General features: G+C 45.6%; 1 protein-coding gene across 1 annotated transcript; it reads right to left on the bottom strand.

Annotated features, from left to right (window-relative positions):
* Nucleotides 1-28,802: 28,802 nt before the first annotated feature.
* NGFR (nerve growth factor receptor) lies at nucleotides 28,803-59,822 on the bottom strand. Its single transcript, XM_036753376.1, has 6 exons — nucleotides 59,537-59,822; nucleotides 53,136-53,277; nucleotides 43,217-43,576; nucleotides 35,562-35,814; nucleotides 33,415-33,575; nucleotides 28,803-31,354 (listed from the first exon to the last, which is right to left on the bottom strand). The coding sequence occupies exons 1-6, from the start codon at nucleotides 59,579-59,581 to the stop codon at nucleotides 31,053-31,055; spliced, it is 1,263 nt and encodes a 420-aa protein (XP_036609271.1). The 5' UTR covers nucleotides 59,582-59,822; the 3' UTR covers nucleotides 28,803-31,052.
* Between the last annotated feature and the right edge of the window lie 11,920 nt (nucleotides 59,823-71,742).

Below are 71,742 nucleotides of genomic sequence, written 5' to 3'. Positions count from 1 at the left end.
AGTGATGAAGAAAATACTAATAACGCAGATTAAATTTCAAAGTGTGTTATGAGTTCATTTTGGGGCGGGGAGCCAGTTGTTAAACATTTACAAACACACCCCTGGATGAGCAGTCCTTCCACATGTGTGGTCTCCATGTGTGCTCCTCATGTGTCATCCCTCTTCATGCCCACTTTCCCCATTGATGGCACGTGTATGTGTGTGAGGCTGAGTCTTAGCTTAATGGGGAAAATGTTCTATTGTAAAATTTACTATGTTATTTCATTCAATGCCTTGACTTTGAATGAATTGTGTCTGAATAGACAGAAAGTAAATATGGGGTTTGTGGGCTGCTCTTGTTTCGCAGGCCTCCACAGGTGAGAGTTGGGTAGGGGAAAGGCACTATCTGGACAAAACACGTTTTCTTTTGTGACAGGATTACTAGACTGGTAGTTCAGGAGAATAACACAGAGGGAGTATACCTGTGTTTCAGCAAAGTCTCAGAGTGGTGAAATGAATTCACCATAACCATACAGCCAGTACATGTCAGATGCAGGATTCAAACTCAAATGTCTCCTGTTGCCAGCTCCTGCATGCCATTCCCTACACCACACTGCCTTTTAAAGAAACCAGAGATGAAGAAGTAGAGCCTCCCCAAAATGTAGATCAGCTTTAACCATCTGCTAGGATACATTTCTTGCTAATCAAACAGGAGAAAAGGAAATAGGTCAGTGGTCAGGGTAGGATTTTCAGAGGCGCCCTGGAGAAGGATGAAAGAATGCAAGGTCAGTACAGAGCAGTCTAAAGCCCAGAGGAGGAAAGTAACTTGGGTGGGGGGGGGGTGAGGCAGGGCAGGGTAGGGGGCAGCAGAAAGGGCAAAGCTATCGTCAGTTCCTGGGTTAGGGAACAGGGTGCGTCCTGAGGAAAAGTACAACACAAGCCATTTCTGGGAAGGGATGACCTAGGGGTTCAAACCCAGAGAGGAGACTAAGAAGCAGGTTGTGGAAAAGACTAAGTGCCTCTTGGTGGGGCCAGCCAAGTCAGCCTGTGCTGGACTTTAGCTAAGTTAGGATGAGAAATCTGTGTTTTGTAAACAGATCTATTTCTAGGCCTTTGTGTTTATTTTCTTTCCCCTTAATTTCTCTGAAAAAAAAAAAAGTTCTCGTTGAAAAATTCCACCTTGTCTCAATTGAAATGAGGGGCAAAGGGATTTTTGTCCAGAGACAGATCAGGACAACCAAGAGATCAGAATGTCCCAAGAGGTCAAACAGTAACATTCCAGTGCCTTGATTCTAGTGAGACGTGGTGAAGCTGAAGCAGAAAGATCCAAATGCAAAAGAGGAGAGTCAGGAACAACTGAGGAAAAGGATTTCTTTCTGTATGGAGTCTTCCCTTACAGAAGACTAGCAAGACATGATGTGGCCCCAACCAACCTTTCTGGCCTTGTTATTTGCTACTGCCTGACAGGGAAAAATAGAACAATTTTGAGAAACCTTATGATCCTCTCATCCAACTTCCTTATTTTTCCATCGGAGTAACATAAGGCTAGAAATAAGAAATAACTTCCTCAAGGTCATACAAGTGTCAGAATTTGAACACAGGGTCTTTAACCCTGAAGTTAGTACTCCTTCCACTATTCCACATTACCTCCATCCTGTGCTCCAGTCAAACTGTCTTGACGTTGTTCCTTCCACTTGGAATGGCCTCCTCCTCCCACTCAACCTGTCTGAATGATTTTACAGCCTAGCTCAAATATTATTTAAATTATTAGATTCTCAGAGCTAAGCAACCTAATAGACCATTGCTTCCACCTGACTTTTTTTGCAGGGAAGAAATCTGTGTGCAGAAAGGTGAATCAAAGTGCCAAAGGACATACCCCTTATGGCAGAGGAGCCAGGACAACAGTCCAGGTTTTCTCATTCCTAGTTTGCTGTTCTTTTATAATACATGATGCCTCTGTAATACCCCCTACTAGTAGCAGCTACTGCTCCCAAGTCTTATACTATGGGTCCAAGTTCCTACTGCTATAGTTCATAAGCCCCCACCAGTGTGCTTCCATCTAATAGTCAGCCAGTAGACCCAATTGGTTCAAAGCAAAAACATTTGCTGAAATGGTATAACAAGGACAATAACTACAAACAATAACTATAAACCTGGAGCACACTCTTCCCCTAATATACACTGGGTCTGGGGGAAGAGTAGACTAAAACTTAAGGTTTAACGATAGTGAGACATACATATAGGAAATATATGTGGCTTAGGTAACTCAAAACTCTGTTATTGATGGACCTCGATGTTCTTGCTTTCCTGTGGAGTCCACACACTGCTCTATTCTTAATTGCTAGGGTTAGGTCTCTCTTAAATCCATAGCTCTTTTCTCTATTGCCAGAAGTCTTCCTCCAGGCAGCTGCTTCTTCACTTGATAGACACTTTATTTCTATATGGAGAGCATGTGCCTCTACTTCCCCCACTGTGCCTCAAATTCTTTCCAACTGCTGGAGAGGAGTTCAATTACTAGATATTATGGCCGTTTGGAGTTGGGGGGAGGGAAGAAATTCTCTTCTCCTCCTTTAAGGGGTCACATTCCACAAAGTATTCTAAGGCTAGCTGGAAGGCTTAGCTGTTTAAATGCCTACAGGGGAATGGCATCCAATAGACAGACTCCTTTTAATTCCATCAGGGGAAAAAAAGTGTTCACATTTCACAAAGGAATCTTCAGTATCAACACTTTGTTAAGATATTAACACCATCACCTGTAATTATATCCTGTGGTCCAGAGTAACTACATCATCTGAGCTGGAGAAACCAAAGTCCCCCTCTCATATACCTCCATGAAACTTATTATCACTTAGCACCGCATCTGGCACATAGTAAGGGCTTAATAAATGCTTGTTGATTTTACTTTATATGAACTTAAACATCTACCCGATGAGGTCCCACAATGAGATGAAGACTGACTTCAGAGTATAAAATAAGGCAGAGCTACAGGAAAATTTTGACACCTGGGGCAAGTTCCACAAACAATAATTGGTACAAGGAATATAAGCGCATCCGCTTGAAGAGTAGGAAGTATGCAGAGTAGGTAAGGAACTCATCCCATTCAGCCCTCTGGATAATTGATTACACCAAAATCAGCTGGCTAGAATATCCCTTTTTGGCCTGGTAATTGAGTGAATTATCTTGGGGCTCAGAGCTTTGTGAATTTTGTTAGCTTCCTAATTTTGCAAAAGAGAGAAGCCACGTGGAACCACTTTTAATTCTCACTTTGGGAGAATTATCCACAAGGGAGTCTGGAATTTGCCCCCTTAGGGGAAGGCAGGCTGGTCCCAGGGACTATAGGCTAAAAGGGGGTGCAGTCCTGAGAATAGGGTAGGTGGTCTATTCTCTCTCAACCTCTGACGTAGGCAATCCTACTCTGTCACTCTTTCCAGTGCTTGCCTTCCCACCCATCATAATGCCTTTTGGGAATTAGAGAATCAAGGCATAAGACAAGGGTACACTGGCTTCTGGACCACGGTATGGAGAAAGAGTGCACCCCTCAGTGTTGATACCTGGGTAAAGACCTTTTTGCCCTACTAAGACCATCTATGCAGGAGGTTTTTCTAAGGGTTCATGAGGTTCAAGGTCTGACATAAGGAGTTAAGGACACGAACCCACATGCAAATGCAATGCACTATCCAGCAGAAAGCTGATCCGAGACCTCATCAGGTGAATGTTTAAGTTTACATAAAGTCAAATCAATAAGCATTTACTAAGTCCTTACTATGTGCCAGGCGATAAGTGCCAGGAACACAAATGTAGCATGAAGAGAGGGGAGCAGAAATAGATACATCTTTAGCCTCTCCTCCCCTACCTTTCCCCGAGCTAGACTTTGGTTTCTGCCAGGTAGAGAAGCAGGAGATTAGCAGCTAGAGACTAGCCACCATTCTGCTCTCCTCAGAGAAAGGGATTACCGAGTTAGAATTCTGTCCATCTGCTCTTCAATATTAGTTTAAGGGATATGAGTTCTAGGCTCGAGCTAAATTCCTGACTGCTCTTCATTCATGGAAAAAGGGGCACCCCAAGCTTTATATGTAAGACTTACACACTAGAGGCAGCTAGATGGCGCCATAGTGCACAGAGCACTGCATGGAGTAAGGAAGACCTGAGATCAAATTTGGCTTCAGACATTTATTGGCTGCATGACCCTGGGCAATTCACTTAGTTTCCTCAACTATAAAATAAAGATAATAACTGCACCTTCCTCCCAGAGTTGTCGTAAGGATAAAATGAGATATTTATAAAATGCTTAGCACAGTACTTGGCACATAGTGAACACCATGTAAATGCCAGGTATTATATTATTGTTATTGTGAGTATTATTATTGTCGTCATTAAGGCTTGACTGCCTTTCCACCAAAAACGCTGGTTCCACGATGAACGTACATAGCGATTAACAAAGAACCCCATTTGTCCAAGTCAGAGGCAAAATAGAAATGAGAAAAAGTACCCAATGAGAATATACACTAGACCAGGGCTTCTTAAACTTTTTCCACCAGAGACCCCTTTTCCATGTTGACGAGGCACGCCCTGGGGGCACGTACAGTGCAAAGTGTACATGCTGCGTGTTCAGAACCAAGGATGCAGTGAAGTTGCAACATATAGCACAGGCAGGTGCTGCCACAAACGCCTCAAATTAATTATGCAGTTGATTTTTAGTTAATTTTTAGTCATTGTGCATTCAGAAACCTTTTACTGTTGCCAAATTTTTTGCCACCCCGTATGGGGTCGTGACCCACAGTTTAAGAAGCACTATACTAGATAATACAGAATGAAGAAGCTCGTCCACTGGAAAGGGAGGTTTTTGTCGTTCAGTCACGTCTGACTCTGTGACCCCATTTGGGGTTTTCCTGGCAAAGATACTGGAGTGGTTTGCCATTTCCTTGGTTTACCATTTCCTTCTGCAGCTCATTTGACAGATGAGGAAACTAAGGCAAACAGTCACACAGCTAGTGTCTAAGGCCAGATCTGAACTCAGGAAGATGAGTCTTCTTGACTCTAGGCCTGGCACTTTATCCACTGCACTACATAGTTGCCTTGGGAGGGAAGTAATTCAGCTCAACAAATCCAGATCTCACTCAAAGGAAAAATTCTCCGAAGTCTAGCAAGCTAGGGATAGGGAGATTATGAAGATAGCCAGCTTCTCTTGTGCTAACATCTTCCCAGATTCTTTTTCTCCCTTAAACATCATGAATAGGGCTTGGTACTGTCCACCTTTTTTTCCTCAAAGCCGGAAGCCAGAAGAGCCTAAAGAAACTGAAGATGCCAGATCTCTATTCTCTCCTACTCCTGACAATTCTGCCTCGCCTCTCGCACAAGTGCAGACCATTGACCTTCACCAATTTGACCTTCATACAATTGGCCCCTTGAGCCAGGGTTACACAAATACAACAAGAAAGATAGTCCCTGCTCTCAAGGAACTTACATTCTAATTGGAGAAGAGAACACATAACAGGAAACTGAAAAGGATGGAGGGGAAGGTAGAGAAAGTCTAGAGAGTCAGGAGTGGAGTCTGGAGAAGACTGAAGACATGGCTGACCTAGGTGTTTTATATAGCCTCACACATTTACTTATTTCAGTACTTGTAGGATGCAGGACTTCAGGCCTGTGGGTATTGACTCCACAGACATAAATCACAGCCTCTCTACTCCTTATACACTTTTTTTAATTAAAAAAAATCATTCACAATTTGTTTTGCATGACTCTATATGTATAATTGCAGTGAGGTGGCACGATGGATAGACTCCCCAGCTTGGAATCAGGAAGACCCATCTTCATGGGTTCAAATCCAGCCTCAGACATGCACTGGCTGGGTGACTCTGAGCAAGTCATTTAACCCTCTTTGCCTCAGTTTCCTCATCTGTAAAATGAGCTGGAGAAGGACATGGCAAAACATTCCAGTATCTTTGCCAAGAAAACTCCAAATGGGGTCACAAAGAGTCAGACACTACTGAAACAACTGAACAACAGAAACATACGTATGTATAATGGGTATGATATTTCTTGCCTTCTCAATAGGTGGGGGTGGGAATGGAGGGAGGGAAAGAATATGGAGCTGAAAATAAAAATAAATTTTTAAAAAATCATTCAATGTACTTAGTTTAAACACTTTGGTCACTTCCCAACAATTCCTTATGAAGTACATTCCTTTTAAAAGTTAGTTTATTAATTGTTAACCAAAAAGAAAGATGTGTCTTTTAACCTTGGCAATGTGGTACAAACAATGACTAAATATTCAATGAGAGTTTTGCTGTCTCTGTGCTGACTTTATTTACATAACTGTAGTCATAGTATGTTGTTCTTTTGGCTCAGTTTTCTTTACTCTGCATCATTTCATACAAGTTTTCCTACATTTCTCTGAATTTTGTTTTACATTTATAGAACCCTAGAGCTGGAATGAACCTTAGAGACTAGCTAGTCCAGTCCATTATTTGATTTTGAGGGGGTTTTGGGGGTGTTTTTTTGGCAAAGCAATCAGGGTTAAGTGACTTGCTCACACAGCTAGTAAGTGTCAAGTATCTGAGGTCAGAGTTGAACTCAGGTCTTCCTGACCCCAGGGCCAGTGCTCTATCCACTTCACCACCTACCTGCCCCAACCCATTCATTTTATAGATGAGGAAACGAAGAACTAGAGACATTAAATGACTTGTCCAAAGTCACATGGTGGCTAAATGGCAGAGCTAGACCTTGAACCCAGATCATATAACTCCAGGTTCAGCATTATTTTCCACTGTACTATGCTGCTTCTCTTTCTCATTCCTTATGACCCAACAATGTTTCATTATATTCACATATGACAGTTTGTTCATCAGTTTCCCAGCCACTGGGTACATATTTTGTTTATTGTTTTTGGTTCTTAAATAATTCTGCTATGAATATTTTTGTGCAGATGGGTCTTTCCTTGCTGTCAATAACTTCCTTGGGGCATAGCCTTAGTGGTGGAATCTCAGGGTCAAAGGGTACAGACAATTGAGTAATTTTTCTTGCACAAGTCCAAATTATTTTTCATAACGTTTGAAGCAATTCATAGTCCTACCAACAGAAAATTAGTCTCCCTGTCTTCCCATAGACCCCTTAATAATAAGTTTTCCCGCCAATGCTAGCTTAATGGACATGAGAAGATATCTCAGGTTTGTTTTAACTTGCATTTTTCTCTGGTTACTAATAATTTTAAAGAATTTTAAATGGTTATTGATAGTTTTTAATTTCTCCTTTTGAAAATTGTTCATATCCTATTTGCATCAATTACCTATAGATTAGAGGTGTCAGACTTTTATCAGAGATTTTTAAAATAGATCAATCAATCTACAAATATTTATTTCAGTCATGTTTGATTCTTCATGACTCGTTTTGGGGTTTTCTTGGCAGAGATGTTGGAGTGATTTGCCGTTTCTTTCTCCAGCTTATTTTTTAGATGAGGAAACTGAGGCAAACAAAGTTAAGTGACTTGCCCAGGGTCACACCGATAGTATCTGAGGCCAGCTTCGATCTCAAGAAGATGAGTCTCCACTCTGTCTACTGTACTACCTAGCTGCCCAAATATTAAGAGCTCACTATACTATATGCCAGGCACTGAACTGGGTGCTGGAGATACAAAGACGAAAATAAAAATCTCTGCCCTAGCAAAACTTGTATTGTATCAGAAAAAAGTAACATATATGTATATATACATACATACATATATATATATATACAAAGATAGATAGATACAAAATATATACAAAGAGAATACATTATAATTTCATAGAGGAGTTGGTGCTGAGCTTTGATGGAAGCTAGAAATCTGAAGAGGAGAAAATGAGGAAAGGCATTCCAAGCATGAGGGACAGTCTGTGCGAAGACCTGGAGATGGGAGATGAATCATCATATGTGAGGATCTAGGAAGAAGGTAAGTTGGACTGGACTGTAGAATACATGAAAGGGAATCATTTGTAATAAGCATGGAAAGGTACATTGAAGTCAGGTTTTGGAGGCCTTCAAATGGACAAACAAAAAGTTTATGAAGATATTTTCCTCAATCCTTATCTTTTTCTTCTGATTCTCGTTGTATTGTTTTTATTTCTGCAAAACTTTTAAAATGTTATGTAATTGAGATTTGTTTTGTCTTTTATGGTCTATTCTAAATGGTCTGATTAAGAGTTGTTTTACTAGCCATAACTATAATATATAACCTTCTATCCCCCTCTATTTTTTTGTTTTGTTTTTTGGTTAAGTGACTTGCCCGAGGTCACACAGCTAGTACATGTGTCAAGTGTCTGAGGCCAGATTTGAACTCAGGTCCTCCTGACTCCAAGGCTGGTGCTCTACTCACTGCCCCACCTAGCTGCCCCCCCTTCTATTTTTTATGGTATGACTTTAAATTTTTAATATTATTTTTTCAGCGAACAAAAATCATTTCCCCTTCCTCCCATCTCCACCCAGGACTTTTTATATTTTTATATAAATATAGATAGCTTACCCTTTGGAGTTTATTGTAGCATATGATATAAAATACTTCTCTAAACCTTTTTTCTTCCAGATGATTTTCCCGTTTCTTTAGTCACTCTTGTGGAATAAAGAGCATCCTCCCCAGTACTTTGTGTTCTCAAGTTTATTAGATGATAGACTGCTATACACATTTGCCTCTAGGTCTTGCTTTTGGAGTCTACTCCCCCTGATCTCTTAGGAGGCCATTTCATATGTTCCCATGGGCCAAAAATTCACCACCTGAGGGCAAGCTTCTGGTGATTGGCGTCTGTACGCTTGGACCGTCCTCTGATAGCAGATGCACCCTCTATTATCAGATCTCTACTCAAATCCTACTAAGACTTTCCAGGGCATCTGTTCTGTTCCAACCTTTGAAAACTTAGGATCACTTGCACACCACAGTGGGGCACAGATGTGAAGAGGAGGGTTTCACTAAAGGGAAAAGTCTATAGCTCACATTTATATTCAATTTTGTTTTATTTTTAGGTCCACTTTTCTCCCTCAGGCCTTCCATCCCTCTGTTGAGAAAGCAAGAAAAATAAAATACATTACAAACATGTATAATTAAGCAAAACAAATTCTTTCCATATCAATATATATACTTCAATCTGCCTCTGATTCCATCACCTCTCTTTATGGAGGGGGGCACTTTTTTCATCACGACCATGCCTGGTCATTGAGTTAATCAGTGTTTAATGCTTTTAAAAATGTTTGTCTTTACAATAATATTGTTGTTATCATGTAAATTATTCTCCTGATTTTGCTCACTTTACTATGCATCAGTTCATGCAAGTCTTCCAGTTTTCTCTGAAGCCATCCCCTTCATCATTTCTTACGGCACATCCATACATCACAACTTGTTCAGCCAACCCCCAACTGATGGGTATCCCCTGTTTCGAATTCTTCGCCACCACAAAAAAGCCTCTATTAATACTTTTGTACATATAGTTCATAGCCCTACCAACAATACCCTGCAGCATTTGTCACTTCTCTTTTTTGTCAACTTTGCATGGTTCACATTTATATAGAATGCTTAAAGCTGAAGAATCACTTTTCTCCCAACAGCCTCATGAATTAGGCAGTATAAATATTTTTATCCATAGTCTACAGATAAGAAAACTGAGGCTCAGAAGTTGTGACTTACTTAATCTCCTGCTGGTGGAAATTGTTCAAGGCAGTATTTGAATCCAGCTCTTCTGATTCTAAGGCCAAGGCTCTTTCCACTGCACTAGGCTGTCTCACAACAGAACAATGGATTCTGGGGGCTCCGCTGCCATGCTTTATCTTTGCTAAAAGATAAACCTTCCTCTTCACGTACATAGACTTGAGATTTGTTAGTTAAAAAAGGGAAGTGATTACCCAAGATTACACAGGTAGTAGCTGGCATTGCCAGAATTTGAAACTAGCTCCTTTGCTTCCAAACATAGTCTTCTTTCTACTGAACAGCACTGCCTCCCAAGACCCATGAAAGAGTCACTAAAGAAGAAGCCAGTGGGGGCAGCTAGGTGGCACAGAGAGTAGAACACCAGCTCTGGAGTCAGGAGGACCTGAGTTCAAATCCGACCTCAGACACTTGACAGACTTGCTAGCTATGTGACCTTGGGCAAGTCACTTAACCCCAATTACCCTGCCTTCTCCCCACCCCAAAAGAAGAAACTAGTAATGAAGGAATTTGTTTTGTGTGACTATACATATTTGTAATAGGTTTTGTTTTTCTTGTATAATGGCTAACATTTCTATAGCACCTACTATGTGCTAAGTGCTTCACAAATATTTCATTTGATCCTTCAGGTAACCCTGGGAGGTAGGTGCTATTATTATCCCCATTTTACAGATAAGGAAACTGGCACAGACAAAGATTAAGTGACTTGCCCAGGGTCACACAGCTAGTAAATACCTGAAGGTGGATCTGAACTTAGGTCTTCTTGACACAAGGCCCACTGCTCTATCCATTGCACCACCTACCTCTTAATGGAGGAGGGAGAAAGGAGGGGGAAAGAGAGCATTCAGAACTAAAAAAAAATTTTAATGGAATTCAAAAGAAAGAGAGAGAGAAAAAGAAAGAAAAAAGGGAGGGAGGGAGGAAAGAAGGAAAGGAAGGAAGAAAGAAAAAAGAAAGGAAGGAGGGAGGGAGGTGGAAGGGAGGAAGGAAAAGAAAGAAGGGAGAAAGGAAGGGAGAAAGGGAGGGAAAGAAAGGAAAGAAGGAAGGAAAGAAAAAGGAAAGAGAAGGAAGGAAGGAAGGAAGGAAGGAAGGAAGGAAGGAAGGAAGGAAGGAAGGAAGGAAGGAAGGAAGGAAGGAAGGAAGGAAGAAAGGAAGGAAGGAAGAAAGGAAGGAAGGAAGGAAGGAAGGAAAGAAGGAAGGAAGGAAGGGAGGAAGGAAGGAAAGAAGGAAGGGAGGAAGAAAGGGAGGAAGGGAGGGAGGAAGGGAGGGAGGGAGGAAGGAAGGAAGGAAGGAAGGAAGGAAGTGAGATCAGATTTAAGTGGCTACAGAAAGAGAAATTTTAGTCTGGAATTGAAGTATGCATCTGTGGCCCATCAAGAAAGCCAAGAATGGTCCCCAAGAACCAAGGCAATAGAGTGAGCATCTGGCCTGGAGCGACTGTAAGAACCTAATGTTTTTACTAAATCCCATCAAGGTGGATTAAATGAAGAGACAATGCACTCCAGAGCCTTTAGTGCATCAAGTGCTTGATAAGTGTATTTAAAAATAACTCAGTGGCTAAAGCTTTACAAAGTACTTTCCTCACAACCACCCAGGGAGGCAAAGAGAGATTTAAGATACAACTGTTATCATCCCCACTTTACACTTGAGGAAACTGAGGCTCTGAAAATGAAATAACTTGGTCACACATGTAATCAACATCAGATAGAAGACAGCAAAATTGAGTCCTCCTGGCTCCAAGGCTCTTCCCATGATACTGTGCTGCCTGGATGAATGATAAATGAATGAATATCTAATTTATCTAACTTTATATCATTTGTGGCAGGAGTTTTGATCACACCGTTATACAGTAAGAAGTCTTTGCCCACCAAACACAAGTAGTGCTAAAACTTCCTAAGAGAGTGAGCCTCTGGGAGAGAGATTGAAGAGAAAGTCTTCAGTCCAAAGATGCTATGGAGCCCCACCCTGCCCATCCCCATATGATCTCTTGGGTAACGTTAGGAAGTATAAGTGACCATCAACAAATGCGGAAAAACTGGATGGTGCAGTCCATAAGAGCACAGAGCTAGAATTAAAGCAAAGGAGATCTAAGTTCAAATCTTGCCTTAGACACTTACTAGTTATGTGATATTGGGAACCTGCCTCAGTTTCCTCATTTGTAAAATGAGAATAATAATAGCACGAATTTCCCAGCGTTGTCGTGAGGATCAAATATAGTAATGTGCCCACGGGGCTCTGAAAACCTCCAAGTACTATACAAATGCTAGCTCTTATTAGCCTTCTGTTTTCTGGGGTCCTGAGTGGTTTCATAGTGCTGACCCCCGTGGTTTGGAGACTCCACATAAACTAGCAAAGTCTAATCTGTTTGTCCAAATGGAGCCAACACAGGCCTTTAATAAGGGACCACAGGAAAGGGAAGAGTTAGGGTTGGGGGCACTGTTAGTGCTTTGTGGCATGAAGAGAACCATTATGTAAATTAGATGCAAATGATATACAGACACTAAACTAATAGCCCAGCTCCATTTTTTTGCCTTTAACCTGACCAGCAATGAAGTTACAGGGTAGGGAGAAGGAGACAGAAGCAAGTTCTCTTTAAAAGGAAATGCCAATCCAAAGGGCAAGTTGCAGCCAGCCTCTGTCTCCTGTGCCCAGCCCCGTGTGGCAAAGTGCCAGGTCTTTCTCTGGCGCCAGCCTCCCTTAACTGGTGGGAGTGGAGGGAGTGGTGGGGGGGGGGTTGAGGAGGCTGGTTGGGGATGACTGGCGGCCCGAGGGTTAAGGAAACAGGCTCTGATCTGGGATCTGCTTTCCTCTTCTCATGGACTGAGCCCCTCCAGGGTCTACAGCTGTCCCTGCCAGTCTCTGGAGTTGGGGGTTGGGGATGGAGGGTCAGGAAGGGGACTCTTGAAGAGAATCAGCCCCTGGATAATTATGAAGGGGAAAAGTTTGTTCTCAGTCACCTTCCCCATCTCCACTCTTAAGCACCCACTTCAGGCAGCATCTCCATGGGCCTATTATATCCTCACAATCTCCCCGTTCACCCCAGTCACCTCCATGAATACCAACACTCAGGCTGAGGCATGTCAGACTGAGCTCTCCCTCCACAGAATCGCCAAACCAAAGAATGTCAGAGCTCGAAAGAACCATAAAAGCCATCTTATCTATATACATGCCCTCTCTTTTTAGTGGTTTTTTTTATGTATACACCTTTTGTTTTGGTACAGCAATCACTTCTCATTAAAAAAAAAGTTAAGAAAATCTGTGGTGACTCTGACAACACATTTAACTTCCTGCTCTTAAAGTTGACCATTTCTTCACAGAAAAGAAAGCTGTACTTAAATCTTAGTCATCTGGAACCATCCTTCGACCCCTTCATTTTGAAGAGGAGGAATCTGAGAATCACGGAGGGGAAGCGGTTTGCCCAGCTAACTCATCTCCCTAGGGCCCAAGGTGACAGCCAGCTAATCTGATGAAGGATTCTGCCTGAGGTGTTAATAGGGGGCCATAATGTCCAACCCCAAGTGAATGTGCTTTTAACTGGAGCTTTCTGGACATGAGAGGCTTGGTGGGTGAACCTCTGGGACACTAACCAGACCCCTGGCTCGCCCTAACTATAAGAAAGAACTACAATTAGAGAGATGGCGGATTCCGTGTACAGATTTGCATGGATATTTTTGGGCATAGCCAAGGTGGGAATTTGTTGTGCTTGATTAACTATTCACAGGGCAGCCAGGTGGCTCAGTGGACAGAGTGCCAGGCCCAGAGTCAGGAAGACCTGAGTTCACATCTAGCCTCAGACACTTACTAGCTGCGTAACCCTGGACAAGTCACTTAAGTTTCCTCATCTGTCAAAGGAGCTAGAGAAGGAAACGGCAAACCCCTCCAGTATCTCAGCCAAGAAAACCCCAGATGGGGTCAGGGAGAGTCGGACACGACTGAAATAACTGAATAAACAACAACACTATGGTTTGCAACACACTTTACATATTTGGGGTGTATGTGTGTGGGGGGAGCTGACTGGTTCTATATGGGCGAGGCTTGTGTTTGAAGTACTTGACCTCTGGTCTTCAGCCAGATCAGCTCTGCTCCATCGTCCACTCCAGGGTTGAGAACGTCGCCCCGCCCCCACCTCTATTCATCTACACATGACCTCATTTGCTCCTCCCAACAGCCCTGTGAGGTGCATGCTACCATTATCCCCATTCTGCAGATGTCAGAAGCAAGATTTGAACCCAGATCTTCCTGGCTCCAAGCGCAGCACTTTATCCACTATCATGACCGGCCTCTCAAATGAAAACATCATCATGGTTGGCACCCAGCCTGTAACCAAGAATTGTCCTTTGAAATTGACCCCTTGCCAACGACTTGCCGGCAGCCCTGCTCCCAGGGCAGAGAGGTGGTACAGAGGGAGTAAGTGTTGCAGTGGCCATCAGGTTGTAGCCCTGACTCTGCCCAGGGGTAGGTAAGGGAGTTTAGTCACCTACTGGGTGAGTGATTTTGAGCAGGTTACAGCCCTTCTCTGGCCTTCAGTTTCTTTCTCCGTATGATAAGGAAGATAACTAAATAATCTCTCTGGCCTCTCTCAGTTCTGACATTCTATGTCTTTGTTACGTCATGGGGTTGCCCTTGGCCTCACCCCCAGCCCTATGGGAGCCAAACTACTTCGCCCCTGGCACCAGTACCCTGACACACCTATCCTCCCGTGGCAGGGGCACCAACAAGCCCAGGTTGGATCTCGGTGTTCCCTTCTCCAATCCCTAGCCTGACTCACCATTTTAGGTTTGTCCAGCTCCCAGGCATCTGGCATCTGCCCGAGAGAGGAGCTGGGGCAGGCTGGGGCCAGCTGGGCATGTGGCACCAGCTGGGCACGTGCCCTTCCCATGTGTTAAAACCCAGGAGGACACACAGTGGTGGTGGGTGGTGGGGGAAGCACATAACACCCAGAGCCTGTGCCTGGTTCTATCTTGTCCTTGCTTAGATCAGGGAGCCAAGGAATGTTTGAACTAGAAGAGACCTTAGAGACTGGCTATTCTAACCCTCTTATTGAACAGACGAGGAAGGTGAGGCCCACAGGGGAAGTGATTTGTTTAAAGTCCCATTGCTGCTTACAGAGATTCTGGGACTGTTTGCTCAGCCATCACCCCCATCCCCACCCCCGTCACACCACATCATCCAGTCGATCTTTACCACTTCTGGTACCAAGTGGCAGAGCTGGGATTTAATCCGGTTTCTTTGACTCCAAATCCACTTCTTTTCACTCCATCCTCCTCATCTTACAAGCTCAGATACTTCCTCCCCATCCTATGGCTGGTCAGGGGAAGAGATGGGGCTAGAAGTGGGAATTTTCCCACCCCTCTCCATTCTTTCTTAGGGATTCGAAAGTTTAAAATGGCACAGGTGAGTGATGTGGCCTAATGGGCTAAAAGCCATGGAGCTAATTCCCTTTGTCTCAGAATCTGCTTTGGGAGCTGGTAGAAGTAAACAGTGGCCAGTACTGAGTAGCTGCCCATGCGAGTGTGACCTGGGGAGCTTCAGGAAAAATCACTTTGGCCAAATAAGCCTCCCCTGGCCTTCCTGCGGGGTGATGGAAGCAGAGAGCGGGGGGCCTGGATTCTAGTCCCAGCCCCGCCAATAATTCATTTTGGGACCTCGAGCACATCGCTTTACCCCTCTCAACCCAAGTCCCCTCATTTGTAAAACAGACAAGTATGCGGCAGAGTGGAGAGAACGCTGGACCGGGAGTCAGGAGATGTGAGTTCAAATGTGGCCTCAGACACTTACTTACTAGCTGTATAAAGCTGTTCAAGTCTTTTAACCTTTCTGTGCCTCAGTTTTCTTATCTGTAAAATGGGGATAATAGTAGTCCCTACCTTCCAAGATTGCTATGGTGATAAAATGAGATAATATTTGTGAAGTGCTTTGTAAACCTTACAAAAGTGCTATATAAATGCTAGCTTTTCCAATTTCTTCTCTTTTTCTTGTCTTCTCCTTCTCCTCCTCCTCTCCTCCTCCTCCTCCTCCTCTTCGTCTTCCTCTTCTTCTTCTTCTCCTCCTCTTCTTCTCCTCCTTCTCTTCTCCTCCTCCTCTTCTCCTCCTCCTTCTCTTCTCCTCCTCCTTCTCTTCTCCTCCTCCTCTTCTCCTCCTCTTCCTCCTCTTCTTATTCTCCTCCTCCTCTTCTTCTCCTCCTCCTTCTCCTCCTCTTCTTCTCCTCCTCCTCTTTTTCTTTCTCTTCTTCTCCTCCTCCTCCTCTTCATCTCCTCCTCCTCCTCTTCTTCTCCTCCTCCTTCTCCTCCTCTTCTTCTCCTCCTCCTCTTTTTCTTTCTCTTCTTTTCCTCCTCCTCCTCCTCCTCTTCTCCTCTTCCTCTTCCTCTTCTTCTTCTGCTGCTGCTTCATAAATTCTAGTTCTTATTATTATTGTTATCATCATTTCACTGCCACCTGCTTCACAGGAACTTGGTTTCCTTCCCCATATTACATGGGCAAGAGTGAGAAAAGGAGTTTGAACATAAATTGGAAGGCAAAAGGGAGCTATGGGAAGGAAGGGGAGTTGTTCGGAGAAATGACATGATCAACTCTATGTATAGACATTATTTCTGCAGCAAGATGAAAGATGGCTCGGCAAGGTGGGAGAACGGAGAAGGGAAGATACCTCAGGGGATCACAATAGCCCAGTAACAAGAGTTGTCCTAGGGGCTGTATTCCAAAGCGATCATACAAGTGGGAAAAGGACCCACGTGTACCAACAATATTTATAGCAGCTCTCTTTGCGGTGTCTAAGAACTGGAAATTGAGGGGATGCCCATCAGTTGGGGAATGGCTGAACAAATTGTGGTATATGAATGTAATGGAATATTATTGTGCTATAAGAAATGATGAGCAAGTGGACTCCAGAAAAACCTGAACTAATGTTAAGTGAAGTGAGAAGAACCAGGAGAACATTGTACAGGGTCTGGACACATAGGAAATGTGGAGTTATTGCATTGAGTTCACGTGAATCTTGTAAAGCACATCAACCTTTGCATCACAAATCATGGAAATCATACTGAAAAAGTTATTTGTTAATATTCCAATTAAATAAAATGTTGTTGAAAATTTCATTCATTTCATTTCTTGAAAATATACATTTTTGCCTATATGTCCAGACTTTGGGAACACTCTGTACACAGTAATAGTAACATTGTGCAATGACTAACTTTGATAGACTTAGCTCTTCTCAGCAATGCAAGGACCTAAAACATCGCCAAAAGACTCATGGAAAATTCCATCCACATCTAGAGAAAGAGGCATGGATTCTGAATGCAGATCGAAGCAGACCATTTGCTCTCTCTTTTTGTTTTGTTTTGTTTTTTCTTTCTCATTGTTCCTCCCATCTGTTCTAATCCTTCTTCACAACATGACTAATGTGAAAATATGTTTAATGAGAATGTGTATATAGAGCCCATATCAGATTGCACGCCTTCTTGGGGAGGGTGGAGGGGAGAGAGGCAGAGAAAATTGAAAACTAATGGAAGTGAATATTGAAAAGTAAAAGCAAATTAACTAATTAAAAGGGAGTTGGACCATTGGATTAAAGTATTAGCTAGCATCTAGAACACTTGAGGCTTTGCAAAGCCCTTTATATATGTCTTCTCAATTACATCCTCACAACAACCCTACAACATAGGCGTTATTTTTATCCCCAGTTTCTGTAGGAGGAAATTAAGGCTGAAGATGTAAGTGACTTGCTTAGACAGTATGGAAGTGTCTGAAGCAGGGTTTGAACTCATGACTTCCTAATGCTTCGTCTATTGCTCTATCCATTACACCATCTAGCTGGATTAGAGAGAAAGGTGACTTGGATGATTAAGTGGGTGCCAGAAAGAAGCAGGGTTTTGGCTCCATGTAAGGAAAAACTTCCTGGCAATTAGAGTTGTCTAAAAGTGGAATAGACTGCTTTGGAAGGCAGTGAATACCATGTCACTGGGATTTCTCACCCACAGGCTGGATAGGCCATTCACGTGGTGGAGATTTTTGCTCAGGTAAGGATGGACTAGAGGACTGGGTGTTCCTTTCTAGCTCCCTGATTCTGCTATTCTATCTTCCCTGCTCTGCCTGCTTCACGGGAGTAAATGACACCATGTTAGTGAAAGCTGTTTCAAAAACTGTCAAGTACTCTTCTCAGAAGGGACTCTTCTTCCTGTTTTACCTAAAACATCAAAAACCTTGGGGGTACGTCAGCACGATAAGCCTTTATTAGACAGTTCTTGGCATCTTTGAGGAGATTCTTTAACAAAATGCTGCCCCAGGGGCAGCAAAGTGGTGCAATATATCTGGAGTCAGGAGGAATTGAGTTCAAATGTGACCTCAGACACTTACTAGCTGTGTGACCTTAGGCAAGTCACTTAACCCTGATTACCTCAAAAAAAAAATGTTGTCCCATAGAACTGTGAGCTGAAAGCAGGACCCTGCTCTCAGAAATGTTCATTAGAGATGCCACGGATAAATGGAAAGTGGGGTGAGAAGTGTGCCAGTGGGGGTCCACTCCAGGGAGGGCAGAGTTGGGGATTAGGCCATAGCACAGAGGAGTAGGAAACACCTTAGAGAGGAAGGCAAGGGAAAACTGAAAAGTCTAGAAACACTGGGAAAATATAGCCTCTGTCTTTGTTAAATTCACCATGTGCTACAACGGCTTTTTTCAGAAATATTGAGGTTACACTCTGTGTGATCTGAGGGTGGGAGTAACAATGCAATTATTTATATGGCTCATTGTAAATATTTCTGTGCCATGTGATAGCAATTATTTGGGGAGAATGAACAGAGCTACACTAATTTGGGAAGAGGAAACTACCAGAAGTTGGTAGGTGGAGCCTGAACATCCCAGGAGGTCTTGGAACGTGTGTTGGTCAGGGGGAGGGCAGGTATGCTGGAGCTCAGAACCCATCTGGGGTGGCCTGGCAGAAGGAAGACCCATTTCCACTGGGAAGGTCACTACTCCTTTTCTTCCTTTCCTCTCAGGTCCCAGGTAGACCCAGAACCCATCTGGGTTGACCAGGAGCTGGGAAGACTTCCCATTACTATGCATACACACACACACACACACACACACACACACACACACACACACACACACATACACACACGCACATACACCCTGTTTACTTCCTCTTTTGCCAAGGCTACTTGAGTATTCACAGGACTTGAATGAGACAGGTAAGTCAACAATTTCATTCTTTCTGATGATATGGAGGATCTGAGGCCATCTCCAGTCATCCTGATCCAATATCTGGCCACTAGACCCAGACGGCTCTGGAGGAGAAAGTGAGGCTAGTGACTTCACACAGCCTTTTATCACTTAAATCCAATTCACTTGCAAGTCATGGCATCATCTTCCTGATGTGATGGTCCCCTTTGAGAATGAAAGACAAACAACAACCAACAACAAACAAAATGAAGGACCCCAAGGCCTTACCTTTACTCAGCCTCCACATGCTGCAGTTTCCCAGCACTGATTCTGATTTAGTTAAATAACCCAAGAAGCTCTGGGCCTTGCTATTCATATCCTTGTTGTCCCATTTCTGAATCTTAGGATTTACAGACCTTTCCATCTGCCTCGTAGCTGAACTTTCTGGGTTGTCTTGCCCAATCAGGGTGTGAACTCCTTGGAAGCAATGCCTATCTCAAGTTTCTATTTGTATTTTCAGTCCTTAGCACAGTTCTTGGCACTTGTAAGTGTTCAATAAATACTTTTCCAGTCATTTAAACAAGTATCTGTTAAGTACCTACTATGTGCCAGGCATAGTGCTAGGTCCTGGGGATACATATAGAAAGAATGAAATGATACTCAAAGGGATGCCACATTCTAATGAGAGAAATAAGAACATATGGAAATATTTACAGCCTAAATATAAAGTGATAAATACAATATATACAAAATAGTTCAGTACAAGGTAGAGTAGTTTTGGAAGAAAGACAGCTGGGGAAAATTAGCAAAGGCCTTGTGCAGGAAATGATGCTCCAGCTCTATCTTAAGGGGGAGAAGGATTCTACTTGGCAGAGGCAAGGAGAGATTGTATTCTAAGCATGAGAGACAGTTAATGCCAAAGCATAGAAATGAGAGATGGAGTGTCTTTGTGAGGAGACATATTAGCAACCCTTCAAGATGGCAGCATCTCCAAAGGGACCCCTGCCACTCCTGGGAGGGGAATGGAAAGGGATTTAGCTGTAAGTAGTATATGAGTCTTGCCACTAAATTCCTCTTCTGATGCCTCTTTGTGACATAGGAATGCCCCCAGGTTTGAGAAGGGTTTGAAACAGTGGGAAGCAAGTTCTTTTCATTCTTATCAACCTGGAAATTCTCATGGATGGGCCATATATCTGTTTTCCAAGGACCAGACTAACTAAATTTGAAGAGGCTGTCCATGGTGGTGGTTGCACGGTGGAGATTTTTAAAAACATAATTACTCAGGAAAACTGCCTTCTAAGCCAAAGAGGGTTTGCATTCTGTTGGTCAGGGAAGGACTAACATCTATGAAATCCTAGATCTCTGAAGTATTGACATTTTAAAGGATATGTATACCAATCATGCTGAAGTCCCAATTCCCTAATTCGGCATTTCTATAATTACAGGTAAGCTCATGTTTTTATATTTTTATCTTTTTCCCTGAAAGAGGAGAAAATCCCTTTTTAGCCTTTGGGGTGCCTTTTCTCATGTGGTAATCCCCCAAGAAAGTTATCCAATATTGAGGGTACTCTGTGGCTCAAACCTTAGCTCATAAATCCCCACCAGTCTGTTTATATTTACCAATTAATCGGAGAGTGTATTACTTCAAACAAGACAGCTAAACAAAGAACATGATAAATGAAGTGATGAGATGCCCATGTGCATTTAAGGTACATTCTCCCACAGGTTATCACACTTCTGGTGGGGAAGGAAACACAGGCAACTCATGTGCTTAAGGACCAAACAGAAGAAACACATGTGGATAACAGGTATGGCCAGGGGACGTATGGGAAGGGAAACATGCTGCAAGTCCATGTGGTCAGGGAATGTATGTGGATGGCACATATATAGGGAATACATGCAGTGGAGTCACATCCATATCCAGAGCAGCTCACATCTCCAACCCTGCAGGGTAGCTATGTCTACTGTTGATTTCTCTTCTCTCTGTTATGTGTATTGGCGCTATTTGGTATTTCTCCTCTGGTCATTGCTGGGTTTCTCCATTTGGTGGGTAGATACCAAGTTACTGCTTTTGTCTTTTCTCAGGGGTCTGCTAGTCATCTCGTGATCATCTTTTATGGTGGAATGACTAGAAAGTTTCTTCCTGATAAGAGTAGGCTGATCTCTCTTTAATCATGACCAGAACCTATGAGCAATCACAGTCATCTAAGAAGTTGTCAAAAATAGCCAGGCAGAGAGTACCTAGGCTGAAATTGTCTCTTCTTTCCCATCTCCCTGCCCCACCACCCATGTTTGAATCTGAATTGCAGTCCTTTGTCTCAGACCCCAGCCTTATTTTATTAAGGCAGCTAGGTGAGATGACAGATAGAGTGATGGACCTGGCATCAGCAAGGCCTGAATTCAAATCCTGCTATGGCCATTTGCTAGCTACGTGACCCTGGGCAAGTCCCTTAAGGCTGCCTGCCTCAGTTTCCTCATCTGTAATATATGGATAATTACAGCACCTACTTCCCAGGGTTGTTGTGAGGGTAAAGTATGAAAATATTTATAAAGAACTTTGCAAACCTTAAAGTACTCTATAAATGTTAGCTATTATTATTTTAGGGTTAGAAATTCTTAGAACTTCTATTTCATTACCCTATGGGGATACTGTGCCTCTGAACTCATTTTAAAGTGTTCTGTCAAAGAAACAGGAGCTAGGTGGTTTTAAAGCATCTGGGATTTCCTGAACACCACCCCAGCCCCCAGCAAATCCTCTGGGTCTGGCTAATAAATGTATTTGAGCCAAAACAAAAGCTAAGGAGAAGGACTCAAAGTCATTTTCCATTCTGCATTCCTGGCACATATTTCTGCCTCTATATACCAATGTCTATATACAAATATATACTCCATATATGCTACACTTTGAGGCTGGCTTATAGAGAGATGGTATCCAAGACAGGAAGACCTGGGTTCAAGTTCTGCCTCTGACACTTACTGGCTGCATGACTTTGAGAAATCACTAAACCTCTCATTGCCCTCGGCAATTCTCTGTGACCATAAGTTGAAGAGAAGGTGCTGACCTGCATTAGTGGAAGGAGGTTCTTTGTCCATAAGTTCTCTATACACGTGAAATCAGGGTGACTTCAAGTCAGTACCTTCTCTTCAACTTAAGGTCATACGTGGGTGTATACACATGGAGAACACACATACAAACATATGTTAGCAGGAAAAAACAAATTAACCCAGGAAGAGCATCTGATTTAGTACTGCATTTTACCCAGCCAAAAGCCTCACTGTCTCCTACCCCATTCTGAAAACTCACTTCAGATGGGATGAGCTGGTTGCAATAAAAGAGAGGGAACAGAGAAATGAGACACTCCCAAGAACATTTCAAGGGGACAGACACGCAGTCCTAAAATCAGAGTCAACTGGAGGGAATGGTAAGGTGAACTGCAGTTGATTTGTCCTCATTTCCAGGGAAAGCAGATAGAGCCTTCTCTCGAAGAAGTTTCTTAATGGATTTGTGACATTGGAAGGCTCCACCACTTCCAATCACTACCATGGCTGAGCTAGGAATGGGATTGAAAGGAAGTGAGGAGGAAGCATTCCTGGGGCCATTCCATAGGGAGCAGACCAGGCCTAGGGAGGAGTCTCAACCCCAGATATCAAAGGATTCCATAGGGAATATTTCAGGAAGAAGCTGAGGGAAGGATTGCAGAGAAAGGGAATCTGGGATTAAGATGTGCTGGAAGACAGCAGAACAGGGCTGGACTGGGTACACTTTGAGTGGGTGGGGGGTGGGATCTGGAATGTTCCTATATGCAATTCTCTAATGGAATCATTTGGACATTCTCTTGGCCTTAGCTCCAGATGGGATTATGTGGGGAGGTTGGAGGGGGAAGGGGTTAGGGTATAGGAATGGAGATCATTAAAGGAAACCACAAATTGGGGCTGGAGAAGAGCCTTGATAGGATGCCAAGATGCTTCCCCTTTTTGGACCTGCATAGATGAATAGGAAGGTGCACAGGAGAAGAAAGGGCCAAGAAACTTCACAGATGTTTTGCCCTTCAATTTTCACTTGGAATAAGAACACTAGACAGTAATGTTGATAATAATAGTCACTGATACTTCCAGAGCACTTCAAGGGTTAGAAGATGCTTTACATATATTATCTCACTTGAGGCTTACAGAAGCTCTATGAGATAGTTACACAGGTTTTATTCCCATTTTACAGATGAGATAATGAAGACTCAGAAAGGTTAAATGACTTGCCCATGGTCACATAGATAGTAAACAGTGAGAGGAGGATTCAAACCTAGATCTCTTGCTGCAAGTTCATAACTTTTTTTTAGCACTATTACTAGTGTAACACCTCTTCCAGGACCACTTTCCCTACTCCCACTCACATTGGCAGGTTGGCTCCCCAGAGGATAGCTACTATTACTACTTCTCCCCTCAGGGTTCCAGAGGTAATTCTGAAGAGCTCATTTTTAAAAATACTTTACCCATAAGCCTCCACTGGTGGCTTCCCGTTGATTATCAGCCAGCACTAATTAGCTTTTAGAAAGGATATATTTACTAAGAGTATACAATATATATTAATAATTACTAAGGTATAGCAAGGACAGTTATTACAGAAACATTTCCCCAAACTGAGGGTACACTCCTTCTACACACAAGATCATTAGGGAGAGTAGTCTCAAACCTAAAGAGCATGTGTGATCAAAGGGTAAATTCAGACTCTCCAAAAGTTTCCCCCCCACCCCTTTTCATAAAGTACTCATGACATTCCCCTTAGGGATTAGCTGGGCTCTGAGAGTAGGTCCCTTTTTAGCATAATAAAGCTGCCTTTCCTCAGGGTGTCTAGTTTGTCCTCGGTGTGCTTCTCAGTTGCTAACATGCACGTTGCTATCAGTCACTGCTGCTTCAGGAAGACTGACTAACAGCCAATGAGAACTCCAAATCTTTGATCTTTCAAAGTGAAGATCATCACCTGGTCAATGGCGGATTGGGGGAGAATGGAGAAGTAAATTAACTATAAACTTGTTCCTTCTTCCCTCAAGAGCAAGATTCTTTCATGAATCCTTTACCTTTGACCACCACTCAACTCATATGCTGAAATGTATTATTCCAACTATCTGGCTGTATTATACATAGGCCCAGGATGTTTCTAATTCTTCCAGCCAATCACAAGACATTTTCTTTGTGGCTTTATCTATCTTTATCCAATGATCAAAGCACTTCACTCCCAAATTGATTAACTAGTTTGAACCTAATTTATACCCTTGATGGTCAGTTGTCTGAACCTTCTGTGATTACGTTAATGGGGGGAGGGCAAGGAAGGGGAGTAAGGGGGCAGGGAAGGTAGGGTGAGATTTGTACTAGGCAGCCTCTACAGTAAACAATGTGTCAGACAATTTGATGTCCAACATGAAATCTCTTTGAGGACAGAGCCCTAGTTGGGTAGCAACAAGAGATTTAGAAGAAGGACAATGCCTTCTGGTAGCTCCCAGTCTTATGGAAGCAGCAGATACAAAGGCAAGGCTTTCTATCAAAAATTCTATCTATCTAGCTAGATAGAATTGTGCAGAGCATCCCTGGGAAGACAGAAGGGGCTAAGAGGGTCCCAGGAAAGGAGGAGCCAATGTGGTAAAAGAGCAAGGCTAGTCTTACATAGGGCAGAATAAGACAGATACCTGAGTCACAAAAATTCAGTGGTCCCCTTGCAAAGCCCCTTCCTGAATGGGAACTACCTCCCCAACTTGGTTTGCCATAGTGTCTGCAATCCTTGCATAAGCATATCCTTAGAGAATCCTAGAATGTCAGAGATGGAAGGGACCCGAGAGCCCATCTTGCCCAACTCTCTTGCTATACACAGTATAGAGGCAAGAACACTGAATTGGGTGATGTGGGGTTAAATTCGAGCTGGGTAAGTTGCCACTTGTATCACTTTAGTTCTCTCATCTGTAAAACGAGGGAATTCGATTCAATAGAGATTCAGGCTGTGAACCATGTTCAAATGTCAATGGTTAGATGCCAATGCGAAGTATAACACATGAAGTCATTATCAGCCCCTGACACCTCATGGGTTCAGGCAGACTAGGAGGGAGTGAGAGTTTTAATGGAAGCTATTAATGGAAGTAGGAAAAGTTTAAGGCCTGGGATACTTTAGGGAAAAGGGCAGGCTCAGGTGGAATACTGAAATAAGGAAACTCTTAGTAGGGATATTGGGAATGTAAGGGACTCAAGATGAAGGCAATGGAATCCTGAGAGAAGGGAGAGGAAGGGGCTGCAGGGAGAGAACAGGAAAGAGCATTGGGGGCAACTGCTGGCCAATGTAAGACCAGATTTCTGGGTCTCAAACATTGCTGTACCCAGACAGCTTGGGGCCCAAGCCCCCTTCTTCCCTCTCTCCCTTGGCAATCATCCCACCAGCTGCCACAGAGCAAGAGAAGAATCTGCTTTGCATTACTAAGAAGCTGCCTCCCCACGGACATATGGTCAGCAGACCCCCTACCCCAGGGCATCTTGGGAAGTGTCTCCTTCTGACTCCAACCTTAACCCTGGTTTCCCCTCTCCAAAAAAGCACCCCTGAAGTGACCAAGTCCCTGAATTCAAATGGCTTGTTTCTCCTTCTCCCCACCCTCATCCCATGTTGGGGAGTCAGGATAATGGAAAGGGATGAAGATTCTGAGTTTCTCTTCTTCCCACTTCCCAAACTCCAAGGGTGAGAAAGAGGAGCTGTGATTCAGGCACGTGATGATGGAAGACTTTGGAGTGACAGAATCATACAATTTAGGTCCTTCAAAAGTATATGATGGGGAGAGGCAGGGGCTCCCCTATAATCTGATCCTTCTGAGGTCAGGATAAGAGCAGATGGGAACAAGGCTATACTGAGAACTAAGATTAGAAATGGGGGGAGGACTCCCTAGTTGTGACAAACATTAGTTCCCAGAGCTTATCATGGAGGTAAAGCAAGATGGAAGGAGCTACAATTGGAGGAGTTGAGATTAGAAATGGGGAAGGAAAAGGCTTGAACAAAGAAAGGCAAAGTCTTTTCCTTCTCACCTCTCAACCCTGAGGAGGCTTTCCAGAATGGAAATTCAATTCAAAAATCCCCAAGTGGTATAGTGTGTGGGTAACTACTATCTCTCTCTCTCTCTCTCTCTCTCTGTCTTGTTCTCTCTCTCTCTCTCTCTCTCTCTCTCTCTCTCTCTCTCTCTCTCTCTCTCTCTCTCTCTAATACTGGAAACTTCCTGAGGCCAAGAATGACGGCTCCTTCTTCTGAATCTCCTCCTAATACCTAGCACAGGACTCTGCCTGCAGGTTATACTCAGCTTGGAGGACCGTGGTAGTGTATGGTTTATCCTTCATTCTCAAAGAGGACCATAACATAAGGAAAATGATGTCATGACTTGCACATGAACTGGATTAGAGTGAGGGAAAGCTGTGCAAAGTCACCAGCCCCACTTTCTCCTCCAGAGCCATCTGGGTCCAGTGGCCACATATAGATCAGGACAACTTGGAGATGGCCCAGGGTGCAGTGGGGGACCTTGGCCTTTTTTTTAAGCTAAGGGCTGACTGCCAAGAGAAAGAGGGCCTAAGAGGGTGGATTTCCCAGATGGAAGCTGGGAATTCTTTCTCCAGAAGTAGAACTCTCGGATAGAGGGGCCCTTCGTCCCCCCAAGAGGAGCCTTAAATTGGTCCTACCAATACTACAGCACTTCTTCCTCTGATGGGCACGGCCCTCTGAAATATGCTTCCAGCCCCTGCCTCTCTCAGGAGAGAAGGTGCCCCAGGGTGAAAACAGAGGGCTAGGGGTTGGCACTCAGGGGTCTCAGTGATACAGTATCTCTACTTCTTCACTTTTCCTTCTCTCCTGCCCTAGAAAGATTCTTCCCAAGACTGGGGCATTATCCAAATCCAAATAGTCCCTCTCTTCCAAGTATATTGACACCATTGTAGAGACAGCCCCTCAGGAGGTGGAGTGAGGTAATAGCTAGAAATCTGGGTTGGAATTGCAGTTCCTATGAGCACAGATATAGAGCTGCAAGAGACCCTAGAAGCCTCCAATTTTATAAATGAAGAAACTGAGGCCAAGATATTAAATGACTTGCCCAAAGTCACACAGGTGGTGAGAGTGGACATGCCAACCCAGGTCCTCTGATTCCAGACACACTGCCAAGAATTGCTATTTGCTTGCTACTCGTGTGGCCTTATGCACATCCCTTAGTCAGTTTCTGCGTCTGTGAAAGGGGGAACCCGTCTTGGTGATCTCTAAGTTCCAGCTAGGTGGTACAGTGGATAGAGCACCAGGCCTGGAGTCTGAAAGACTCATCTTCCTTAGTTCTAATCTAGCCTCAGACACTTACTAGTTGTGTGATCCTTGGCAAGTGACTTAATCTTGCTTGCCTCAGTTTCCTCATTTGTAAAATGGGCTAGGGAAGGAAATAAAAGAATAGGGCATGACTTAAAAACAACCGAACAAACAAGTGAAGTTCCAGTTCTAGAGAACCCTTCAAAGTGTAGCCTTTGCCAACACTTTGGTCAGTGTTTCTTTGGTTATCTTCTCTGGGGTCTCATCACTCCTTTACCTCTCCCTTCTTGGGAGAATGGGGTTCAGTTTGTATATTATTCCTTTGACTGGTTTATGTGTCACTCTGTTCTGAAGGTGTGTCCTCCCTTCCTCCATCAGCTTCGGAGATGCCTGAAATCAGAGGGTCTCCCCACTGAGGTTGCTACAAGTATTTTGTTATATATAGGACCTTTCTTTTGGTTTTTGACCTTCTTGTGGCAAATATTGCCACCAAAGATATAGCCTAGTCACTTTTCTTGCCTCATTCCAAATACTTTTCAGAATAACTAGAGTCTAGTTACTAGACCAATCTACAGCTCTACTGTGTTCTTTAGTTTGTCTTTCTCTCTCAGACTGGAAACTCCCTGAAGGCAAGGATGGTGTCTCCTTCATCTGAATCTCTATCCAGGATATCGACAGAATATCTTCAGTTTGTGGGATTAAAGGGTAAAGAAAGAGTGGTGAGCCTAAATACCTCTTCTCCTCCTCCTCCTTCTCCTCAGTCTCTCAATGATCTCCAATCCCTCAAACTGTCCAGACTTCTGGCTGAGGCAATTTTGGCTTCTCTCCTTGGGCTCCAGAGGCTCATGTTGTTTGTTTTTTCTTTGGAGGACAGAGCCTAACACTTATCCCCCAGTCTTCCCAGCCTACCACAGAGCCAGAACCTCCAGTAGACAGAGCCAGGGAGCTGTAGAGGGCTGAAGAACTCGAAGAAAATTCCCAGACCCTGCACTCTGCAGCCGGAGGAGGAGAAGGAGGAGAAGGAGGCAGAAGAGGATGGCAGAAGGGCTGAATATGGGAGAGAAGGGCAGCAGAGAACAGCGGTAGCATTGAATGAACTCTGAGTGCAGTGCCAAGAGCTGGCACCAGCTGAGTCAGGATCAAAGCTGAACCAGGCTGGCCGAAGCCAAGGAAGGATTCAAGGGATTTGGGAATTTTGGCCCAGGCCTTTCCCTGGAGAACTGGGAGGGGGGGACCTCCCTGCCTCACTACAGAATGAGGTCCCGACTGACATCTGGAATCAGACTCGTTAGGAGGGGATTGGTTACTGGCCAGGCCATCTGAGTGGCTGTAGGTGTTGGAGAGTGAGTAATCTCCCTTCATCAAGTCCATTGTTCCCCTGTGATCAGTTTCACTTATGACACACAGGTCAAGTTCACTGCTGGTCATTTTCATGCCTAGTCAATTTCACTTTCCCTCTCTAGCCTCAGAAGAGGGGGTGGAAGTAAGAATGGTTCCCTACTGCCCTCCAACTCTTCTCATTAGCATGAAAAATTAACCACTTCATGACTGCAAAATTTTACTTGATTTTGTTTTAAAACTTCCCCTATAGAGGGCTGAGGGAAACAAATCTTGAAGCCTGGGTTAGATATCTGGTTCCCCCTCCTTTCCATTTTTGCTTCTTCCCTTAATATTTATTCCCAAAAAATCTGTACTTTTTTTGCAATTTAATTATCATCCTTTATGTTTTATGTGTTGGTTTCAAGAAGATTCAAGAGACAATTACACAGGATGCAAGGGGACAGGGTATTGAGGACTGGAGGGTGGGCAAACAGAGGGACAGATCTGGAGGCTATAGACGAGAGTCCTCCCCCACCCCTGCTCCCATGGGAAAAAGGGGGATTGTCACCTCCAATCCAATGGGGGTGGGGTGAAAAGGTGATTTCAGGGTCAGAGGGGCCAAGCACCCATACACATGCTAAAACATACTTGCAAAACCTTCTCCCAAGTGGAGCAGTTCCCACCCCCATCCCCATGCCAACCCCCTCCTTCTCAAAGGGAGAGAGAAATAAATAAAACTCTGCTTCAGGGAGTGACCACAAGGACAAGCCTCTCATTCCCCCAGACAGAACCAAGTCAAAGAGATGGCATTATGTACAGTTTCCGGGTTTCCACAGTTTCCTTCACGATCCCACCCTGCCTTCGTGCCAAAAAAAAAAAAAAATCCTTGCTTTCTTACATGGGGCCTGAAGAGCCCTCTCCCAAACCAAGAGGAGGGGGCCACTCAGCAAGCCTCTCCCAGGGCCTGGGATCTCTTCTTTACTCCAGGATAAGTAGAAAGAGCATCGAAGTTATTGCAACATCACTTTTCCAGGTCTGAGGAAATCAGGGTAGGAACAGAGAGTGGTGGAAATTCCATTGATAAAAATGATGGTCATTCCCCTCTGTCCTCCATCTGCCTGATGACCAAGATGGGAAGAGGAGTCCCTGCCAGGTCCCCAATACCTGGGAGAGATCTTCTGCTGAGTACAATCTAATCTTCCTACTGTCCTGCTTCTCTGATCCTGAAGCTTACCACTCAAACTGATCCTCTCCTGCCCTGCCCCCAGCCTAGATCTGATCATCCTTCATCCTTCATCCCACACCTAATTGGCCTTGCAACCACAGTGAAAGGAAATCTCTGCCCCTCCCAGGATGCCTAGGAGTGGAGGGTGGAGAGAAAGGCATTCCGGTATGATCAGCCTGCCTCTGTCCTCCTGCTCTAGAGGGAGGGATCACTGGCTTGGTCCAGGGCTGGAGCCGCCAAACCCAGGGTGAAGAAAATAAAGAAGGAGGACAGATTCCAAATTCCCTCAGAATCTTCTCTGGCAGCTTCCTGAGACAGGATCCTGTCCCCGCCTGAGACAAAAAGTGGTTGTTGAAGAGGGGTGTGTGTGTGTGTGTGTGTGTGTGTGTAAGTGTGATGGGTTGGTGGGGGGCCCTAGCAATGGGAATAGCCACCAGCAGAATCACTCAGTCACACGTTGATCAAAATAGCCCTGTTTCATGACCCTGGTCCCTTGGGCAAAGGAGTAGGGACACCTAGGAGTTTGGGGTAAGGGTGAGCATGTACCTGCAAGGAAAGCTCCCCTATTCTCTCCTTTTCTACTTTCCTTATAGGGAGAAAAATCCATCATCCCCGATGGGTGTTTGTATGACCTTGGACAAGTCATTCCCCCCTCTCTGGGCCTCAGTGTAAAAGGACACTGTAACAGGAGAGGAACTAGGTGGTTGCTTAGGTCCCTGCCAAGTCTGCCCACATAAGATTCTGTAATTTTTCACTGCCCGAGCCTCTGACCAGAAGAGTAGAGTAGGAATAATAGAGCAGTTAAGATTAAAAGTTCATCAGAGGACAGTATTTCACCCCCAGGTTCACAGTGTCAAGTCCATATGACCATATCTTCCTGCCTCTTACCAAGTCCCCTTTCTGTCACTGAGTTTGTGGTCATGGGGGCAAGAGGATGGTTTTTCTCCTTACCCTCCACCCTAAGCCGCTTCTCCATAACCAGAAGGCAAGAGGCGGGGGTAGGGAGCAGGGAGTCACAGGAAAGAGGGGAAGATGAAGGTGGAGGGGCTGCTATCACAGATGGAAATCAGGACGGTCAAGAGAGGGAAAGTGAAGAAAAGAATGGAAGCCCACTCCCTGACCTCTGACCTCTACCCCCTGGAGAGAAGGGGGCCTTGCTCTCCAGTGGACCTCCTTGGGGATTTGGCTCGAGTGTCTGACAGTCTGAAAGAGGGTCTGAGGACCTGCTGAGGGAGTGAGGGAGAAGACACCCCAGTGGGTAACCATTAGCCAAGAGGGTAAGTGTCCCCTTGGGCAGAAGGAAGTCTCTCCTCCCTCTCCAGTTTCCTTCACATCTGAAGGGCTCTGCCCTGTGGGATGCTGAGGGGAAGGGGTTGAGGGGAGAGAGGGGAGCCCCAGTGCCTGCTCAAACGGGGGAGGTGGCAGTGGACTCGCTGTAGAGGTTCTCCACAATGTCTCCCCTCTGGATCCGGCGCAGGGCAGCATAGAGGGCATCCAGGGTGGCGCTGTCCTGGGCAGCCCAGCTGTCAAGCAGAGCCCGGACAGGGCAGTCCTCTCGGGTGAGGGAGTCTATATGCTCAGGCAGGTAGCCTAGCTCCCCGGCCAGGTGTCGCCAGGTGTCTCCGGATGAGCTGTTAAGCAACTTTTCTACTTCTTCCCGTTTGGCTGGTGGGAGGCTGCTGTAGAGACCTCCATCCCCCTTGAGAGCTGCAAGAGAGATGGGAGGCGGGGCAGTTAGTCAGGCAGGGAAAGGTATACCCCTTACAAGATGGACAGCAGGAGACTCCATTCTGGGGAATAAACCGACCTTGGAACAGCACGGTTTGGAGGTTAAACTGGTAGAAGGCCAGAGACCCTGGATAAAGGACTCAGAATGATGTGGATACAAAGGTGCCCTAAGGATTGAGTTGCCCTTTCCCTGGTTTATCCTCTAACCTGAAGAAGCCCTAAAGTATCTTAATACAAAGATGCCCTAAGGGTTGAGTTGCTCTTTCCCTGACACCTGAAATACCACCAAACTTCTCCTTGTCCTGGACCATGAAATTCCCTTTGTCTCCCTTATCCTGTCCTTATAAAAGCAAGCCTCTGTCGCTCTGTAAATGGCTAGTCCTTCCTCCAGGGCTAGCCCACTGATTTGTGTCAATAAAGCTCCCAGTGGCTACAGAGAAGGTCTAAGTGAATTCTTTCGCATTTGAACCAGCTCTCCCAACTCTGACCTCATCAAGAATAGGTTGTATCAAGGCAGCTAGGTAGCTCAGTGGATAGAGCACTAGGCCTGGGGTCAGTGAGACCCGAGTTCAAACCCCACCCCAAACACTTGCTAGCTATGACCCCTGGGCAAGTCACTTAACCGTTTGCCTTAATCCACTGGAAGAGGGAGTGGCAAACCACTCCTGTTTCTTCCACAAGAAAACCCCAGGACAATGTGATACATGGGGTCGTGAAGTGTTGGACACAACTGAATCTATTCAGCAACAACAATGGTTGTGTCATCTGTCCAGGAGTGAATTCTCAGACTTAGAGCTGGAAGTATTAAGACTAAGCAGTCATTTACCTTCCGCTCTTAGTTTTCTCATCTGCAAAACGAGAAATTTGGTTAGATCAGTGGTTCTTGAATTTAAATGAATATATTGCAGAGGTTAGATGAACTTTGAAAGGAAAACAATGACATATTTTTTCAATATAATTGGTTTCCCTTGGAAACCTCTATATTTTCTCTTATGCATTTAAAAAACACTATTCTGAAATGGAGTTCATTGGTTTCTCCAGTCTGCCAAAGGGGTCCATGACACAAGAAAGGTTCAGAACCACTGGTCTGGATGATTCCCTTCACTTCCAGATCCTATGAACTGAGAGAAAAGCACAGGGAGAGAATGTGACTACTCTAAGTCCAGGGCATAACCAAGGCAAATTCTGCAGTTTTGCTCCCAGGTCTGCTCCTCCCCCTCCAACTGACCAAGGATGGGGGTGGGGGTGGAGAAAGACAGGGAGGGAAAAGGAGGGGGTGTGAGACAATGTCTCTCTGAATAGTCTATAGGAAGGTACAAGTGCCTAGTGGGTGAACTGGAACCATGCTATGGGTGGCTAATTAGGGACATAATTAACCACTTGTCCCTGGGAAGTCTGGGGCAGGAGGCTAATTGCAGCCACTTTCTGGGGTAATTAGCCCCAGGGGGGCAATTAGCTTGATGAGCCTGGAAGTTCTGGTTTAGAAGAGACCTCCCAGCTCCTCTGGCTGGAAAGGGCTTCCAAGGTCGTCTCATCCATTTCGAGGAGTCCAGGCTGACCACTCCCCCCGAGTTCTAGATGCATAGAAATAGTTAGATGGTCCATAGAGTGCTGGACTTGAAGTCTGGATCAACTGAGTTCAAATCCTGCCTCAGACACTTACTAGATGCATAACCCCGTGCGGGTTACTGTCTGTGCCTTAGTTTCCTCGTCTGCAAAATGGGCACCTACTTCACAAGGTTGTTATAAGGACTCACAAACCTTAGGGTGCGGCATAAATGCCGACTGTCACTATCACTGTCATTGTGTTGTTATTATCATTACAGAAGTTTCTCTTTCAGATCATTCCTTGGAAGAAGATAGCACCATCCACTTGCCTTGGTTACTTTCCTCCTCTGTAAGTCTAACGCCCATCCCTACAACAGCCTGCTTTATCGGAACCCAGGGGAGGGCGTCTGTGGATGGAATCAGCCACAGTCCCAAGGGGTGTAGAAGTTTCCCTCTGACCCTCTTCCCCACAGAAGCCCCCGCTCGGGTACCTTGGACTTGAGCTGTCTGAGTCTGGGGCTGCTGGTCATGAAGACTCTGGCTGTCCACGGAGATGCCACTGTCACTGTGCAGCTTCTCCCCCTCTGGAGATGGGGTCTGGTTCACAGGCCGATTGTTGGCGCCTTGCTTATTCTGCTTACAGCTGTTCCACCTGCGGTCAGAGAGGGACAGACTCAGGGCCTCAAGGTGGTGCAGGTTCTTGTTTGCATTTGCATATTTGATTGGATCATCTCGCAGCTCGCACCCGAATGTGTGTGTGTGTGTGTGTGTGTGTAGCACATGTACTCCTAATTATCCGTAACATGGGTGCTCATGTGCATGGGTGAGACATATGAGGAGGCAATGAACTTGTTTTCTATTTCTCTTGTGCATTTATTCAGTAACATTGTGTATTATAGTTATCTCTCTTATCTATCACCTTTAGCTAGAACGTAAGTTTCATGAAGGAAGGGACCTCATCTCATAGAAGTCTTCTATACTCAATGAGTGATCACTCTAGCAAGTAGAGTCTAGGAACTGTGGAAAGAACATTAGGTGAGGGCTGAGCTTCTGATGAGGGAGGGAAGGAAGGAAGGAAGGGAAGGAGAGAGGAAGGAAGGAAGGGAGGGAGGGAGAGAGGAAGGAAGGAAGGGAGGGAGAAAGGAAGGGAGGGAGGGAGGAAGGAAGGGAGGGAGGGAGAGAGGAAGGAAGGAAGGAAGGAAGGAAGGAAGGAAGGAAGGAAGGAAGGGAGGGAGAGAGGAAGGAAGGAAGGGAGGAGGAAGGAAGGGAGGGAAGAAGAGAGAGGAAGGAAGGAAGGAAGGAAGGAAGGAAGGAAGGAAGGAAGGAAGAAAGGAAGGAAGGGAGAAAGGAAGGAAGGAAGGGAGGGAGGAAGGGAGGGATGAAGGAAGGAAGGGAGAGAGGAAGGAAGGAAGGAAGGAAGGAAGGAAGGAAGGAAGGGAGGGAGGGAGGGAGAAAGGAAGGAAGGGAGGGAGGGAGAAAGGAAGGAAGGGAGGCAGGGAGAGAGGAAGGAAGGAAGGGAGGAAGGAAGGAAGGGAGGGAGGGAGAAAGGAAGGAAGGGAGGAAGGAAGGAAGGGAGGGAGGGAGAAAGGAAGGAAGGGAGGCAGGGAGAGAGGAAGGAAGGAAGGAAGGGAGGGAGGAAGGGAGGGAGGAAGGAAGGAAGGAATGGAAGAAGGGAAGAAGGAAGGAAGGAATGAAAGAAGGGAAGAAAGAAGGAAGGAATGGAGGGAGGGAGAGAGTGAGAGAGAGAGGGGGAGGGAAAATGGGAGAGAGAGAGAAAGAGATGAAGGAAGAAAGAAGAGGAGGCAGAAATAGAGAGAGGGAGAAAGGGAAGAAGAAAGGAAGGTAGAAGAGATGGAAGTAAGAAGGGAGAGAAGGAAGAAAGGAGGAAAGGAGGAAAGGAAGAAGGGAGGATCTCCTGATTTCTTTTCAGCTCTCTGCCCTCATAAATTCACTTTCTTCTACCCTATCCAGAGACTAAGAAACAGATGGGAAAATTGAGTCTGGTTCTCAGCTGAAGTGAAAAGATATGTGCATTGTGGGGTTCAGATCATGAATCAAAGACCCAAAGTTCAGAATCAAAGGTCAAATATCTTCACAATCACGACTATTCAGAAATGGAGTGGGCTGCCATGGGAAGAATAGGCTGGATTACTATTTGTCAGACACATTATGTAGTTCATCTCTGCTCAGGCATGGGCTGGACCATATGTCTTTTGAGGCCCTTTCCAACCCAGAGATTTAACACTCCAACCCCCGAATGGCTAGGGAATAGGAGTTTAGTCTATAATTAGGAGGAAAGAAGTGAGTGACCTTGGGCAAGTCATTCTTCTCCCTGAGTCTGTTTCCTCCTCTGTATAATCTTTAAGATCCCTCCCAACTCTGGCATCGGAAGGTCCTTTCCAGTTCTGACATTCTGTTCCAAGATCCCTCCTAGTTTGAACATCCTTTGTTCTAAAGTTCCATCATGATCGCATAGCTTGTGATTTTGTGATTCTGGGTCAATGGTCAGGAGACCAAATTACATTGATCCAGAAGCATTCCCTTTCCCTAAATGTGGAAAAATCTAAGACCAAAGGTCAAAGTCACATATCTGGGAGGAAAGGCTTCAAGCCCTGAAGCCCTCAACCTTCCTACTTACCTCTTGAAGACAATGTAGGCCAGCAGACCCACAACCACCGCAGCCAAGATGGAGCAGTAGACAGGGATGAGATTGTCAGTGGTACCTCGAGTCACTACAGGTTGGGAGCTGCCCATCACAGTGGTCACCACGTCAGCTACTGTGCTGGCCTCAGTTTCAGGCTCTGGGGGCTCACGAGGCTCCTGGGTGATGGGGGGTGGGCTGTCAGAGCCCAGCAAAGGTGTGGTCCGGGTTGTCCATCGGGGTGGGATCTCTGCCCAAGGATTACAAGACATAAGAGGTGAGTAAGTCCTCTCCACCTGTACTTTGCATTCCCTCCCTCCACTGCCTCACCCCTCAGCCTTCTTTTCTTGTATTTTCCCTTTCCCTAAGGCCCCAGCCCAACTCAGAAGCCTCTCTCACCTTAAGGCCCCCCCCCCTGCACATTCCAGAGGCATAGGGTGGTAGGAGTGGAAAGGGTGCATGGAGAAAGGTGTCCTGGCTAGCAGAAGAGTGCTGAACTTGACATCTGACATGGGAGACCAGACTGTGATATTTACTAGTTGTATGACCTTGAGAAAACCACTGAACCTATTTCCTCACGTGTAAAATGAGAGTGTTAGTGCCTACTAACAGGTTATTGTGGGGATCAAATAAAATAACACGTAGAAAGAGCTTTGCAAAACAGAAAGTTATATATAAATGACACCAATGATTATTTTCCTTGTTTGTGAATAGGTGTGTGGTGGATGTGTATGTACAGACGTGAGGAGAGAAGGGCCAGAGCCAAGAACATAGACAGAAAATGGACAACAGCAGTGGCCTCGAATCGGAATTCTCCATCCCACTGCTAAGCCTCAGTGCCATGGGATTCTGGGAAATGAGCTGCCCCCCCCCCCCCCAACCCTTACCCTGAAGAATAGGAGATTCTTTCTCAAGTTTAGACAGTGGAGATATGCAGCTTCCACAAGGAGCTGGCTCCTGTCCCTGTCCCATCCCACTCCCTGTCACTCAGTCCATACTCCCCTCCCCTCCCCATGCCACCAAGACTCCTTGGGAATTGAAGGGCTCCGCTGGCTCCCTCTCCTTGGCCTATGATTAGGCAAAGCCCAACATCTGTTTCTGAACTCGCAAGGGCCCTGCCTGGCCCTGGCCCCACAATGTGTCTGTTCTTGCCACCCAAAGAAACGCCCGTAGGGCAGACTTAACCCTTTATAGGGAGGGAACAACACCCACACCCTGGGAAAGGAAGGGAGGTTGTAGTTTTCTGAGCCAAGAAAGCAAACAATGCCCACTGGTGGGAGAAGGGAAGGCATGGATACTTTGGCTCTCTGCTTGTGCTGGCTGAGCACCACCAGCTTCCCTACTAGATTGGGCATCTTCTGGCAGAAGTGGGTGGGATTTTCCATTTCACCACCCAGCCAGGGGGCACCCAGTGCCAGCTGCTGTAGCCTCTAGATGCCCTGGGGTATCTGTCTGGGCATGGAATGCCTATCCTCACCCAAGCCAGGGCTGACTGAGGGGAGAGAAGAGACAGGATGTCTTATAGACTGCATCTACCAGGCAGGTGCCTCTTCTTTCCCACCCCTACCACTCCAAAGTATCCCTTGGTTCACCTACCCAAGCAGGAGCTACCTATTTGCCTTCCTGTATTTCTTTAACTTGTGGATAAAGTCACTTCAAAGCATCTATATTTCAGGCCCTGCTGAGGGATGTGTCTTCCAGATGTGTATCTGGAGTCCATCTGATTGGGAGAGATGGTGGGGAGGGGTATACCATCTGCTGCAAGCCGATCATCCCACCCCTGGGGTGAGACACCAGCCGAGTAATCTGGCGGCATCAGAGAAGGCATCAGAGCTTCCCAAACTTTTGCCATGACCACGCTGTATGACTTTTTGGGTAAACTGCTTTCCTTTGTGGGCCTCCAGAACCACCATTTATACTCTGATGGATGTCCCTATAACCTCTCCCTCTTTACGTCCAAACACTGTCCTTTAGATTTTGTCATGCCCTCTTCCCAGACTAGAGCAAACATACCCAGTCAGGCTATCAACAGCGTCGGTTAGTTTACAAGGGGAGAAGTGGCCAGTCAGGTCATTATGGCAATTACCAGGGAGGTCCAGGGTATAGGAGGAAAGGAATAGGAGAGGGGGACTTTCTAGGGCCAGAATCTGGATGGAATTTGGGTCAAGAGCCAACAATGAGTTTTATCCCCACCCCCAACCCATTTCCCCCTCCATCTTCCTAATTCCCTCTAATTTTTTTTTGGGTGGGGGGGTGGGTGGGGAAATGAGATCCAGATGTGGCCACATCCCCTAGCATCTCAACCTGCCAAACCCTTGGCCTGGCTGGATAGCTGTTTCTGGGCTAGAAGGTGGCTCTGGGTGGCAAGGAGGGAGGGAGAAGCTTGGGATGGTAGACAAACAGACCTAGTTTTGCATTTCCCCTACCCCCTACTTTTCATTTGAAACCTAACCTGGTGGTTAAGCCCAGGTGGCAAGGTGTCATTCCATGATGGAGGGCGGGTCACCTTATTAGCTTTTGATACGTATATCCAAGAAAGTATGTTACCACAGGGGTGCAGGACAATGAAATTAAGAGCCTAATTCCATTTCCCAGAACTCTATGAGTCTATGCAGGCTGTTAATGCTTTGATGTTCTGGGGAGGGGGGGAAGTTTGGAAGGAACCAGACTGGAGGAAGCTAGCAAGATATTTACAAATGTCCCCCAGTGGCAAACCATCCACCCCTCCTCCAAACATCTCCTTCCTCTGCTTCTAAGCTCTTATCTGGCCTTTCCCCAAACCTGGGCTGTCCCAACTTGCCCAAGGAGAGACGCTCAGGTAGGGAAAATCTTCCCTTCGTTGCTTTGCCTGGAAGTAATAAGTTTGCAGGCTTTTATTTTTTCTCCTCCCCACCATTCACCTACTCTAAGATCTTCTACCAGGGCACAGCACCCCTACTCCTTTCCATTCCTCAGAAGCCATACATACACACAGAGGCACCCACATACAAACACGCAAGTAACACACACACCCCCTAGTTTGAGGCCAGATGGAGGAAAAAAGGAAAAAAGAAACTTTCCCCAACCACTTCTCTGTGATTGCCTTGCTTCAGAGAGACCTTAGAGCTTCCTGAGGGCAGAACTATAGGTCCTTGGTCAGACTGGAAGCCCCCTAAGCGTGGGCCTAAATTTCCTCTTTCCCATTGGTTAAAGCTCTGCTCACAGTAAGTGCTTAGCACCAAGGGTCCATAGGAATCGGTTAAATCTAACCCTTTGTAACAATGCCAATAGAAACCCCCTTCTGCTGAGAGTAATCCTCTTGAAACCCCCTTCCAAGTTATTACCTTGAGGTTAGGACTCGGTCTCTGAGAAAGTACAACTCTCATTTGCCAGCTCCCTTCTTCCCCCTCCCCTGATGTGGGGCTTTTCCACTGGTTCTCAGGTTGGAACTGTCCCCCTCACCCCACAAACCCATGATATTTCTGGAAACAGAAATAATAAACCAAGGACCAAAAATAACTTTGAATTTCCTTTAGAACCCTTCTTCATTCTTTTCTTCATGGTCCTCATGTCTCCAACACCCTTACAGAGGGCTACCATCATCATTTTCCTAGTTTGGTCCCTGGAGGAATTTCTGCTGCCTACCATCACACACACACACACACACACACACACACACACACACACACACACACACACACACACCGTGTTTCCGGACCAACACCCCCCAATCCCACCCCCATTCACAAACGGTCACCTCAAGAGTTCTATCCAACCAGACACTGGGTTTCTGAATTCCTTGACCAAGGCCTCTTCAAGTCCTATATTTCCTAAACCCACTGCAGCCCCATAACCCCTGTTATCCACAGCTATACCTGCCTCTTTCCCTTCTTTTAAGGTATAGGGAGGAGAGCACAGTTCTCAGAAGCTAGAGATCTGTGCTAGGATTGGCTCTGCTGCTGAGTAATTGTGTGATCTTCAACAAATCACTCCCCCTCTCTAGATCCCAATTTTCTTCTGTGTAAAGCATTCATTTTAGAAGGGATCCTTAACTCAGTAATTCACATTTTATGATTCTATGATTCAAACCTCTATTCACCTCTTGTTCTCCATTCCTCGTCCTTGCATAGTGGAAAGAACCATGACTTGGACTCAGAAGACCTGAATTCAAATCCTGCTCAGACCTTCGTTGGTCATGTGACCCTGGGCAAGTCACTTAACCTCTCTCAGCTTTAGTTTCTTCATTTGTAAAATGAGGGTAATAACTCTTGCACAAATTACCTCACAGGGTTGTTGTGAGGCAAGTGCTTAGCAAACTTCAAAGCGCTATGAGAGGCAACTAAGTGTTACAGTGGAGAGAGGTCTGGTCCTGGAGTCAGGAAGACCTGAGTTCAAATTTAACCTCAGATATGTATTAGCTGTGTGATCCTGGGCAAGCCACTTAACCTCAGTTTCCTATAAAATAGGGGTAATCATAGCACCTATTTCTGTGAGTGTCAAATGAAATATTTGTAATGTTAAACACTGCTGGCGCATGGTAGGTGTGTGGGGAAAAAAATTCTTTTCCCCTTCCCCCCCATAAGTGACTTATTTTAATATTGTTCTCAGTGTATGCTCTAGTCCTAAACTTAGTCTCTAAGGACTCTACTTCAATATTCTCTTTCCTAACCCTTTCATTTTACTGAGGAAAAAAACTGAGTCACAAAGAAAAGTGACTTGACTAAGGTCACAAGTGAATTAATGACACCTAGTCCATGGTTCTTCCCCCACCATACCCAGCACCCCTAGAACATCAGAATTGGAAGGAAACTGAGAGGCCGTCTAGTCCAACTCATAATTGAACAAAAATTATCTCTACAGAACAAATTCCTGACCAGCAGTCAGCCTTCACTTGTATAAATCTTGGGTGGCTTTTAATAGGGATCCCACTAGGTCCTACGGCAACTCCTTCCACTTTAGCATCACTCTCATAGCTAGGATGATTTTATGGGCAGCAAGTCTAGATTTTCCTCTTTTGGTCTTCCACTCAATGCTTCTAATTCTGATGAGAAGCTCTCTGAGGTCACGATGAACAAGTCTATTCCTCTTTCCATGTAGCAAACTTGCAAATACTTGAAAATGGTCCTCATGTCTCTTCTAAGTTTTTCCTTCTCCAGGGTAAATAACTCCATTTTCTGGAACTGATCATGAGCCAAAGACCTTTCGACCTCCTATTTGCCTTCCTCTGCATAATAGTCAACTTATTAGTGCCCTTCCTAAAGGTAGCACCTACAACAGAACACAATATAACAGATATGGTCTGACGGAATCCCAAGAAACTGTCACTTTTCTAGTCCTGGATATTATGTCCCTCTTAGGCAACCTAAGACTTCATTAGATTTGTTGCTCACCATAATATACTGTTGACTTCATTCTAGGTTTTCAGTCTTTTAAGACCTTCAGATCTCTTTCAGACAAACTACCTAGCCATGCTTCACTCATTTTGTAACTGTGAAATTGATTTCTTGAATCCAAGTCTAAGACTTTACATTGATGTCTATTAAATTCCATCTCTTTTGATTCCACCCAACATCCCAGCCTACTTAGGTCTTTTTAGAACCTATTATTTATGTTATCAGAGGTAACTAGGTAGTGCCAAGGATAGAGCATTAGACCTGAAGTCAGGAAGACCTGGGTTCAAATCACCACACTTGTTAATGGCACCAAGTCCACAGTTCTTCCCCACCGTACCCAGCACCCCTAGCACATCAGAATCAGAAGGAGACTCAGTGGCCATCTAGTCCAACTCATAACTGAACAAAAATGGGCAAGCTATTTAACTTCTACCTACCATACCTCAGTTTCCCCAGTTGCAAAATGGAGGTAATAGCAACATCTACTTTCCAGAATCATTGTGGAGATCAAATGAGATAACATGGAAAGTTCCTAGCAGCTAGGCAGTGCAGTGGATAGAGTGCTAGGCTTAGAGTCATGAATCCTCATCTTTCTGAGTTCAAATCTAGCTTTAGACACTTACTAGTTGTGTGACCTTGGGCAAGTCACTTAACCCTGTTTGCCTCAATTTCCTCATCTGTAAAATAAGCCGGAGAAGGAAATGGCAAAGCACTCCAGTATCTTTGCCAAGAAAACTCCAAATGGGGTCACACAGAGTTAGATGCAACTGAACAATAAATAGTTCTTTCTTTCCTTTCTTTATAGTCTTCCCGGATTTGTCATTTGCAAATTTGGTAAGCACGTCATCTATGCCTTCTTCCAGATCACTGACAAAAATATGATATAGCAAAGAGTCAAGCCCCGATCTCCTAAAACATTGCACTGAAGACCTCCTACCATGTTGACATGGGCACATTAGCGACGACTCTTTAGTTCCAGCCATTCAGACAGTTTCAAACCCACTTAAAAACACTATCATCTAGACTGTGTCTCTCTATCTTTTCTGCACGAATAGCCAGAGGGACTTTCTCAAGTGCTTGGTTAAAAGTATAGTCCCCTAAACTATCATTTTAGCATCTCTCCCTAAAAAAGAATCGGGTTAGAAAAGAAATGACCTATGTTTTGTAAGACTGCACATATGTAACCTATATCAAATTGCTTGTATTCTCAATGAGGGGAGAGACAGGGAGAGAATTTGGGACTCAAAATTTTTTTTAAATGTTAAAAATTGTTTTTACATGTAATTGGAAAAATTGTTTTTAAATATCTAAAAAAGAAACAACCTGTTCTTTGTGATTACCACTTCTTTTTATAAATGTTCACTAACCCACATATCTTTAATAATATATTCTATAGAAATATAGTGAAATATTACTGCATCAGAAGAAACAATGAACATGAAGAATTCAGAGAAACTTAGAAAGACTTATATGAGCTGATGCAGAATGGATGAAGCAGGATCAGGAAAACAACATCCCCAATAACTTCAAGTTATATATTATTAAAGATATTTAGAAGTTTGGAAAGAACAGTAAAACGAAACTGAACACTATAAATTATAACGACCATCCAGGGCATTGGAAGTAACAGAAAATGCTTGGAACCCTAGGTTTTGAATATGACGTCTAGAGGCAGCTAGGTGGCGCAGTGTGTCACTGCTTATAGTCAGCAAGACCTGAGTTCAAGACCCCACTCAGATCCATACTGACTTCATAACTCTGGACAAGTCACTTAACCTCTTAGTGGCCAAGGCATCTCTCCAAAACTCCAAATTGCAGAGAAGGTGCCAGCCTACACTGGTGGAGGGAGTTTTCTCATCCAAGTATTCCCTATACAATTAAATCATAGGCTGAAGTCCCTATCCCTATGTGCTAGGCACTGTACTGGGAATGGAAATACAAAGACCAAAAAAAAAAAAAAAAGTGAGTTTAAAACAAAAGACATTAACCAAAAACCACCCCAAAACTAACTATGGTCTAGAATTTTGTGAGAAATTGAATCAAACTCACTTGTAAATTGTCTTTCCTTTTTCAGAAAACTGAGCCAACATTCACCCTTCCCCAACTTTATCTTATTCTTCCCATTTTTGTCTTTTGCTCATCCCTCTGAGGGGCTCTTTTTGGCCCTATCTGTGCCCACTTCTTTGCCTGCCTCCAGGCCTCATGCCCATCTTTGCCTCTACCCGCAGGCCTGCCAGCATCGATCCTGGTCTCTATCCTCCTGCCCCGTTCCCTGCTCACCCTCACACTCCCTGTCTGACCATCGGGTACATTCCCGGGTCTCTCGTTCCGTCTCCTCGCAGGCTGTGCAAGGCAGGCAGGGGTCCACGTGGTTGGCCTCATCTGAGTAGGTACCCTCAGGACACACCTCGCAGACGGTGTTCTGCTTATCTTGGCAGGAGAAGACGAGGCCAGAACCTGGCTCGCACACACTACAAGGCTTGCAGAGCCCTGACTCTTCATCTTGGTAATATCCATAGGCACAGCGGCACACAGCATCGTCAGCCTCCACGCAAGGTGCCGACATGCTCTGCAGGCCCACACATTCAGTGCATGGCTTGCAGGCTTCCGTGGCACTGATTGTGTCTGAGAAAGTCACACCTGCGGGTTAGAAAGAGAGCAGCATCAGATCTTGCCCTCATCAACACCTAGGCTTCTCTTAATCCTGGGATTATGGGATAGCTTCTTCCACTGGCAGCCGACCTCCATCCCATGTAGGAAATGTGCCCTCATCTGAGGTCAGGCCAGAGTTTAAGGACTGTAAAAGTCCTCTAACATTAACATTTTGCTTCCTTCCTGATCTCCCTACACACATACACATACACACACCAATTGCCAATCATTGAGCTCTCCCTCCCAGACCCCAGACACTGGGCTCTCCCCTCCCCAATTCCCAGACACCAACTGGCCCTCCCAATCAATCCCTAGAAAATGGGGTCTTCCCTCTAACCCCTAACCACTGAGCTATCTCCCCCTTCCCCAAACAACTGACCCTCCATAACCCCCAAAGTCTTCCTACCTCATAATCCCTAAACATCGAGCCCCCACAATTTTAAGACATTGAGACCTCCCCAGGCCCCAAACAGTGACACCTTCCTCTCAATGTTAGACACTGAACTTTCCCTTTCCTCATCTTTTCACTTTCTTCCATCTCCAGCCACTGAGCTATTCCCACAGCAAGGCAGGACTTATGAACTTACTTCCCCTGGATCCAAAAGGGCTGAAATCCTCACTCTCAGGTGAAAAGCCCTTAACCACATGGGTGCAGGGGCAAAGTGCCTAGTTAGGGCATAGAAATGATTGTTGCACTTCAGGCCCTAGAATCTTCTTGCCTAGACTGGTGCTTCTGCTTTAGGTAAGATTATAAATTAATCTCTTTGGGGTTCCCATTCTGCTTTCTCTAAGGCCTAGTCTGGATGCCATGGGAACCACCTGGGCTATAGATCCTTCAATCTATTGATCCTTCTCTCTGCCTTCCACTCCCTTTTCTTCCCTTTTTCAGAAACTTGGGGAAGCAGGAGGGGGTGAGGTATGGGGAGAAGCATAAGGCTTAAAGGGCAAAAGCATTTGGTTTAGCATCAAAAGAGATCCTAAGCAACAAAGAGGGGGCTTGGTCTATAGGAGGAGAGACTAGGGTTAGTTAGATCACAGGTAGGGTTGTTCCAACCATGCCCCTAACCCAAACTTCTGATGCTCTCAGCTCTGAAAGTTATTCTACTCATCACCATCTAACTCCACCTAACCCTGTGGGGTTAGATTGGGAAAGGGGATGCTGGGTCAGGAGGGGGGGGGCAGGGCAAGGGGATTATGAAGTAAGGAAACTGGGGCACAGAGTAAAAAGATTCATACAGGATAGAATCAAATTATTTAAAGTTTTTTGGTTCCTCTTGAATATGGACTTCAAAAATTAAGGGAGGAGGGGCAGCTAGGTGGTGCAATGGATAGAGCACCTGCCCTGAAGTCAGGAGGACCTGAATTCAAATCTGGCCTCAAACACCTACTAGGTGTATAACTGTGGGCAAGTCACTTAACCTGTTTGCCAATAAATAAACAAATGAATGAATGAAGGGACAGAACAGCTTCATCAAGTTCTTACCCTGCATGCTTTTGTGGGACCATGTTACTGAACATGTAGATAAAGAAGGGGTAAGAGAAAGGCCAAGGTTACACAACAAAATAATAATCACAATAATTTGACATTTGGAAGGAATCCTATAACATAAACCTTTTTCCCCATTTAGCAGATTAGAAACAGAGATCAAAGGAGTTATCTGTCCAGAGTAACACAGCCAATATCAGTACCATGCCATCCTCTGTCAGCTGACAAATCACAACCCTGCAGGGGTAAGAACTCTAAGTGAGGGGTCGCCAATGCCTAAATGCCAGGAATGGGGGAGAATTCTGAGATGAAAAGGCTGAAACCCCTCTCCCACTGGAGGACAGTAGAGGCTAAGCTGGGACTTGGAATTCAGGGCTATGCAAAGAGATGAAGAGATGAAAAAATAGTCTAAAGGTCATAAGATGGAAAGGGAGGGGCAGGAAAGGCAGAGACAGGGGAAAAGGGAAGAATATAATAGAAAGGCAGAAGGAGAAGGAGAGAAAGAAAGATTGACTGAATAGGAAAAATTAAAAGACCTTTAAGTCCCTCAAGAAAGAGGGCTTACCGGACTTCATAATAACCTGGAAAGACCTATATGATCTGATGCTGAGTGAGGGGAGCAGAACCAGCAGAACATTATACACAATTACAGACACACGATATCTGTGCTGACTGACTTTGATAGACTTGACTCTTTTCAGCAATCCAAAGTTCAAAGACAGATCCAAAAGACACATGATGGAAAAAGCTAACTACATCCAGAGAAAGAACTATGGAGTCTGAATGCCAGTTGAGGCAAACTATCTGCTCTCGCTTTTTTTTTTCTTCTTTTTTGGTTTTGTTTCTTCTTTCTCATGGTTCATTCCATTGGTCATAATTCTTCTTTACAACTTGACCATTGTGTAAATAAGTTTAATGTGAAGGTATATGTAGAACCTATATTGGATTACATGCCGTCTTGGAGGAGGGAGCAGGGAGGAGAGGGAGGGGAAGAAAATATGGAACTCAAAAACTTGTGGAACTGAGTATTGTAAACCAAAAATAAAAAAGAAATTAAAAGAAGAAAGATATGTTACAAAATACAATCCATTGGTGTCCTTTCAGAGAGAGAGGGAGTGTATATGGTGAAAGGGGCACCAGTTTCATTTAAGAATCAAAGCAGCTTAAAATCCTGCCTCTGCTACTTCCTACTGATACGATGTTGGATAAGTCACTTCCTCTCTCTGGGTCTCAGTTTCCACAACTGCAAAATTAAGGGGATGAATCAGATGATTTCTAAGATTCCTTGTAGGTCTAAATTTATGTTCCTTGAAAAGGTCAAACAAGAATTGAGATTAACTTGCAAGCGGGGACAAAATTTGTTAGGCAGCGGAAAGTCCATTCGAGCAATAGCTAAAGCAGGCCATGAGGTCTTTAAGAAGAAGAGAGCTAGGTGGGACCGCAAAGATATAGAGACATGGGGATGGTGGCTGTTGTAAGTGTGTTTGGTGCAGGGGGAAGGGTGCTCTCTTCTGCCTCTGGGGAGGTGGGGTGAAAATTGGCAGGCAATCTCCTGGGAACATGTTTTAGGGGGTGTAAAATATGTAGTGGTTTTTTGGTTAAGCTACTGAGGAAGGTAGGAACAAAACTGATTTCTGGGTGGGAAATATTTTAGGATCAAGGGAAACTCTGCTGGGGTCTCTTCTTCTGAATAAAATAGCTCATTAAGCCAGGTCAGTGATGGGGCTCAGGGCCTGAGGTGAATTCTTGGCATGAATGGAAGGCAGCCACGTCCGCACTCCAACTCTCTCCCTAGGTGCCTTCTCTTCCTATTTACTCTGGACTCGATGGCAAGAGGCAGAAAGGCTATGATGAAGGAAGAAGTCCTCTCTGCCTACCTTCTGTGAGGAGCAAACAAGGGAAGTACTGGCACCGGGTGAACTTTTGGGTGAACTTGACATATCAAAGGCAGGTTCAAATAGACTCAATGATAGGGATGTCCATTTTGGGCATGGAGACTTCAGAAACTATTGCCCGCTCCAGGCCTAGGAATTCCTATGGAGAGTGGTAACTAACCCTTATCATGTTCCCAAGCCTTCCTTTTCTCCCAAGATCACAAGATCATATATTTAGAGCCGGAAGGAACCTTAGAGATCCTTAGAGTCAGTAGACAAAGAAACTGCAGCTATGGAAGGTTGACTTGACTGGGTCACACAGCTACTAAATGTCTGAAGCAGAATTTGAATTCAGGTCTTCCTAACCCCAAGGCCAGTACTCTATCCACTGTGCTGTTTCTAAGACCCGTCACAGATGCTTCCCCCTTCCTCCAAGGATCTCTTGCCTTCTCTAACCAGCTTAAAGCATATCCTTCCCACCTACCCCCCACCCCCCAAGCCCCATGAGATGCCTCATGAATAAATAACAGGCCCCCATTAGTTCTGGTCTGGAAGAAGAGGCTGAGTGGGCATATTTCAAAGGTGGGGGGAGAGGGAGAAGTTGAGCTAGGAGACTGGCTTGCTCTCTGTGGGTATACCTGAACTACCCCACCCCCCAGACTTTCAAGATGATAGGGTCTCAGAGGATGGAGAACACATCACATTGCTGAGGCAGGGGGGGGGGTTGTGGAGGAGGGAACCGACTGAAGAAGGAGTTCCCTAAGATCTGTGAGCTGGGGGAGAGGGGAAAGAAGGAGAGAGAGAGAGAGAGAGAGAGAGAGAGAGAGAGAGAGAGAGAGAGAGAGAGAGAGAGAGAGAGACAGAGAGAGACAGAGAGAGACAGAGAGAGAGAGACAGAGAGAGACAGAGAGAGACAGAGACAGATAGACAGAGAGAGACAGACAGACAGAGAAAGAAACAGACAGAGACAGGGACACAGAGACAGAGAGAGACAGAGGAATAGGAAGAGAGAGAGAGAGAGAGAGAGAGAGAGAGAGAGAGAAGGAGGAAGAGGAAGGTTATTCTAATACCAAGTGATTCCTGAGGCAACTGTATCTCTAACACGATGACCCCTCCTTCCCTGTCCTTGACACTGAACTCCAACCCACCCCAAAGTTGACATATCTGGGCCCACACCCATAAGGCCCCCAATCCCCTTCATGAGGAAGACCAGTCCTTTGGGTGGAGGAGGGAAAAGGGGAGAGATGTATTTCCTTTTCCTTTAGAATTCTGACAAGTTTTGGGACTGGGGCCAATTGAAACGCTGCTTTAAAAGGGGTCTCAGGCCGAGAGCACCCCCACCTTCCCCAAGGGCAGATTAAAGGTCTGCCCACCTCCCCGGGACAAACCTGAGGTATGGAAAGGAAGGTCTGTGCTCTGGGAAGTTAAGGTGGGGGAGGGGAGGAACACTATCTGAGAGTCATATGGAAAGGAAATGATTTCCAGTGGACCAGGAGAGGTGCTAGGTTGTTGGTCTTGAGCAGACTTTTTTGAATTGGGAGTCACAGGAATAAGTTAAAGCCCAATCTCTGTTAGAAAGCAAAGAGGAGTGGAGCTAAGTCTGAGGACCTGCCTGCCAATGACTTACGGGAAATCACCTTCCCTCGCTGGGCTTGGTTCTTCATCTGTAAAATGAAACAGTTGGACAAGACGACCTCTAAGGTCTTTTCCAGTTCTCAACCCAAAAGTATAGACCTTGCCATTTATTGTAACTAGGTGGCACAGTGGATAGAGAACTTCCTGGAGTCAGGGAGATCTGAGTTGAAATCCAACCTCAGATACTTACTAGTTGTGTGACCTTAGGCAAGTCACTTAACTTCAGTTTGTCTCAGTTTCTTCAACTGTAAAATGAGGATCATAATAGCACCCACCCCTAGGGTTGCTGTGAGGATCAAATGAGATGTCTGCAAAGTGCCTGGCACATAGTAAGCACTCTTCTCATTAGTTTATTTCTATTACTGCCACAAGTCACAATTTCTCTAAGCCTAGTATCCAACATAATCATAATCATAATACTGGCTCTCTGCATTCCACGGAGTTCATGAATTATAGGAATGTAATTATCACTATCATGCTAACAGAACACAGAGACCCAAGGATGAAGACCTAGGATAGGATCTGTGCCCACTAGACAGGTGTGCTTGGGATCATGCTGGGCACAGCAAGAGAGGGCATTAGTTCCCTACCTGGACCAGACAAACGTCCTGCTATGCTCTCTGCTTTTTCCCAGAAAGCATTTCTCTCTTTCAGGACACAGCCCTCTTCCCCCTCCCCCTCCCCTCCACACCTTCCTACATCTGTACTGGGAAGAACATCGGCTGGCAGGAGTGAATGGCCGTGCCCTCAGTGGGATCCCCCAAGGTCAGACTCCCCAGCTTGGCGGGGATTCGATCTCTCATCCCCCAGCCCCACTCACCAAAGTGAAAGAACAGCCATTGATTTTGCTGCTTAGCCGATATTTTTAGCCTAGGTCTTCACCAGCCCCTCCTCCCCCTGCTTGACCCAGACACAACAGGGGGCATTTCTCTCAGATTCCTTTGCTTACCTCCAAAACAGGGCTGTTTCGTTTCGTTTTGGTTTTTTTGTGAGGGGGTGTGTGTTTTTTTTAAACCCTACTATACTCCCTTTCAAGATCCAATTTAATTCAATTCAACTAGCATTTATTAAGTATTTGCTATGTGCCAGGCCCTGAACTAAGTATGAGGGAATCAGAGGGAAAGATGAAACAACAGCCTTCGAGGAGATTTTATTCTGTTAGATGGTCCTCCATTCTCACCAATACAGGAGGTTTCTCATGGGCATAGAGGAAGGAGTACTGGACTTGGACTCGGGAAGACCCAAGTTCAAATCTCCCCTCCAATACATAACAGCCGTACCAGCCCAGGCAAGTCGTTTAACCTTTCTCAGCCTTAGTTTCCTTCTCTGTAAAGTGGAGATAATGACGCTACTTGTAGCACTAACCCCAGGGTGGTTGTGAGGTGCAATTGAGCCAGTTTAGGGGGTCTGGAAAGTCTACTAAGCACTAAGACTTTTGGGACACCTGCATTTTGTAAACATTGAGGCACTCTATGGATATCAGTTATCTATTCATTATTATCACTACTCCCACTCTGAGAAGACCCACTTGAACTCTTTCTGCTGGATGGGATCAATAAGAGGTTTTTCTTTTCTCACCTCCACCTCTCAGAACCCTTGTATCCTTTCCAAGTTCAGCCCCAATGCCACTCCCTACAGCTGGCCTTTCCCAGCTCTCTGGTTATCAGGGTCCTCCCTATCACCTTGTATTGATTTTGTATCTAACTTAGATTCATTATTGGTGAACACGTTCTATTCCCCTAGTAGAATGTAAGCTCCATAAGGGCAGAGACTAACACACTCCTAAGTCCTGTTAATATCAGCTCTAGGCACAGTGCTTGACACATAGTAGACGCGATTAATGCTTGTCGCATTAATATGTGTGGTATTACTATTCATTTATTAATATTAATTAATTTTAATAATTCCTGGTTGATTCTGGACTCCAAGTCCTGTACCCCATCTGCTAAGCCATGGCACCTCAAAGATAAAATATTTAAAGCTTGCAAAGAACCTCAGAGCTCATCTTGTGTTGTTTAGTCATGTCTCACACTTTGTGCCCTATTTGGGGGTTTTCTTGGCAAAGATATTGGAGTGATTTGCCATTTCCTTCTCTGGCTTATTTTACAAATGAGGAAACTGAGGCAAACAGGGTTAAGTGACTTGCCCGGAGTCACATAGGTAGTTAGTGTCTGAGGCCAGATTTGAACTCAGGCAGATGAGTCTTCGCGACTCCAGGGCCAGCACTCTGTGCACTATGGCGCCCCCTAGCTTTGAAAGGGACTTCAGAGGCTGTTAAATTCAATCCCTTCGTTTTAAGGATGAGGAAACTCATGCCCAGGGAAGTGAAGTGACTTGCGCAAGGTCACACAGGTATTGTCAGAAATGGAAGACGGCAAGTGCGTTTACCAGACACAGTGCCCTAGGGACATTAGAGTGGGGAGAAAATATCTTTATAAAAGGAAAGGATCAAGGGAGGCTTCCTGGATGTCACAGATTTTAACAAGTTTCATTTGCTGGAGATGGTCAAGAAAGGACCGTGTGATCATAACATCATAAATTTGGAGCCTGAAGGCACCTTAGAGTCCATCAAGTCCAATCCTCTCATTTTACAGATGAGAAAACTGAGACACAGAGAGGTTAAGTAATTTGCCCAGGATAACACAGCTAGTTAGAATCTAAGGCAGGATTTGAACTGAGATCCTTCTAATTACAAGTCCAGTATTTTGCCCACTAAGCCACACTGCTTTTCCATGACATCAGGGAACAGCTGATAGTCTAGATTGGTTGGAATGTGCGAAAAGGAGCAATGTGTAGTAAGCCTAGAGAAGGATTACATCACCATTTTCTCCATCGGTAAGCTAGGTGGAGAAGTGGACAGAACGCTGGGCCTGGAGTCAGGAAGACTCATCTTCCTGAGTTCAAATCCAACATCAGACACTTCCAAGCTGTGAGACCCTGGGCAAGTCACTTAACCCTGCTTGCCTCAGTTTCCTCATTTGTAAAACGAGATGGAGAAGGAAATGGCAAACCCCTCCAGTATCTCTGCCAAGAAAACCCCAAACGGGGTCACCGAGAGTCAGACAAGACTGAACAACAAAAACAATTTCCTCCTCTGTAATAAGAGAGAGAAAGAAAATCAAACACTGTCCGGGCTGTCCCCAAAATATCTGCTGTTCTCTCCCTCCTCATCTCTACCTCCTGGCTCCCCTAGTTTTCTTAAAGTCACAGCTAAAATCCCACCTACCACAGGAAGTCTTTCCAAATGTCTCTTAATAGTGCTTTCCCTTTGTTGATTATCTCCAGTTTACCCTGTATATATCGTTCCTTGAGAGCAAGGCCTGTTTCTTTTTGCCTCTCTGGTATCCCCAGGGCTCTCAGCACAGTGCCTGGCACATAATAAATGCTTATTGACTTGACACAAGAGAAAATGTTCCATACATCCAGGAATATTTTTGGTAGTCAAAAACTGGAAACAAAATGGTTGGAGAATGGCTGGATGAGTTGTGGTATATGAATTAATGGAATAATATTGAGTTGTTTAAAAAAAAAGTTAGACTATAAAGAATCCAGAGAAACCTGGGAAAATTTATATGAACTGATGAAGATTGAGGCCAGTCAGTTAACAAGCATTTTAAAAGATGACTCTGGAAGAAAGAGTGAGACTGATGACTTTGTGCAGCTCCGCCCCACTTAAATCCAATTCACGCTCAGGTCAAGACTTCACCCCAAGATATTCTGATGTTATTGGTCCTCTTTGAGTCGAAGAACAAATGATGTTCTAAGCACTAGTGATAACAAAAGATCGATTTGTACAGTGACTACAATATGGAAAGGAAAATAGCATTGAAAGACATTAGAACCCATCTGTTCAATGACCGATACCAACTTCAGAGGACTGGCATTGAAAAGCTTCTTCTCTGCAAAGAGGGGAGCTATGTGGTACAGTGAATAGAATGTTTGACAATAAATTAGGAGTTTGAGCCTGACCTTGGACACTCACTAACTGTAAGGGTAAGTCACTTAACCCTGTTTGCCTCAGTTTCTTTATCTGTAAAATGATCTGGAGAAGGAAATGGTGAACCACTCCGGAAAACCAACCAACTAGCTGGCTTGTTTTGCTCAACTTCAAGAGAGCTTTCTGGGGTGGGCAGGGAAGTTTGAGAAATCACAATGTTATGAAAAAGCATCTATAAAGTATTTTATTATAAAAAAAAGATAAAATGAAGGGGATGACATTGCTCACGGCTCGTGAACAAAGGTAGTTGTGTGTTGGTTTAAAAAGTGGTTTTGATTAATTATATTTACAACTCTAAATAGTGACTCCAAAAATAGATAAAACAATACTTTTGTAAAACCTAATAAAATAAGGATGTTGGACTGGCTGATCTGTACAGTTCCTTCCAGCAGTAACGTTCTATGGCGCTATGTTCCCAACCAACCAGGGTTCAGAGGTCCCTGCTGAGTATTCTCTCAGCAATTCTGATTTCTTCTGCTTCTGTTTCAAGCCTCCACCTCCTGAAGCACCAGCCCCACCCCAGTGCACCCGATCGCCTCTTCTCCAGGTACTCACTGTCTAGGCAAGGCTCACAGACAGTCTGGTTGACCCCACAGGGCTGGGCCACACCCTCGCCCAGGTTGCATGCTCGACAGCATTCACCACTCTCCGTGTACAGGTTGGTGGCACAATCCTCCTTCACTTCCCCCATGGACACCTGTGTGGGGAAAGGAAAAAGGGTCAGGCTGGGGAAGATCCTCAGGAAGTCTGGGGAGGTGGGGAAAAGAGTGAATCTTCCGATGGATCAAATGCCCCTTTCTAATTCACTTGATTAGAAACACCTGGCCTGGGGATGAGCTCACTTGGGAGGCATTAGGAACATCAAAGCCTGGGGAAGAGAGGGACACTGAGTGCCTCCCTCCACTGATCCCCTCAAGTGTGAGAGAGTGAGGTCAGAACACTTGTAATTAACCAGCTGCTAAGTTCACTCCTAGGTTAGATCTCCTTTGAATCGGGAGAACTTTCCCCTACTCCTAACCACCCTCCCCTCAATCCCTGGTCTCCTGGAAGTATTAGGGAGTGGAGTTGGAGCCTCGGAAGACCAGCTTCCCTGCTCCAACAGTCCTCCCCTCTCCCTGCCACAAAGAGAAAACAGGAACATGTAAACAGGGGTGAACACATGTGGAATACAGATCTGGGTTCCAATTTTATCTCTGTCATCAACGTCATTTCAAATCCCTTTCTGGGTCTCAGTTTCCTCCATCTGTCAAAATACATAGACAATGCCTAAATAAAAGTCAACCAAAGGGAAAGAGTCTGGCATGCATAAAGAGTGTACTTGTTATGGATGACAGTAAAATAGCCTTGTAGCCACCAGGCTACCCTGCCTCACAAGATTTTGATTTCCAAAGAACAGAGGACTCCCCCGCCTCACCACACACATGCACACACAGAGACACTTGGAACAGCTCAGTAACCCGGGAAAAGGGGAGTCAGATTCCTGCCGCCAAAGCATCTTTGGCCAGGGTTAGGAACAATTTAGCACTAGATTCTCTTGGGGGTGGGAGTGGGAGGGCTGTCAAAGTCTTGTTTTATTTTCTGTCTCTTAGAAAAATTAGAAAATTAAAAGCAACATAGGGCCTATGGAAACTCCAAAATCTACCTCACTGGCTATAGACCTCCTAGCCCCATTCAGGTCCTGGTGTTATGGGAGCAAAAGAGAAGTCACAAGGTCATTTTGTCCATGCCACTGCTTCTGCATCAATTGGTTTGAACTTTACCCCAATGTCTCAAAATAGACAAAAAATTTGGACCCTTTGGAAAGGACTGGAAAAGTGAGAGGAATTAACAAATTGGAACCTCATGGATGGCAGCTGCTCTTTAGATGGTCTATAAAGGACCTGTGTAGCCCAAGAAGGGGATAGATAGATGTCCCTTCTTCCCAACACTGCACCTTCACCAGGAGGCAATGATATATCCTAGTCCTGGGAGGAAGACATCTGCCACCCAGGAGGCTTCCTGCCCCAGCTCCACAGCTGCAGGTGGCTTCTAACAACTTTCCCCCAAACAAGACAATATTCTTTCCTTGCTGTGATGAGATCCCGGGGTAGTAGAAAGAGCTTTGGAGATGGAGTCAAAGCAATCTGCATTTGTATCTCAGCTGCGCTGTGCACGTGTAATCACTGTGACCTAGGGTAAATCATTTCCACTTTCTGGGGCTCGGTTTCTTCATCTGTAAAAAGAAGGTGACTGGGTGATATCTAAGGTCCTTTCCAACTTGAAATCCTCTGAGCCAGAACTTTGCTTTACGAAGCAAAGATGTAAAGAATGAATTAAAGTGGAAAAGACTGGCCAACCCTACCAAGGACAGAATGGGCCGAGGCTGCAATGGGAAGGATTGTGGTGAGATATCAAGAAGGACTTTCATGAAGGAGAGGTGGGCCCGGGTCTGCAGAATGGGACAGGAGAATAAGCAGCCTCAGTATGGGAAGATTGCCATCTGCCCGGGACAGCGTTGGGGGCATGGGATCTGACTGACAATAACAACAGTTAGTAGGCGTATAGCGATTTAAGATTTGCAAAGCGCTTTACGTGTGTCATCTCTGTTTATCCTGTAAGTAAGGTAGGTACTAGTGTTAACATCACCTTACAGATGAGGAAACTGAAGCAGACAGCAGTTATGTGACCTGTCCAGGGTCCCACAGCTAGTAAGTGTCAGAGGCCACATTTGAACTCAGGTCTTCCTGACTCCAAGTCCAGTGTTCTATCCACTGTGTCACCTAGCTGCTCTACAGAACCCCTTCAGTGGTTTAATGCAGTAATTCACAAACTTTTTGATCTCAGGACTATTGACACTTAAAAATTATTCAGGAGCCTCCGAAGAACTTTAGCTTCTATGGGTCATATCTATCTGTATTTACTGTGCTAGAAATGGAAACATATTATGAAATTAGTTTTGGCCTCATGGACCCCTTAAAAGGGATTTGGGGACTCTGAGATCCCTGGTCTAATGCCTCAGCAGGCTTCAGGGGGAGGATTGTGGAACAAAAAGAGCAGGTCTTCAAGAGAGGGAATAAAGGGGGGTCGCTAGAGTCTTGGATCTGGGGACAGTACGCTGCAGTGGAAGGAGTATTGAATTTGAAGTCAAAGGACCTGTGTTCAGATTCTTTTTTTAAACAATTTTAATAAAATTTTAACAAATTTTCGGTTTGGCAGCTTACTACTTCTGTGACCCTGAGTCTCTCCAAGCCTGTTTCCTCTTCTGTAAAATGAGGAGATTGGACTGGTTGATCCCTTCCTGCTCTAACTTCTAAGAGCCTGTGACTTTTGAAATGTGGTGAAGATTTGAGACCTTCATGAATCTGTGGAATTCACTTCCAAATGCCTGGGTATAGGGGTATGAAGGGATGATCAAGATTTGGGACTAAGGATCCAGCGCTCAAAGTGGGGAGCCAAGGATGAGGTGCTTATTTGACTGGGATATTGATGGAGAAGGGAACCAAGTGTCAGTCACACCTTAGCTCAGAAAGATGGAAGAGTCCAATGGTTGGAAGGGAGATGGTGGGGAAGGATAGGGTCCCAGGTCTTTTTTCTGCCACCTTAAGGGGCAGGGGTGGGGTAACCCCCAAATCTTGCCAAAGCCACCTATTCCCCCCTGCTGGGCCCCCTGCCAGCTCCCTTCCTCCCCTCCGACTGTCCTGCTCATTTTCTGCCTTTAGCTCCATCCCTATTAGAGGCTGCATTAGCTTCCTAGGCAGCTCCGATTACAGACATCTGAATGACAAAGTGCCTCCATTACCCCAGCTCCCTCCCCCGCCCGCCTGGCCCGGGATGCTCTGGTTTCAGCACTTTCTTGCCAGGACTCAGGAAGAAACCACGACAGCATGAGAGCGCTGCCAGGCAGCATCCCCAGCAGAGTTAGGGGGATGGAGATTCCTGAGCCCCTAACACTAACCTTCTCCTCCCCAGCTGCTGGCTCTGGCACTGAAGAGCATCGTTGATGCTCACCGGCCTACACTAGCACTCGGTCCTTATCTATGCCTGACACTAATCCGTACCTTCCCCTCAGAGCTACCTCTCTGGCATGGCCTTTTTCTTCTAGCCTCAGGTTCATATTCCCCCTCTAGTCTCAAGAATTTAGGGAATAACTTGTCTTTTCTAGCACAAAATTCTCCTCCTGGACTCTTCTTTGCCCACCCAGTTCCCCCAGACTTGTCACCCAGAGAGGCCCAGATAAACCCCCAAGAGAGGAGAAAGATGTAGGCCCAATTTTTCTCAACCGCTGTCCACAAGGTAAATTATTAATCTTCCTGACTAGAGGTTCTTAACCTGAGGTCCATAGACCCCCTAGGGATAGATTTCAGGGAAAGCCATGAACTTGGATGAGAAAAAAATACATTTTTATATCAGCAACCTCCAACTGAAACTTAGCATTTCCTTCAGTTTCTTAAGAACATGATTGGAGAAGTGGTCCATAGGCTTCACCAGACTGCGAAAAGCATCCTTAACACACCAAAAAAAGCTTAAGAACTTCATTTCTGGTTAAAGCCGACAGCTAGATAGCCAAAGAAAAAGCAGTCATTGGGAGTGCCTGATGGTAGTTCAGCCCTGATCCTACCTCAGCCCCACACCTGGGCCAGGGCTGGTTATTCCCCAGGGTGTCATTCCTCAGTCTCCCCGATGACACTTACCACCCCCCTCAAACGACACACTCTTCTCCCCCTCCCCTTTCCAGGCACTTCAGCCTCAAGATCAATGCCATCTGAGCAGTACAAAACAAAGTGCTTTGGGAGGCCCCAGGGAAAGTGTGGTCTTAGCCACCACCTCGGGCATTCAAAGCCTTCCGCTATTTGGCCACACCCACCCCATAGGGTCAACTTTGCAAGAAGGTAACCCCGGGAGTGTAATTTCGGAGACCAGGCGGTTTGAAGGTGCTTTCTTGTAGATGCTGAGAAGAAATCCTCACTTGCCTTCCTCTCCACCCCTGCGCCTGATTTAGAGCTCTCAGAGTGTGTTTAGGGTTGACACCTAGGAATAGAAGCTAATCTAACTGTCCCGCTCCATAGAGCTCTCCCAATAACTGCTGACTGTGGCCCCTCTGTGGGGGACACTCTGTCCTTCACCTGAGACAGCTCTCCCCATGACTCAGCAGGAGAGGGATCCAGGAGATCCTGACACCCCACCCCACCGCCAGTCCCTCACTAGCCTCTCAGAAGCCAGAAGTCCCTGGGTCCGATTTCTCTATTCTTGGAGAGAACGCCTCGGACACAGCAACCCAGGCGTCAGCCCAGTCGGTCTTCCCTCTCTTCTACCTCTATCCCGGCTTCTCTTTTCTATCCCCTGGGGACTGCGGCTTCGCCCGGTCGAATGCCAAGTATTCTCCCCGCTCCCCCATCCCAACTCCTAAGATTGGAAGCAGAGTAGTCTCCTGAGACCGCTAAATCTTTCCCGCACCAGGCAGCGGACCCGGTTAGCGGAAGGTGGAGGTAGTACAGGGAGGATCGGACAGAAGTGTGCGGGACAGGTTGTAGGATTTGTAGACTGGATGCGCGGGGCACAGCAGGACTAATTTTTTAGGGAATGGATGGGATGAGATGGGATTAGAATGGACTGCCGCGGCTGTGGTTGCCCCATTTTCCCCCTCCGCAGAGCGCCCTCTCTTGGCCACTGGCCTCCTGGGTTCTGCACTTGATTCATTAAACCCCGGGAGCCAGACTTAGCTGGTATCCCCCCGGGGAACCCACCTTATTTGGTGTGTGGGCCAATCCAGCCTATCTCTCTGTCCTTTACTGGGGACGCAGACAACGGGCCAAGGAATCCCCTTTCTTTGCCTCCCTTTCTGCTTAAAGCCAGCTCGTGGAGGCTACCCACTACCTCTGGCTGGCAAAGGGGTGATGGGTGGAGTGCTAGAGGAAGCTCACGCCGGATGGGAGTGGGAGAAGGGAGTTGGGAGGATTAAGAGAAGGGTGACCGGCGAGGCCCTAAAGAGAATGGAGAACCCGGGCGATTGGCCGCTACCCTACCCCAAGCCCCTCTCCATCTGCAATCTCTGGGTTAGGTAAGTCATAAAGGAAAAGAGTCCTGAATTGCTCCCATGCTTTTAGTCTTAGTCTCTGGCCTCTTCTTCAGTCCTCTGATCCGACCCATTTCATCGCTCCTTCAGCCCCTTCTCCACTTTTCTCCCTCCTTGCCTGCCCCTGATCCATCACTCTTTTCACGAACCCTCTTCTTGCTTATCTGCGCCTCCAACGCCCCTTCTCTGCTGCCATCCGGCTGCGTTCACTAGCGCATCCCCCTCCCCTCCCCTCATTGTCCTGCCCTGTCCCTATTGTCCGACGTCCCACCCTCGATACCTTCTGCCTGCCCCCAGCCCCCAAGTCCCGATTCCCGTTCCCCATTCCCCACTGCCTCTACCGGAGCTTATCGCTAGAGCCTGCTCCCCCACTCCGTCTGTCCGGATGCTCAGTTACCCCACCCACCCCATCCCCTTCCCCACCGCTCCCTTTGCCTCGTTGGTCCAACTGAAGCTCCTCTCGGGGATCCAGGCGTCGGAATACCCTCTAGCCTAGCCCACCTACTCCTTCCAGGGACCAAGGAGTCAGAGCAGTTCTCCTATCTCCCTCCCTTCATGATCCCACTCCGGGGACCAAAGCGCCGGAGTCCGCTTCTTGACTAGCTGCACCTCAACACCTCCCTCCGCTTCCGGGGGACCCAGGCATCTGAGTTGCCACCTCCCCCTGCACACGCGCTTCTCTCAGAGACGGGCATCCCAGTCCCTTCTGCGACCAAGGTTCTTCCAAGGATCCTCGGAAAGACCCAGGTGTCGGTCAGAGTCTTTCCCACTCCATTCCAGCTCACAGTGGCCCTGGGATTCAAGTTCCCTCTCCAAGCGTCCGCCTGCTCTAGTCTCCGCGGGCTCTGCTCGCCCTTCCAGCCCCAGTGCGTGCGAAGAGAGGACATCTCCCATTTGAACTCACCCCCAAGAGAAGCAGCAGCAGCAGCAAGCGGCACGGCCCTTCCATGGCTGGGTAGGTGGACAAGACCACCCTTGGGTGCCTGGTGGCACCTCCCTCCCGCTCCCACCCAGCTTCTTTAGCTCAGTCCTTCTGGTCCTGCTTCTGCACTCGCCAGGAGCCAGCCGAGGCTCCACTCCCTCTGGCTGCTTGCAGGAGGTACTCGAGAGAGCCAGGGCTACGGCCCCGCCCCCTCCCCGCCCATACCGCCCACCCGCCCGGAACCGCGGCTGCCCCGCCCCGCCACCCCTCAGCCCGGCTGCCTGGAGTGGGGAGGGGAGGGTGCAGGGGGACCCGGTCATAAAGCGGAGTCGCTCCTCCGTCACCCTCCCCACCTCCCACCCCCACCCCAGCCCTCTGCAACCCATCCCCTGTCCTGAGCTTCCTCTTTCTGTTTCTCCCTCTTCACAAACCTCGACTGTGTTTTCAGGGTCTCTCTCTCTCTCTCTCTCTCTCTCTCTCTCTCTCTCTCTCTCTCTCTCTCTCTCTCCCCTACCCTGCATCCCTTGGTCTCAGCTCTGTCTCCCTGTGTCCTCCGCCAGTCCTCTGTTCTCTCCCCTTGTTTCTTATCTCAGTCCCTACTTCTCTACAATCCCTCCATCCCCTTTCCTCCCCCTGCTTATCCTTAACCTGATGTTTTCCACCTCTTTTCTATTTATCTTTGTTGTTGTTGCTGTCTCCCCACCTATGATTAGGGTCCTCCCCCCTCCTCCTGCCACCCCAGTTATCTCCTCCCTACCTCCTGGGCAGTCACTTATCTACCTCCTGGCCCAGGCAAAAGCTCAGTTCTTTTTCTATGAAAAGGCCTTTCTGGAAGAGGGCCAGTGGAACTGTCTTGCCTTTCCTTCCTCAGTCTCCCTCCCAGGGTGAAATAGGTTATCTGGATTCTGAGGAACAAGAACGGATACATAGGGATGGAGTCGACCCCAATAATCAACTGAATTCTGTCTTTGCTCACAGCTGGGTCAGTTCCGGAAGGCTAGCAATCAGACGTGCCCTTTACTCCTCCCTCAAACCATACACATCCAGTGAAACACAGGTGAGGGCCAGGAGTAACGAAGCTGTCATTTACACCCCTGAGCTACACCAGCCTGGCCCTAGGACTTTAACAGGTATTGAGGCTCCTCTCCTCTTGCCTAGCCCAGCCTTTTAAGCCCTTGTGATAAAGGTGGGGCCAAGCTAGGGAACCAGTAGGACAACATGAGGACCAGCTCCTCACCAGTGACTCACAGAACCTAGAATCTAAGAGCTAGATGGGACTTAGTCTGATTACTTTACAAAGAAGCTGAGATCCAGAGAGACAAAGCAACTTGCCAGAGGTTGCACAGGTAATAGGACTCACATTCCCTTTTCAATCCTGTCATTTGGCTCCTAGGCAAAAGGGTCTCAAAGTACAGCAGAAGTCTTGGTTCCTTTGTGCCTTTGACACTTGTTACCTTGCCAGCTTATTATATGTAGGGCTAGTGTTAGCTTCTTAAAGGGGAGAATCACCCTCCTCTTCTTATCCCCCTCCCATGCTTTCATTTCAGTTTATGCCTGCACAAAATGCCATCAGTAATCTTACCCACCCTTTGCTTGAGGTAGGTACTACGGGTATAATTATTCCCACTTTTTGAATGAGTAAGCTGAGACTTAGGTTAAGCAACCTGCCTATGGTCTCACACAACTTGTGTCAGAAGCAGAGTTTGAACCCATCTTTCTGACTCCAAGCCCATTATCACATGCTGAAAGGAACTTAGAACCACTGGGGAAAGATCAATGGGAACAAAAATTGGTTTCACTGGCTAATCCAAGCACCAAACTTATTGATGGGAGGATTAAGCTTTTTCTGTTTATCGTTGTTCCCCCAAAATAAATATGTCACTTCTTAATGGGCTTGATTCTCTGAGCCAAAGTTTGGAGGATAGAATAGTGTGAAACCTTCTCAAGGAAGCCCTTCATGGGTTTACAAAATGGGAGATGAATTCTACTCCTTCCCTCTTATTTCCAACAGAAACAGCAAATAGAGACAGTTCCCCCTTGTATTACACTTAAGGGTATGTTGTTCCTCTCAGTGGGTGGAATGTATGGGATGTTATGGAGTACAGGGAATGTTGTTGTTTAGTCAATTAGTCATGTCTGACTTTGTGAGCCCATTTGGGGTTACTGGAATAGTTTGCCATTTTCTCCTCCAGCTCATTTTACAGATAAGGAAACTGAGGCAAGCAGGGTTAAGTAACTTGCCCAGGGTCACACAGCTAGTAAGTGTCTGACGCTGGATTTGAACTCAGATTCCTGACTCCAGGGCTGACATTCTATCCACTGTGCCATTAGGGTGGGAGTACCACATTTACGCTGGCCCAAGAGCTAGTATCCACAGTGGCATCAATGGTACTGACAGTACAACATTAATTTTAACACTGATTTTCATAATCAGCAAGCATGTATTAAATGCCTACTGAGTGTGAGGAACTTTACTCAGCAGTGCAGATTCAAAGACAAGAGTGAAAGAATTCCTACTTTACTTTCAAGGAGCTTACCTGCTAAAGGGGAAGCTACCATGAACATATATAAGTATTTATAGAAAATAAACAAAATGAACACGAAATGGTTTGCAGAGAGAAGGTCATGGCATCTAGGGGCAGGGTTAGGAAAGGCTTCATGTAAAAAGTGGCATTTGAGTTAAATCCTGAAGGTGACCAGGGATTCCAAGAGGTGGAGTTAAGGAAAAAGCGCATTCCAGAAATGGGGTACAGGAGATGCAAAGGCATGGAGATGGGAGATGAAGTGTCTTCTGTGTGAAACAACAAGTAGGTGGGTATAGACTGAGTCTAGAGTTCATAAAAGAAATAATGTGTACTAATTAAGAACATAATAATATAACAATAATATAACACGACATAATAACACATATTACTGCTGTTCATAAGAGCACATAATCATGGATTTAAATTATGGATTAAAGGGCAGCTAGATGGCACAGTGTGGCCCTGGAGTCAGGATGGACCTGAGTTTAAATCCAGCCTCAGACACTTGACACACTAGCTGTGTGACCTTGGGCAAGTCACTTAACCCCAATTGCCCTGCCTTCCCCCCTCCAAAAAAAATTATGGACTAAAAGATGACCTTGGAGGTCATCTCATCCAACATCTTAATTTTACAGATGAGGACCTATGATATTTTTGTTCATCCTTCATTTTCAAAGAGGAGCAATGAAATCACAGGGTGATGTCTCGACTTGCTAGTGAACTGGATTTAAGTGAAGCAGAGTTGCACGAAATCATCAACCTCACTCTCTTCCAGAGTTATTGAAGTCAAGTGGCAAGACAAAAGTCAAGATGTTGATGGCCCCGAGGTGCAATGGATGACCTTGAGTGCCTGTCGATGTCTGACCAAGCTCTAGGTATTCCACAGTGCCTACTTCAGCCGTCTTCCTGGTCGTTGGAACAAATTGTTCTCATTGGCCCATTCTGCCGGAGGAGTCTTCACATGATGAGAAAATGGAATTCAAGGGCCTAAGGTCACACAAGTAGTTAGAGGCAGTCTAGCAAACCTCCATTCCTCAAAAGCGTTTCCAATGGAGTCATGGAGAGAGCCATGTATAACTGAATATAATCCTAATGTGTTCTACTGAAAGATTGTTTATTGTTAATAACAGCTCTATGGATGGTAATATATTATTAATAGTTTTGATAACACTGGTCACTTACACAGTAACATAATTTTTACAGATAATGATTATTATTAAGAGTATGATATAGTAAAGACAGCTTGCCATAGTAAATAGAGTGCTGGACTCAGAATGAAGAAGATGTGAGTTCAAATCCTGCCTTTGAGAATTATCTGTGTGACCATGGGCAAATCACTTAAGCTCTAAGAATCTCAGGCAACAAATACTATAAGTTATCAATGGGCTATAATCTATGTTGGTGGAATTCTCTTCATAGTGGAAATTACTCATAGACTTTGAGAGCTGGACAGGGATCTTAATCCAAGGTCCTAAATTTATGAATGAGGAAACTGAGGTCCAGGAATACAAGGTCATATAACTAGTGACAGAGTCAAGATGAGAATCTAGATTTTAGTACCACCAGTCCAGTGCTTAGATCTGAACCATGTTCATTTGTATTGGCCCTTTATTTTATTGCCCATTTGTTTAGGGATAATTTAGGGAGCTCCTAGTCTAATAGAAGAGGTAAGATCCCTAAATTTTTGTTGGAGTAGCATAGTTCAATACTTTGAACATCTGTGATTTCATGAGTGTGGGATCTTCCTCCACCATTACAGATCACAGTTTATCCACACCTTGGAAGATGGTTTCAACACTGGCTCATACAAAAAATTACATCCCATGGAAACTGACTTTTGGTGCTGAGAGTCTCCATATCTGGCTAGGCTGGTCCATTGAGAGCAGGCACAGTCTGTCACTGGTCTTATACCAGCCTTTTGAACTTGTCACCAGTTTATGGTCCATTAACACAGCTTGATGAGACCCAGGGTCACATCTATCCATGCTAAAGCATCAAAGTAGAAATTATGGTATAGGGAAATATTCAGTGACACAGATAGTTTTACCCAGAGGTAGTATGTTATAGTAGAAAAGGAAGATCTGGTTTTAATATTTTCATGGTTTCATCATTTCTAGACCTAGCTCAGATTCTCCTCTTTCCTCGTCCAGGCAGCCTTCCCGGACTATGCCGATCCCATTATGATCAGTTCTTTCCTTAAAACCACTCCCAGCATCATTGCCTCTTGTTTGCATTCTGTTCACTTCCTGTGTCCTGGGCATGGGTTCTATCTCCATCCAAATATGGAACATATTTGCCAGCATCTCTCTAACAAATATTGTTTAGGATTGATGGCAATTGAATTTGGACTCATAGCTGAGAACTGGACTGGGAGTCTCAAAACATGGACCGACACTGTTACTTTGTCTCACTGGATCTCACTTTCCTCATTCATAAAATGGGGGCATTGGACAATGCTACTTCTCTAGCCTCTAAAGTCTATTAAGCAGAATATGTTATTAATTGGCTCTATTCCACAAGGAAGTGGAAATGTCCCTAATGATGATGGGAGGAACAGCTGGGCCAGATCATATTCATATAGAAATATATGTTAGGGGGACACAATTTTTAAAGCACTAAAAAGTAAGTTTTCAAGATATGAAGAAGAAAGAAACTAGATGATTAGAGAGACCATATTGTACTAACACCAAAAAAGGGAGGGGGCAATTGAGAAGACATCAAGAAGTGAACTGGAGTCCATAGAGTCTTGAGTCAGAGAAACCAATTAGGAGAATATTGTAGTAGTCCAGGAGAGAGGTGATGAGTGCCTTCACTGGACAAGTAGGAGAAGGGGATGCATTCAAGGGATTTTGTGGAGATAAAATGGATGAGATTTGACAACTGGTTGAATATGAGAAGTGAGAGAGGAGGAAGTTGAAGGTGATTCCAAGGTTTCAAACTTGGGACAGTGGGAAAATAGTGGCACTCTCCACATAAATAGGGAATGTGAAAGAAGCATAGGTTTGGGGTGGGGGGGCAGGTAAGAATGCTATTTTGAACACGATGAATTTGAGATGTCTATTATGTCCAGTTTGCAATGTCCAATGGGAAGTAAGTGATGTGGAAGTCGGACACTGGAGAAAGACTAGGACTGGATAAATGGATCTGCATAGAGATGTCATGATAATTGAATCCATATGAGCTGAATCCACACTGAGAGAGTGTAGAGAGAAGAGAGAAGGGGTACAGCCCAGAGCTTTGGGGTTAGTGGATATGACATTGATGATAAGCCAGCAAAGGAGAGTGAGCCTGAGCCATCAGATTTGTAGAAAGAGAACCACAAGTAAGACTGTCAAGAAAACCCAGAAAGCAGAGTGTCCAGGAGAGAAGATGGTCAATAATTTCAAATGTTGCAAAGAGGTCAAGAAAGATGAAAAAGAAAAAAAAGGCTGGAAGATTTGGCAATCAAAAGATCATTGTTACTTTTGGAAAATAGTTTCATTCGAGTGATGAAATTGGAAGACAGAATCTAAGGGACTGCAAAGTGAGTGAGTGAGAGGAAAGGAAGTGGAGTGATGAGAGCAGGCAGCTTTTTCTAGGAGCTTGGCTGTGAAGGGGAGGAAAGATAGGAAAGAGCTTGAGGATATGGAAGGGTCAAGTGAGAGCTTGGGGGGTTGGGGGTTCATTTGTTTTGTTTTGTTTTTTAAGACAGAGATTTGGGCATGTTTGTAGGTAGCAAGGAGGGAATCTGCAGATAGGAGAGACTGCATGTGTTAGAAGTGGGTGATGATTGTGGAGGAAAAGTGCTAAAGAAGAAGAGAGGTGGTGAGATCGAGGATACATGTGTAGAGGTTAGCCATGGTGAGGATAAGGGTCACCTCTTCATCAGAGAATGGAGAAAAGGAGGAGAAAATGGGTGATGGTGTCAAGGAGTTTTGAAATGTAGAGGTGAGAAAATGAAACTAACAGCTAATTTTCTCAAAAAAGCATAAGTCAAGGTCCTCAGGTGAAAGGATGAATGGAGAGGTGGCATGGGAAAGACAGAAAGCAATAAGGGACTGCCCAAAACTCAGGCACACGATGATAATGATAGTAATCATGATAGCATTTATATAGCACTTTAAGGTTTGCCAAGAACTTTATATAGGTTATTTCATTTGATCTTCACAACAATCCCATGAGTTAGGTGCTATTATCATCCACATTTTACAGATGAGAAGACTGAAGCTAGAAGCTACTCACTAATTTGCCCAGGGTCACACAGGTGATAATCAGCTGAGTAGATAAACCTATGGTTTCCTGACTCCAAGTCCAGCACTCTATCCACTAGGCAGGACATGGACTTTAGTTGCATTGTGCTTGAAGCCACCATGCTGCCTGGGTGCAGAAAGGACAACCAGGCAGCACCTTCTGCCAACCTTCCATGGAGAAGCTGATGGGAAGAAAGAGAGACTGGGTGCAGTCATTCCCTTTTTGAGGTCTACTAAATTAGGGGCTCTTCCAACTAAGTTGCCGGTAACAGCATTCAAGTAAACTTGAAAATTTCAAATGTGTCCCTGAAAGCTGTTCAGGGAACTGAGTGTACACTCCATCAGATGGCCCCTACAAACCCATCCCCATGCATGGTTCATGCTGAGTGACCCTTTTGTGCCTCTAGAAAAGTAAAAGAATACTCCGTCATAAATAAAAATATCTGAGAACCACTCACTTAATGGAGTGCCCTCAGTGCTTTGGGTAGATCCTCCCTAGCATATCTATGAAATGAAGTGGATAAGAATAGCCCAGGATGTGAAGGTGTGTGGATGGCTTGTGATCTGTACCACTGGTGAGTCCATTCAAAGTAGTGAGATTGATCTGTAGAAGTATAAATTACTGATGATTTGAATGGTAACATTCATAGGATTAATAATAAAGGTGAAGATCTTTGCTGATTCAGATCACCAGCATTATTGATTGAAAATACCATTGATGGGTTCACTTACATGGCTCAGTCAATAATTATCCTGGATTCTCTCTTGGATATGTTTTATTCCATTTCCTCACTTAGGATCCTCTTTCTCTTAGGCCCTGTGGGAAGGTCTGAAAGGAAGTTTTCCTTTCCTTTCATCCTTTCATGTGAAAGATATTATGGACCCAAGCGTTCAGACTGCTCAGGGCCACTCAGGAGAGGGCTTCCTGAGACCCCTTCATTCTAGATTCTGTGCCTAGCCTCATGGCCCACTCCTCTCCTGGTCTTGTGCCCTACCCTATTCTTTTCCCACATTGGGCAGATAGAAGTAAAGTAATAAACAAAGGATTTGGAATCAGGCTTGGAAGACCTAGATTTGAACCTGGCACATTGTGCTAGGAAGCTGTGTGATTGCAGGAAAGAGTCATTTTGTTTTGACTTTCGTTTTGGCATCTGTAAAATGAGAGTGTTAGACTGTTGTTGTTTTTCAGTCATTTCAATCGTGTCCGACTCCTCCTCATGAGTCCCATCTGGGGTTTTCTTGGCAGAGATACTGGAGTGGTTTGCCATTTCCCTCTTTAGCTCCATTTCCAGATGAGGAAACTGAGGTAAACAGGATTAAGTGACTTGCCCAGAGTCACACAGCTAGTGTCCGAGGCCAGATTTGAACTCAGGAAGATTAGTCTACCTGACTTCAGGCCCAGCACTCTATCCACTGTGACACCTAGGAGCCCCTATTAGACTAGATTAGTTGATCTCTATAGCTCCTTCCAGATTCAATATTTTGCAATTCTGTGGACCAAAGCAGTAGAGGGAGGAAAACTTTTTGATGGTTGATGCAAGTGAGGCTAGAAGAGGTAACCTCCCTAGACCAAAGAGTCTAACATTATCCCCCAGACCCAAAAAGTCTCACCTCTGATCACTGGCTTTCCTGCTTTCTTGGTTAGTTAAATAGCTAGAAGGAAGAATTCATAAGAACACAGTTCTCATGAACATTGGGTTAAAAATGCATCATTCCAAAAGGAGTCACTTTTGAATCAAATTCCAGAGAAGAAGGATTTTCTGACTTCCAATACTCACCCATTCCTCCAGCTCATGGCACCATCTCTACTTCTCCCCACTCCTGAAACTACCCTCTGAGAATACAAGGTATTCAGACCTACTTGATCCACTTTCTGAGTCCCTTCAGATTCATGCCTAAAGGCCACCTGAAGTTTCTCCAATCCAGCATGCCTGTACTCAACGCCCTGAACTGTCTTTCCAGCCTAAGAAGGTTATTACCATTAGCTTAGGTGCCAAACTGAAGGGAATTTTCTGATATTAAAAATATATGTATGGTATTTATTTTAAAACTCAGAAAGTGTCTCTCCGTGTGTCTTTCTGTGTGTTACACTCAAGGGACCATCTACCATGCCCACTCCTGGTCCAGCTCTATCTTCAGCCTGCACAAGGACCTAAGAACATTCTAAGGAACGTAAGTTCGTTTTCATTGAGCCCTCCACTTCCTCTTCACCCTCAGTCCCCCTAAATCCCAAATGTTTTCTTCTTGGCTCCCTCCAAGGAAAGGGGAGGGATCCCTAGAAGGAGCAATTTTGGAGAGAGAGATTCCTGTGCCCCTGCAGATTCCCTGCCCCAGCTGTATCCCATCTGCACCTAGGCCAGGAGCCAGGAAAGGTAAGGAAAACTTACTGCTGTCCATTAGGAGCTGCCTCTGTTGACTTTGATAAGTGAAGTGGTGATTACCTTGTCAGCAGTTCCTTCCTCCTTATACCATTAGGAAACTTGGGAAGACAGTAGAGATGGAAAGGGTAGGGGGAGGAAAGATTCTAAAGTCGCAATGGTCTGATCCTAAAGTGAAATGAGATCAATTCTGGAGTCAAAGTGTATTAACTTTAGGATCAAAGTCATTCCATAGTTCTCCGAGCCTCCATTTCCCCCATCCTCCCCACCCCACCCCATTTCCTATTTCAGATAGAATCAGCCTTCTTGTACTTTCCTACAAAGGCCCCTACTGCTGACCCATCTTCCCCACCATCTGGGCCTTTACAGCCTATGCCCAGCAACCATACCTCGCCTTCTCCTACCTCATAACTTTTACCAAGGCCATTCCCCACTTCTAACTCCTCCTCCTACCCTGTGCAAAATGGTGGGAGAGACCAAATTTGTCTTCCAGACTTCTTTCCTTCCCCCCTCTACCCACAGGTACCCAGGCCCACACACTTCCCCTATCCCTCTTTCAAAGGAGGAAGGTTTCTATTAATTTTTACATCCACTGTGGACATCAGCTACCTGACTTGTTTCTCCTCTCTGAGACACTGGCATTTTAGTCAACAAGCATTTTTTAGGACTTTACATGTACCTGGGGTCTATAGATGTTCAAAGAGGACTAGCACCTCTAGCATAAGGGCTTACTGAGCCCTCCTTGCTGCACATCCATCTTTGGTGTCTACCCTCACCCAATTTTCACCTGTGGCTCCAAGAAGCTATAGTATGCACAGTGGCCACATCTGGGTAAACCATCTCAGCAGACAGGCCAAATCTGGTTAAAGATAACTGGCAGGCCTCAAACCCTTTGGTGAGTTAGAGGGGTGTCTACCCTGAGCATGTGAAGACTTTCCCCCAGGGGTGACGAGCAAAGGAGAGCAATTTGTTCCAAAAGCCATGTGCCGTGGAGCGCTTAGAGCTTGGCCAGACAACAAAGACTCCGAGGTCATCCACTGAATCCTGGGCCATCACCAGTCATCCCAACTTTTGTCCTGCTACTGGACTTCAATGGTTCTGGAAGAGAGACTGAGGCTGAAGACTTTGTGCAACTCTGCCTCACCTAAATCCAATTCACAAACAAGTCAAGACATCACCCTGTGATATCATTGGTCTCCTTCCAAAATGAAGGACAAACAACTATGTAGGTGACACTGTACACATGAATCTGAGAAAGACAATGCTTCACCCAGAGAACAAAGTTCTAATGCCTAAAGTCACAACTTTAGGTACCATGGCTGCAAGAAGGGAGATATTTAGGGGGCAGAGTAACCACCTCAGTGACAATTGTATATTCCACCCATTATACTCCAACCATCCCTGGCTCTTCTATATCCACCCATGCCCCTCTTCTCTTTCTTGTCTCTGTCCAATACATCTCTCCTCCAGGAAGTCTTCCCTGACATTCTCTGCTGAATTGAGAGCTAGAGTTTGGATGGGTCAGTCAAAAAAGCAGTCCCTGTGTCTGCTTCCCATGTTTTTTCTTCCTTCTCAGCTTCAAGAGAGACATTAAAGACTAAAGGGCTGAAGGCTAAAGACATTAAATGCAAAAAAAGGCAGACTATAATGGGTGCCATTTGATTGCACTCCAACAGAAAGAAGGATAGAAGGAAGAGTGCCCTACCAGATGAGAAGGCAATCTCACGGCAGTGGCTGTACATCCTCCCTCACCATGATAAGAACCAGAGTTACAGGGAAGCTGTATCAGGCTGGAGTTCCCACGGGAATATCTGGGGGAGGAGAAGAGAGCATCTAAATAATGGACAGCTCTTCTTGGACTCTTATGGGAAGTGGGGTCAAGTGTAATGATCTGAGTCTGTTCCCATTCTGAGGGAGCTAAGGTCAGTCAACCAAATATTTAGATAAAGACCTAACCCTCTTCTGCCTAATAGTCTGGAGGAGATATAGATGTCCGGGAAGGAGGAAACACAGTGCCTAACCCCAGGGAGCTCCCAATTTAATGGGAGAGACAGTATATAGGCACAAAGAGAAAAGTAGATTCTCCAGGTGGACTGACCTCTAGACATCAGTGGGGGGGGGGGGAGGAGGAGGTGAGGGGGTGGGAGGTGGTAAGGAAGTGGAAGGAGTTGGACCAAGCTGAAAGCTCTGGGAAGGCCTTCCTAGAGGAGAGGATGGAGCAGAACTGGGAAGGTAGGGACGAGTAGGACTATGGGGACCTTTTTGAAGGAGAATGTTGGGGATGGGAAGAAGGAAGTTCCCAGTAAGAAAGGATGGAAGGTTCTAACAGAAGATAAGTTTGCTGGAGAGGTGGGTGAATCCTAACCACGAGGTCCTGAAGACAGGTGGACGAGATCCGGAGTGGAAGGAGGTGGGGCAGGGAGGGAAAGTGGCCTTGGATGCCTTGAGGCAGAGGGCAGGGGGCTGGACCCAAAGGGCAACCAGAGCCACTCACGAGTGACCTTGTGACCCAGGCTCCTCGGCTGAGCTCCCTAAGGGCGGGAGAAGGGGTCTGGACCCGGAGTCCGTCCCAGGCAGGGGGTGGCAGGTGGCTGAAGAGGGAAAGAGGGTCCTAGGGGAGGGGGAGGGGGTGAGAGAAGGCCGGGTCTCTCCCCAAGCAGGAGGAGGGAGGCAGCAAAAGCGCTGAGTTGGCGCAAGCCGTACTCGCCCGCTGCTCGGTTCCTGTTCCATTATTCATACAAGACTGAGGCTACTGGCGGACTTGGGAGGGAGGTGTAGATGCTGCTGCGCTCACCGCCGTCCCCTCCCCCCATCCTCCGTCCCCACGACCCTCCCCCCACCCCCTCAGCTGGAAACTCTTAAGCAAAAAGGTCGTCAAGATGATTAAATGCGAATATATTTTCAACCCTTTTTCCACTTTAATTAAAAATCTGCTCTCCTTCACGGGGAAGACGGCAGAGAGACGGTGCAGAGGAGGGGGGAGGAGGGCAGCCCGCGCTCCCGCGGGACCTTCGATTCTAATTTGAAAGGAGGCAGCGGTGGGGGCGGGTGGAGGC

This window comes from Trichosurus vulpecula, chromosome 4 (assembly GCF_011100635.1).
Source record: "Trichosurus vulpecula isolate mTriVul1 chromosome 4, mTriVul1.pri, whole genome shotgun sequence".
NCBI classification, from domain to species: Eukaryota; Metazoa; Chordata; class Mammalia; order Diprotodontia; family Phalangeridae; genus Trichosurus; species Trichosurus vulpecula.
Note: the sequence above shows the minus strand (reverse complement) of the source record. Positions and strands in the feature narration are given on the sequence as shown.

Excerpts from the sequence above, each read along its gene's own strand:
- NGFR (XM_036753376.1), bottom strand. The coding sequence starts at position 59,581 with ATGGAAGGGCCGTGCCGCTTGCTGCTGCTGCTGCTTCTCTTGGGG. Across the intron at positions 53,278-59,536 it reads TGCTGCTGCTTCTCTTGGGG|GTGTCCATGGGGGAAGTGAA; the intron begins GTGAGTTCAAAT and ends TTCCCCACACAG. Across the intron at positions 43,577-53,135 it reads CTGTGAGCCTTGCCTAGACA|GTGTGACTTTCTCAGACACA; the intron begins GTGAGTACCTGG and ends TCTAACCCGCAG.